Source organism: Brassica napus, chromosome C3 (genome assembly GCF_020379485.1).
Source record: "Brassica napus cultivar Da-Ae chromosome C3, Da-Ae, whole genome shotgun sequence".
NCBI lineage: Eukaryota > Viridiplantae > Streptophyta > Magnoliopsida > Brassicales > Brassicaceae > Brassica > Brassica napus.
This window is the reverse complement of record NC_063446.1, coordinates 28,970,375-29,042,463: the sequence shown is the minus strand read 5'-3', so window position 1 is coordinate 29,042,463 and position 72,089 is coordinate 28,970,375. Positions and strand designations below refer to the sequence as shown.

Genomic DNA, 72,089 nt, shown 5'->3' with positions numbered 1-72,089 from the left:
TATATGTTTTGATTTTATAGGTGGCTCCTAAAAAGAAGAGAGACGGATAGTCGGTATAGGCTCTGTTAACGAAGTTGCAAGGGCAACTTCGTCATACACTTCGAGACGGGATGAAGAGACTGCTCAGATGAAGACTCGAATGGATAGCCAGCAGGTTCGTTTAGACTCTCTTGAGGATTTGCTAGACGTGATGGCCGTGGGAAACCCGGTTATGCAGAGAATGTTGAGTGAGAGTGAGCCGCTCTTGGAATGCCAGCACGAGATCCCCAAGAGTCCGATCCAACCCGTCAACAGCCGAGCAACCCCACCAACTACTTCGAGAATATGTAGTTTTTTTTATATTTCTGTTTGTATTATGAATTTAAATATTATTGTATGACTTTTTAACTGACTTTTTAAAATATGTTTTTCAATTTCATATTTCGTTTTAAAATTTAAATTATTTTAAATTCTGAATATTAAATATAAATTATAATTTATTGTATACTAATTAATAATAATATAATAAGAAACGATGTAAACTCCTCGTAAACATTACATGGAGTTTACATCGAATGTTTACGAGTGATTAACATCGAAAGATTTACGAGGGTTTTACATCGAAATGTTTACGAGTGATTTACAAAGAAAGTATTTACGTGTGCTTTACATCGAAATAATTACGTGGGCTTTACGACGAAATCTTACGTGTCGTTTACGACGAATTCTTTCCCTGCGCTTTACGAGGAATATATTTCGTCGTAAACGTAACGAGTCGTTTACGAAGAAACCTCCGTTACGACGAAACCTCCATTACGACGGACGTTTAACAACGAAACGTCTTTCGACGTTAATTCGTCGTAACACCCCGTTTACGACGAATTTACAACGAATACTGCCCTAGTAAAAAATATGTTTTCTTATAGTGTAACATGACTTTCTAGGAATAGGTCCGTTAGGTCTATTTTTAAAAAAAAATTACACATGAATCAAGGTTGTGACTTCTGTTTTAATATATAAGATATATATCTAATAAATAATTGTTAATATATCTACTGTAAAATATTAAATTATATTCTTTCTATAGAGAAAAGTTAGATTTAATTTTAAATGATTTCTCAAATACTTTCCATGTAAATGGACAAACTATTAATAAATAAAAAAGTTAATAGCCAATAAAATTAAAGATTGTGACTAAAAAATTGAAAAGCTTCAGCAAATGAAAATGCACGATCAGAGTAGACGAAGGCTGATTGTGATCTTTTGGAGCGGATACCTGATGGAGTTTCCTCAAAATGGATATGTGTGATTGTCCGAAGAGATGGATCTTCTTCGTCGAGTGTCTGATACAAAGAGAAAATTAGACGTGGAGAGCTAATCACCTCTGGCAATATACAACAACTATTCCTTAAACTTCATCATCATGATGAATTTCACAAAACCCCTTAAAACAGAAAGAAAACACGCATTTTAATGAAAACTTTACAAAGGAAGGACTTTAATAAGAGCTTATTCTCATTGTAAGAAACTAAGAATATAAAAGTCTGAAGATGTTTTACAACTACAAAATCGGTAATAGATTATACATTACAAGAACTTTCAACTTAGACCAAGTTACACAAACTCGATGTCAAAAAAAAGGGGGGAAAATTTCGAAAACGGAACAAAAAAACAACATAGTTGTCCTTATGGTATTAAACTATATTTGTCCATTTTTTCTCTTTTTTATCTTTTCCATTTTTTGAAATTTAATCAAATAAATAGTTTTATGAATCCAAAAAAATATTAAAAATATAAACAACTAATATAATACCTATATACACAAATACATGTTTTTTTGGTTGAAAAACTTGATAAATAAAATTTTAAAGTTACGTTCTACCAAAAGTAGAATTCGTCTTCTACGGAAAATGAGTTAGTAGAAAACGTATTCTAAAATAAACAAGTTCATCTACTTTTTTTAGAAGAAACAATGTACATTTAATTAAAATTCTAAATATGGAGAATGCGAATTCTACTAACTGTAAAGATCGCTACTTTTCTCTTGAATGGAGTTTCTACTTTTATGAAATATTCTAAAATTTCGGGTATGCGAAATCTAAACTTAACACGAACGTCTACTAGAAGTAGAAATTGTATTCAGGATTTTTGTCATGGTTCTACACAGTGTAGACGGTGTCTTCTACAAATAAAAAACATGTTTTCCGAAAATTAAGGAAGTTTCAGTTAAGAAAATATTCTAAAAATATTTTAACTTCCTAAAATATGTTCTGGTCGATTTTATTTCTCAAAATATCAAAAAAACAATTTTTGTTTTTCTTCTTCATCAATCTATGATTTCTTCATTGTTTGTCTTGTGATTTTCACAAATTCTTGTTCTACGATGTATATCTATACAATATGTGGTGTTTTGGAATTTGGTGCAAACACGGAATGGGTTTTTCGGCTGATGACAAAGGGGGTAGACTACTGTTATTGGAATCAAGTTCTACCTTAGAGGATTTTAAAAGAATGGTTTTGGAGAATTTTGGTATGGAAGAAGATAACTTACCCGATTTGGAGTTGAGTTATCTACATACTGAAATGATCAATACATCAACATGTCCATATGTGATCATTGCAAACGATCGACAACTTCAAAAATTTTTTGGTTTTGTTAAAGTTTATTTTTTAATTGTTTTACATTTTTTGCCTTTCTAAAACATTATTTTTTTTAATCTTTTTCCATTAAATTTAAAAAGGGGTTTTAAATTGTGTTTAATTCGATTATGGAAATGTTAGTTTTGGGATTATAAAAAATATTATACTATAGGTACAATTTAGTGATGGTTTTATAGCATAGAGACAACTATGCTGTTTTTTTTGTTCCATTTTGGCAAACTATCACATATGGTTCAAAAACTATCGTTATTAGAGTTTGGTCTGCTTCTTCCCCCAAGTATTTATTTAACACTGAAACAATATACATTTATTCCTTGGACTTCATCATCATGATCAAAACTTCCTAAAACAGAAAGAAAAATACATTTTATTTCACTTCCAAGAAAAAAAAAAAAATCACAAGTGTCTTGTTTTAGTTGAAATTTTACAAATGAAGGCTTTAATAATAACTTAATGTCATGGTAATGAAAAAGGAGTTTAGAACTACAAATTTCGTAATATAATCTTGATAATAGATTATAGATGTAGTAATTACACGAACCCTCCACCTAATGCTTCAAAAAAATAGTTTTTCGTTAGTGTAAGGAAAAATAAATAAACATGCCACTAGTCAATAAGACATTATCAGGCCAGGATTGTGGCTTCTTGACATATCTCGATCTCTCTCACTGCTGGTTTTGCAGGGTTACAAAGCGTATCATCATATTGTTTAGACAAGAATTCTTCGAGAGACTGTCTGACACAATTGTCTGAGTGCATAAGTTCTTCTCTCAACTCTCCAACTTAATCTCATTTACAGTAAGCATGGCCTTCTCAAATTATACTAAGGCCCTGTTCAAAAAAAACTAACAATATATTTAACAATGTAATGAAATAATTTTAAAAATTCATAGCTTTATCTATATATATTTGAGGTTTCTCTTCTAATTATAAACTATAAATTTAAGAATACATTAAAAATTGAAATTTTAAACCAAATTTATATAAATGCTTTGCTGTAAAAAAAAAACCAAATTTATGTATTTGTTTTGAAAATTTTCTTAATATTTTTTTTATCTTTTAAATTCGGGCCCTGTTCGACCGTTACACTAGCACATGCTATTAGACGGTCCTGACAGTAAGAGTGGTTCACACCCACAAAGAGATTTCTTCTTAAGTGTTTTGAAATTATCCTTGCTAGGATTGAAACTAAATTAATTAACATAATATGATATTGAAGATAAGAGACAAAGATGCGATGGGACACTTTGAGCCATTACACTAGTAGAACAGATATTGTCATTGAATTGTTGATATTGGCTGATGAGTTTGGTTGTTGTGGTATGTTGATGTAAAGCCTCAACTCCGAGTTCATTTGTACCACTTCCGGCTTCAGGGCTAAGACAAGAAAATATAGGCGTGAAGCTAAGAGGCATATCTGAAGCATCAACAGAGGCACGAGCATGGTGGACCACTTGTTGATGACTTTAAGGCGGTGAAAAGGCTTATGGCACAAATGAACCGTTTTCAACTAGCAACATTATCGATGTGGCTTTTGAGCTTGATTGTTACATGTGTTTGTCAATAACTATTTCATTCTATATCAACACTTTCATTCTTTGCCATTATTTTCTTTAATAAATTTGGTCTCAGTTTAAACTTTTTATTTATTTAGTGAAGATTGGTAAATCATCATTGATAAACATGTTTGATCTGCGATCTTTATGTTTTCATTTTTTATTTTATTAATTTTTTATTCTTAAGTGATTTAATGTCTCATTTAGGTTTTTCAGTGATGAGTTAATGGTTTAGATTTGTGATGCTTAGAAAAACAATTCAAAATTGATGATTAAATATGGAACTTGAATGTAATGGAGTTTTTAAAAGTTGAAAAATCCATCTAATAGTTTTTTTTTTCATTTTAATCATGTTTGAATATTTGAAAGTGTACAATATTAGTTCACCATTCTTCTAACTGCATGACTTATTAAACATTTTATGGACCATAAGATAAAAATTTGACCATTTGGTTCTCTCTCTCCTCCGCCACATACCCGCAGTTTGCTTACACTCCACGACAATGGTTTAACCGATATTCGTTGTTGGTAACAAATGGTAATATATCATCTCTTGTTCTTATCTTTGACACTGTTCTTCCTTCTCAAATATTTGGTATTATTTTGAATGTTTCTTTCTGTGATTTGGACATGGTTGGTAAATCATCCTTTATTAACAGGTTTGGATCAGAGAGATTCTTACGTTTTCCTTGTCTTATTTTACCAATTATTCAAAGTCATGTTATGTTTCAGATTTATCAATGGTGTGATAAGATGAATCGAAATTGATGATCAAATCTGGATGTTGAAGACAAGAAAATAATACATACTAGTTTATTTAATGGAGCTTTGAATATGAATAAACTAGTGTCTTTCCTTGCAGATTTGCGAGTGTAACGTGTGTTCATATCAACGTGATCGGATATGTTGTTGTGTTCTTGTCTATGATGACAGCGACAGAGCATCATTTGTCAGTCTCAACGAGCATATTGACGACCTCGTTGTCCAAGTATATAAGGTTTCTCATACTATTAAGATTATATAGTTTCTATATATTGATCATCATTGTTTTTTATTTGTTCTTAGGCTCAACCAGATGCCTACAAGTTTAAGTATGTTGTTTTGGGAAACAAGGTTGACATTCGGCGTCCCCGAGCTGTAAGATATATCCATCTATTGTCTTTCTTTTGGAAATACAACTAGATTCACTATGTGTATTGTTTTGCATGTAAGTTTTCCAAATCAAAAGCACGGGTTTGGTGTAATTTGAACAGAGATGCATTTTACTTTGAGACATCTGCCACAAAAGAAGCAATATAGATATTGCTTTGTTGCAAATAGCAAGATGTGTCATCGGATATGCCCCTTATGGCACATATGGACCGTTTCCAACTAGCAACATTATTAATGTTGCTTGTGAGCTTGATTGTTTTGTCAATAACTATTTCATTCTATATCAACACTTTCTTTCTTTGAGATTGTATTTCTTTAATAAATTTTATCTTAGTTTAAATTTTTATTTTAATCTAGTGAAGGTTGGTAAATCATCGTTTATAAACATGTTTGATCTGCAATTCTTATGTTTTCATTTCTTATTTTATTAAATTTTTATTCTTAAGTGATTTATTGTCTCATCCAGGTGAGTTAAAAGTTGAGATTTGTGATGCTTGAAAAAAACAATTCAAAATTGATGATTAAATATGAAATTTGAAAGTAAAAAAGTATATGTGTGTATGATATTAAACTACTAAAAATATTATAGTTAAAAAAAATGGAGTTTTTAAAAGATGAGAAATTCATCAATTAGTGTTTTTCATTTGAATTATGTTCAATATATTTGAAATTGTACAATATTTGTTCACCATTCTTCTAAATACATGAGTGATTTAACATTTTTATGGCCAAGATAAAAATTTGACCATCTGGTACTTATATTTTAGAAAGATTTACTAAACTTTTCTGTTAAAATATTTCATTAATAATTCTTTATAAACTCTGTAATGGAAAAAAATATATACATGCATAAGATATATACCTTGAGCTCTTTCAAAATTAATTTAAAATTTTACTTTCTAGTACAATAATATACATACATATAAAATTAAAAAACTAAAAATATATACACAGTAATAACTGCCATAAACCGTTGATACTGAGTGTGTAGTTTGGTTGCTGTGGTACACTAAGTTAAGCTTCTTGTTGAGTTTGCTACCCCTAGTCCATTTGTGTTACTTCCAGCTTCAGGGTGAAGATACGAGACTGAGACTGTAGGCATGAAGGTAGGAGGCATAGCTGAAGAATCAACAGAGGCATGAGCATGATGGACCACTTGTTGATGACTTTGAGGTGGTTAAATGACTTGTGGAACAGATAGCTAGCAACATTATCAATGTGACATGTGATGGAGGAATCATATTATTAAGCAAATGAGTTGAGAAGCTGGTGGAAGACATTTATTGAGTCGCCTTTTCAGGAAATATATCTTCATAAACACAAACTGAACATGCATCTGAGCAGGTGAAAATGTTCATCTGAGCAGGTGATCCTGGAGGCTTGGAAACAGTGAAAGAAGCGCCAGCATCAGAAGAGCAGATTGATATCAAAGATGAACCTCCAAATATGGTTAGAAATCGACAACCTAGGGATGATAAGGCTATTTCTGTTCCGAACTGCCCTCCAGTAAAAAGTTCTCATGAACATTCGCCCAAGCATCGGCACTATATTTCTTGGGGTTACTGGGAGGAACAGCCAATTATTTCAGAGAAAGTTCAATAATGTGCTCTAGAATGTGTGAGGAGGAAGTTCCCACTACCCATTTTGAAGATCACTCTAGAATCTGTACATTGGCTTATAAATATGACCAGATGGTATTAAGGTATCCAATTCAATTTTGAATGAAAAATGTGATGTTCTCTCGCCCAGGTTGAGTGACTGGTCGCGGAGAGGGTCCGAAGACATTCTTGACTGTCTCCCGGAGAATAATAATTCTAAAGTTATGGATGATCTGAGAAGTGAGAGCTTTACTCTTGAGGGCAACATTATTGCAGTCCTTAGTTTGGTCCTTAAGAAGAGATGACCCATAAAAACACCAAAAGAGGGAGAAAGTTCCTAACTAATAGACATTTTGGTTTGGTCACTGAAACGTGGCGGTCCGCGATTGGTTCGTTTTTAATTTTTTTTTTTTAAATCGGATAAAAAAAAAGGTTTAAGGACCAATTATTAAGGATTCGGCAATAATGATGTTCTAATCCCATGTAAAACCCGTTTTGGCTCCAAGTCTTTACGTGCTCTATACATAATACATATCTCAATATAATTCTGCTTGGATAAAGACATGGAACTTAGCATTCGTCTTATCAGAATTCTTAACCATAAATTAATGATAAACAGTCTAACCATGAATTAAACAAAGGAATGTGCACCTTTAAATGTTTTTTTTTTAAAAGGCACCTTTAAATGTTAAAAGGAAAAAAAACTACAAATACGTGAAACGAAAATGAAAATGGAATAATATATTCAGATTTTTGTACGCTGATTTAAACAGAGTCCAAGTTCGATGAATCAATTCATGATGCATTCAAAGTTAATAATTCAAATCGAAGAAAATAAAGCATACTAGCAACTCCTTTTTTCCCTGTGGAAAAGTTGAAACGGAATCTGCTTCACAGAAACTCAGGACACATCTAATAGTTTGAATGTTTGATTAATAACAATATTACTTTCATATAATCTGGAAATTAACAATTTTTTGGGTGTAAATTTAAATAGTATTTTTATAAGATTTTATAACTAGATGTAAAAAAGACTATAATTCCATATTATTACCTCTCTTTTTTCCATATTATTACCAACCGTAGGTTTTCTTTTGTTTTGTGTGTTGGTCGACAACACAAATCATAACTTTAATTAACTTTTTATTTTCTTTTTGTTGATTCAAAACTTTATTATTCTTTCAAAACGAAATCAAGTGGGTGGACGTCATGATTATTATTTATTAACGTGTTTAGTTTAAGAGGTAAGTGTGATTAAAGTCATAAAGTGTGAACCAAAATGCACTGAGATATACCAAGTACGAACAGTGTACTTGCGTTTATGACATCCAAAACTTAAGAAAACGTTAATACTTTTCTTCATCATCTTTTAGTTCGTCATGGACATTACACCTAACTTAAGAAATAAATGCGTCACAAAAAGACTAAACTTTTGTTAGTGGAGTAGTCACGATTCACGAATGTCCCCACGCAGAAAATGAATACCACAAATATCCACAAATTACAAAATCGATTTGACTTTTTACCCCAAGATTGTCGCGCAATTCAATGCATCAGACCAGGACATAGGAGTACACTCACGTGACGAGCGCGTTACGTTGCTCCCACCTCAAATTCCACCACCCTACGTCTTCGGAATTTTAATAATTTATGTGTTTCTAAATTCCATAATGAAAATATTCTTTATTATCTTAAAATAATAGTATATCATTTCGTAATTACATTAAATCACAAAATCTTATCCCGACGACCAGAAGTGGTCCTGAACACAGCGAATTGAAACATCGGCATATAAATCCCAAAATTTTATTAAAAAATTTTATAGGAAAAAGCCTCTAAATTTGTAAAAAAAAAACTTCCAACATCTCAGGAACACCTCGGCCGACAAGTTCAAACATACGGTACTTTATTTTTATTTTTTGGTAAAAAAATGCTTTAATATTATTATTATTTTATTTTTTCTTATTATTATTATTATTATTATTATTATTATTATTATTATTATTATTATTATCATGATGCAGTATGTAAAAAAGGCTTTAATTTTCATCATGAAAATCCTTTATTTAATTATTCGAAACGAAACACACCAAACACCGTCGTGCTACTGAGTCCATGATAAGAATTATTAGTGCAATTAGAAAAACATTGTGATTAACCGAGGATGGTGGTTTCAGCGATCATGGAAGTGACGACATAAGGATCCATATTAGAAGCTGGCCTACGATCCTCGAAGTAACCTTTGCCTTCTTTCTCAGTGTCACGTCCCACTCTCACCGAAGCTCCACGGTTCGCCACTCCCCAAGAGAACGTGTTGATGTCTGCTGTTTCATGCTTCCCCGTGAGACGACGCTCGTTGCCTTCACCATAAGCAGCAATGTGCTCCTTGTGCTTCACCTGAAGCTTCTCTATTGCTTTCTTTATCACTGCTAAGCCTCCGTCGTTCCTCATCGTCTTCGTACTGTAGTTGCAGTGAGCTCCAGCTCCGTTCCAATCACCCTGAACCAATGCAACGATACGTTACAACAACACTACATACCAAGGCCATAAACATTTTAAGATTTTTGACCCAAAAAAAAAACATTTTCAGATATTTTTTAATAAAAATTTGTGTAATACACTTAGCTAGACTAAATCATGCTTTTACGATAGGTTGGCACACAAGGAAACTATCATTAGTTAAAAAATTAAAAATATATTTTTTATTTTTATTTTTGGATTTAGTGATTAGAATTTAGGGTTTAGTATTTAAAGGGTATGAATTATATTAGAGTTGGAATTGAGTTATTTAATGTTTTTCATGTTAAATGGGTGCTATCTTTTTGATAAACTTTAAAAACGTACTATTTTGGGAGAATTTCTCTATTTTTTTAATTTCTATAGTCGAAGGCATGACCTATGTATAATAATTTTCTAATGTTTCATCGCACTGGTTACAACTTACAATGCATATGATGAGAATTGGAGTGTGTCAAGATACTAACCGGGACTGGTTTTGGGTCGAAGCTGACATTTACACCAGAGATCTCAGTGATCCTCTGTCAAAAGAGATAAGATGGCCATTAGCAAATCTTGTAGAGATATTCACAATAGAACCGGTTAAAGTAGAGTACTCTACCTCAAGAAGGTATCTAGCGACCCAGACTTGATCACCAGAACTAATACCCTCAACTGGACCGACTTGGAACTCCCACTGTCCAGGCATGACCTCTCCATTGACACCAGAGATGCCAATACCTGCGTAAAGACAGGCCTTGTAGTGTGCGTCCACAATGTCACGACCAATGGCTTTGTCAGCTCCCACACCACAGTAGTATGGTCCCTGCGTCATAATATTAGAAAGTTAGGTAAAAAAAAAGAGTTGTGATGACATTAGGATCAGTTGATTATTTAGATTTACCTGAGGACCAGGGAAGCCACCAACAGGCCAACCAATAGGCCAGTTCATACCCTTTTGCATCAAAGTGTATTCTTGCTCAATCCCATACCTTTTGATACAGAGAGAGAGAGTATAATTATATAAGATTGATTTGCAGAGAGATCAATATACAAAGAAGAAGAGATTACCAAGGCACTTCTTTGGCAACGTTAGGATGGCTGAAGATCTTAGCAGCCTTGTGCCTCTTGTTGGTCGGAATTGGATCTCCGGCCGGTGTGTATGCATCACACATCACCTGAATATATATCACATTGACCAATCATTTTTTAAAAAAATTCTGATCCAAATTGAATTTAGTCTCACACTAATCATATAAAAAATCAGCCCTACCAGGATGTTGTCGCCTCTCCTGAACGGATCACGGAATATCGCCTGAGGGCTATCGATTCATAAAACGAGACAAAACAAGAAAGAAGATTAAGACAAGATTTGTGTAAATGCTTATACAGTAGATAAAGAGGATCGAAGAACATACTATAGAATGACTTCACTGTTGTCTCCAGAGGCCTGACCGGTGCTGGATCCGTCGTAGTTCCACTTGGGAAGCTTTGATGGATCGCTCACTGGTCCTGGAAGTGTCTGTATCATCCACAAACAAATCAGAACGATCATACAATAAACAGAGGATGAAAAAAACAGAGTATCAAATTTACTCTGGCTTTGCTTCTAATGTCCATGCCAGATCCACCGATCCTGTTCATTCAACATTCATACGAGAAAATTACAAACCCAGAAGACGACAACAAAGAAAGAGACAAGCTTTACGATGTACACGTCAATCTCATCGAGACAGAACAAGTGAAAACAGAGTGAAGTGAATCGTGTTCAAACCGAAATTGTCAAAAACATAAGAGATCAAAGCTTTTCGATCACAGCAATAGTAACAAACAGAGATAACGAGGAAAAGAAAACAGAGATAATGAGACTAGTCGTGAGAGAGAAACAGAGAGAAGGGAGATGATGGAACCATATGTATTCGGCGATGATTTGCTTGGTGGAGTCGGAGAGGTTGAGGTTGACGAGATCTGAGAGCAGAGACATGGCTGCGTCGGATAGTAATCAATCAATGAGTGTTGTTTAGGGAAGACGATCTCGATACAGCTCTTCTCCTGAGAGTGTTTTTATAGAGCCTTTTTTTTTTGTTTTCTTTCTTTATTTATTATTTTCAGATATTTGACCAATAGGAAAAGTTGGTGGTTGATTTATTGTTGTGTAGCAAATGTTACTTTTTTAGAATTTTAAATAAATAATTAGTATTGATTATATCGATTCTGTTACGATTTATCCTGAGATTACAGAATATACAGATTATGCAGGAGTTTACGACAACAATATCTCTATTATTAAAAGAGAATTATCCATTAAAAAATACCCTTAAGTTTTCTAACTTATTTACATTTCCATGTCATTAAGAATTAAATTAAACAATATATTTTAATGCTTGTTTTTTCCAGTTAAATTAATGAATTTTCCTTAATCAAATTTAAACTTAATGTCATTAAATAAAAAATGTTTGTCTTTTCCAGTTAAATTAATGAGTTTTTCTTAATCAAATTTAAACTTAATATCATTAAATGAACCTAAAAATACATCATATTTAACGTAGCTTATTACGTACGAGTACGACCCAATAATGAACTTGAATTTTATTTTTACGAAAACGTGAATCACTTGACTTATGTAATATTTAAAATATATTAACTACAATATAACAAATGCATATAACCTACCTATACTTTAGTTTGAAATGACCATGTTCAAGTTTTATATAGTCAATTTACATCATGCATCGATCGATGTACAATATTCAAACCACCTATAGTTTTCGTTTTCTTTATATGATGTATCAACCAAACAATCATCCAATTGATTTTTTAAGTTTTATAAAAAAACAAATCAATAAATACAAACTCAAAATCCAATATCTTCTATTAATCAAAACATAATATCTTCAATATCGTATATTTAATGTACCTATTAAATATAGAAACTGTAACCATAATTACACTAATTATAAGAATAGATTTGATTCCAACCAATTAATCTATTACTTCGGTAATTGATTTGCTTGCAGAAGAGGAAACAATAAATTTAAAATTTATAAGAATATAAAGATATAGAGATTTCAACCAATTGTCTATATTTGCGTATGATTTCCGCATAATAAGCTTCAAATTGAACGTTGAAAAAGATAGATAGATTTTTTTTAATCTTTTACCGGCACAAACTTAAACAAAACGAAGAGTTAAATGTAATTTTTTTTGTTACACTTCCCGGAAAAAAACGGTTACAACATGGGTTTTCATAATATGGTCTTTTAACATATTAATGTTATGGACATTTAATAATTATCTTGACGAAAAACAAAGACTATAAATAATTTATTATTAATAAAATTATGAAATTATTTACAATTTGATGACTAATTCATCGCCCTTTTTTATATGTTAAATTTTTCATAGAAGTTTAAAAATCATTTTATTTTCTTTAAACATGTATAACTAATTTATAATCTTTTATGCCATACTAAGTCATAATATAATATTTCTTTATATTTTACATTAATAACCATTGTTTTTATATATCGTCTACAATTCTCTAATTACGTCTATTTGTTCAATTTTTTATATGATATCGAATATTCATCGTAAATAGATGGTTTAAGATGCCAAAAAAATTATTTACTTGGTGAATATAATACATCAAATATTACAAATATATTATTATTTAGTTAAATAAATAACCAAAAACCAAAAATTCAAACTCGCGCTAGCGCGCAGATCAGGGTCTAGTTTAAATTAAATTTGAAGCGTTTGTTTATTAGTATCGATAGGGTTGGCCAGCCCGTAGGTCGGGATATATTTTACTTATGATTTTGGTTATTTTTTAAAAATGTTTCTATAATTTTGTGGTTTGTGTTTTAGATTTGTATTTGCAAAAGATGTAGATGATAATGATTTTTGTCATTTAAAAAACATTAGGTGAGAAGAAATTATATGTGATAAGATATTTTTTTGGTTTTTTTACAATAGTTGTTTCTGTTATCCAAAAAATTAAAGTTATGATACTATATATTAGTTACATTTTATCTACTAAATTAAATTATTTGATATATAATGTGTGTTGAATTTGATGATAGTATATAAATGTCTTTTATCTGTAATTCAATTAAAACATCAGAATATTGAAATTTAACCCAAAAAAAAGATGAGTTAATTTTTTAGATGATTTTTGTTTGTTTATATAAAAGTTATATATATAATAGTTATATTACAATTTTATCAAATTAATTAAGTTATATTTTACATATGTCCAATACAAGACCAGTAAAATTTATTAATTATTGTGTCTATTCATTTGTCGAGTATTAATTTATAAACTTTCTACAACATATACATATATATATTATTTATTTTTTTCATTATTTTGATCGATATCCACTTATCGGTTAAATATTTATATTACCAAACATTATCGACTAAAGCAAGAACTTCATTGTTTGTACAATTTTGTAAGAAAATACATTTCAAACTGAAGCGAACATATAATGGAGTACGAACCAAAATCAAATTGTTGTGTGTTAAGAGCATTTCCAAAAGTAATTTCAAAACTTCAAATATGAAATTTTACATGCTCTAAAAGCAACTTCAAAACTTCAGATTTGAAGTTCTAACGTACAAAACTTCATATTTGAAGTTCCTTATTTTTAAGTCCTTGTAATTATCTGTTTTTTTAAATAATATTGTTAACTTTTATTTTTATTACTTTAGTCCTTATAATTTTATTATCGTATACAATTTTTGAACTTTTAGTTTTTATGATGACGTTGTAATTATGAAATTGTATAACTTTTATCTTTATAATTTTATAATCTTATACAATCTTATATAATTTCATATATGTTTTCAACTTTTATAGTTATCATTAGTCCTTAATTAAAGATTTAGTTATTGTTCTTATTTCTTTTTGTGTAATTTTTTATTAGAATGTAATATTTATTGATTATATTAATTATAATATTTTATTATATATTCTACCGTAATATAAAAGTAATGTGTTTTTTATTAATTTTTATCAACAATAAAGAGTAAAGGATAAAATATAAAATATAAAACTTAAAGTATTGTGATTTTATTAACTTTTATCAACAATAAAGACTAAAGTGTAAAATATAAAACTTTTACAGTTAGATTTGAAATTCCTTTTTTTGGAGAGACACAACTTCAAAGTTTAAATTTGAAGTTTTGTCAACTTCAAAAATCAAAACTGGTTCAGTTTGTATTGATCTCAAGGCTATGTGTGAAATGAATTATGGTAAAATGAATTAAATCAAAAATGTATTTATTTATTTCAAATGAAAACAAAGCGAACAAACTGATTCAACCACAAACTTCTGAATACTTTAAATAAACTAAAATCTGAATTCATTTTAGCATATGAATGGAGCATTCTCGGTGCAATACAGCGCAAAAGTTGCGGAGAATTACATTTATACTCAAGAAGCTATCTCACACCTAAAACTAGTTATTTGTTTGTGATGTTCTAACCTTTTTGTCTCGACAAGTATGATATGTGCCTCGCTGAATGCTCCATAGGCTTCTTCCTTGGTGCTTACTATAGAGTAATATGATCAAGACATTTATAGTTGTCAATTATTTTATATCTATTATTTTCTTTATCAAAATTTTGTAGAAACGTCATAATTTAATAAAATTGCAAAACAATGAACTTTAAAATTTGGATTAAAAGGTGAAAAATTATGAAACTATAACAGTTTAAATCAAATTGGATTACATATCGGGCATCCACTGGTTCAATTGGTTAGTCTCGGATCTTAGTGACTTTTATAAATATGGATATTTTTAAAAACCTAAATCGAATTATCGGATCACCGGATTAACCGATTTGGCTGTCAAATTTAAAAGCATTGATTTAAATGCAAAAATATTTTAAATAAACAAAATTCTTAAAAATTTACAAAATATTTGTTAAGTTATTAGTGAAATTTTTCATCATAAAATAATCCATCATGATCTAGTATAATAGTTATATGATTAAGCCTTTTCTATTTATTTTTTTTCCTTTAATAGATAACATATAATATATATACTAACCTAAATCTCTCTTATTTTATGTGTCTAACACGGTAGTATAAAATTTGTTTGTCATTATAACCGTACGTTATAAATTATTTGATTGCTTATATTCCGGTTAAATTGAATTTGAATGCCTCTTAACCAAAATGAAGAACGAGTAAACCGTATATTAATAATATTCTCCACTGATATTGTTTTAAAATATATTTTAATTTGATTGCTACAAAAGATAGAACACATAAAAGACCACGGTGTAAGTTGACACTTTGAAAGAAAAAATTGACAGCTAAAAAACATAGAACACATAAACAGACAGCTTGCTAGAAATTATGATTTAAAACCGTTGTTGAAGACCTTACTCATTGTGGTTCTTCGTTTAATACTCAAGATACACACTCAAACTTTCTCATTCGTCAACGGCAATTGTATAACAGGTAACAACATTTGAATATTGCATCTAAATGGTCTCTGTGCATTTTATTGATCACAATGAATAATTTTTAGGTGGATTTTGCTAAACTTTCGTCTGATATATGTTCAGTTTTGAGCACAACATCACTCTTAAATTAGTTGTGGTCCGTATCCCCTATATAAATAAGTTGAGCCGTATATGTATTTTCCTAAGGGTTAATAATTTTTAATTAAAGTTTGCTTAAACTCTTTTTATTGATGCCGCTATAAAAAGACTTACGAGATTGATAAATAAACAAGTCTAAAATTTAATTAATACAAATTTGATGTTACATCTTCTTAAAAGATCTTCAAGGTATATGCAGGTGAAAATGTTTAATTACCACGAAAAAAACTGATTACGAAACGTGAATACTAGAAAAATATTGGGAAAATTGTTTTTTTTAGAGCAAAAAATGATAAATGTATCCCACTAATCTTGTATACTTTATGTCCTATTAGGTTAATTATTTTCAAAATGACAATAATACTCTTAAAATTTTAATTTTTAAATATAATAAATAATGGGTTCGATCAAGCGGGATCGATCGATCCGAAATTACAAGGTTGAATGGATCGATCGATCCTGATCATTATGCATAACAAAAAAACGCGGAGCATATACTGATCGACCTGATCCTTTTCACTCGATCGGCAAAGGTCGATTTCATACAGATCGACGGATCTCGAATTATAGACCGATCGATCTCGTGCCCAGGTAAGTATTTCAAATCGATTTCCTGGTTTTCTTCAGTTATATCCGATTTGATTCCTACTTGATTTGAACCGACCAATTTCAACTCTTTAAAAGAGATCGATCTCTTTGGGATGAAACCCATAATTTATCATCTCCTTCACGAACAAAGGGGGGGAGAAAATCAAAGTCTTAAAGACTACGTACAGTAAAACTAATAAGGACATTAGTGGGAAACATGATGATGATTATTAGGCATCGTATTTTGTCAAATAGCACTGACATTTAAACTTTATATGAGAACCACATATTGTTAACCGGTTTATATGTGAAAGTTTTGTCTTTATAAACGGGGAGCGTTTTCTCAATATCAAACATAGAAAGTTCACTAAGTGAAATAATGGAGGAGAGTAGAACTATGTTGAAGTCACTGATCTTACTAATGATGATTTCCAGTTTTTGCCTCGAACTCACCGTTGCAGAAACCTACTGCCATGCTCAACGTCGCTTGTTAATTGACGCGTGCAAGATATTAATTTTTAGGCAGGCTCCCCCCGCTGAATGTTGTCGTAGAATAAGAACGACTCCAGCGTGGTGCGTTTGTCCTTCTGTAACACCACAAAGAGCGGCTCTCATCGATGTCAACTACGCTGTTGGGGTAATCCGTCAATGCGGTCGATATGTAGCCCGCGGTACCAAATGTGGAAGTAAGTGTATATATCCCCTATATATTAATAGAGGATAAAAAATTATAACCTAAATTTTGTAAAATTTTTTAAAAAAACATATCCTATGTGACATTTGTGTATACCTTCTAAATCTTATTTCAAAGAATTCTAGAGCATTTTATATAAACTATAGTCTAAAAATTATACTCTCTAGCAAAATAATATTTCGCAGGCTATAGTTGGTCGCATATATCAAATATTTATTGTTTCACATGTTTTCCTTAAATAAAACCTACAGAATTACCTAATGTGATTAATATATATATATAGCAATTAATAATTTAAACAATAAATATTTGATAACAATCTGTATACTTTTTATCATTTTTTTTATTTCTTTATTATTAAAATAAATTACATAATTACATTAATCATATAATAAAAATCTAGATTTTTTTTTGTATATACTGTATTTTGAATTTTTCAATACGAGTATAAATTACTAAAAATTTTAAAAGTCTCACATAAACTTTTATGATCAAGGTTTAATTTTTTTCTATATTAAGATACAATGATTATAAGACCATCTGAAGAAATAATTTTATTTTAATTGGTTTTTATGTTTGTATATATATATATATATTTCATATCGTTTAAATTAAACTATACATCGTATGGAAATGTATACTTATATTTTGATATTTTCATTGAACATATATTGAAAAGTTAATATTTTAATTTTGAAATTTTCATTGTTTTTTAAATGATTATAAATTATTGAAATTATCCCACATTAAAAAACAAATCGTTGGTGTAAATTTTTGTTACATATATATGTAAATAATCATAAAATCATATGAGTAGAAACTTCATTTAATAAATATCCATATTAAAAGTGTACTATATATATGTTAATATCATTTAAATTTAATTATATATCATATACGATAGATAAGATTGATTGTTTTGATTTATTTACCCTAAAATGATTGCGAATAAACAAAAGTGATAGTTTGATTTATATGCACACGCCAATTTATTGCATAATAGTAACTGATTTCTTAGTTATTTAATATATATATATACTTATTATTTTATTATTTCATAATATGCAGAAAAACATAAGAAAATAATAAATATAAATTATTTATTCTGCAAAAGGTGCAAATCTTAACCCAAGTATGTTTTTTTTGTCATAAAAAAGTATGTATCTCTTTAATTATTTTAAATCATAAGCATTTTCTACATCTCAGGTCAAAACAAACCAACAAAATGAGAATAAACTTCAAAATCAATATTTATATTGAACAGTAACCAAAATGAAAAAGAGAAAAATATTGAAGATGAATAGGATTGGCACATGAACGTAAACTTTTCATAACCATAATTAATTCTTAAATTACTAAATCATGATATAAAACCGAGCTGACGTAGTTTCATTGTAATCAAATAGACCAGAGATTTTTCGACCTAAACATTAGGTTCTTATGCGGTAAGTGATTTTTTGACCAAAAATTTTATTAAAAATGAGATCAGCTCATCAGTAAACAAATTATGTAATTAACAAAAAGTTAAAAAAAATTGTTTAAAGAACAAAATAGTAATTTAATCAAAAATATAAATTTATTTTTCCGAATAATATTTTTTAAATAATTTTTATATAAATTTATCATGTCTTATCCTAGTATATACATATTAATTAATTAGATGGTAGATGTATAGTGTTCATTTTTATTCGCATTTACATATTTTCTAACTAAAATCACTAAGCCAAATCATTATATTTAGTGTTTTAAATAATTTCTTTTGTTAACTGTAACCATATACGCCAACGTAATGCTTCACATTTGCGTTAATATTTTGTTATAACATCTTATAAGAAAAAGAATAGGAAGTTAGATTAAAAATAAAAGAAAAAGTGTTTTTCCCAAGCAAGTCCAAACATAGGAATTGGGGTTTCAAACAATCAGTATCATGAATTTGCGTTCTGGATGTGCAGGTATTACAGTTCCATAAAAAAAGCCGTTCGAGACAATGGAGACGAAAATATCGTTGCCTGAAAACTATCGTCCGTACTGTATGAGTATTCCACGTTGTATCTGTTTTAATATTTGGGCATTATCGTTGGTCTTATTTTTATGTAGAATAAAATGATGTCTGTGTTATAAATAGAACTGGAATTTTATTGTATCGTATGAATTTAAATAAGGGCAAAATTTTATACCCGTAGAATTTTTAATACTGATAGAAAGATTATTATTAGAGAGAAGAGAAGAGTGAATGATGATCTTACAAATGATCGAAATCGATCATATATATAGAAAAGAAATTTACTGTGCAAATAGTGCAGCGGACCCCACATCCTTTATATTTTCAACATAGGCGCTGTCTCTATATGACTTTCATAACACTCCCCCTTGGGGACCGGTGTCACTATTCACTCTCGCTTAACGTCTTTGTTGCCTCGTTAAAAACCTTTCTAGGAAAACCCAATGGGAAAAACCATAGTAAGGTAAAAAGAGTACAACTACGTAAGCTCCCCCCTCGAATGAGCAGTCATAGATCCTTCTGATGACGCATTCCAATGTTATGGATGTGTTTTCTGAATACCGAGGTAGGGAGTGATTTTGTGAAGAGGTCGGCTGCATTGTCGCATGATTGGACATATCTTACTTCAATCTCTTTCTTCTTTACGAGTTCTTGAGTGTATGAGAAGAATTTCGGATGAATATGCTTCGTTCTATCGCTTTTGATATATCCGTCTTTTGTTTGAGCAACACATGCTGCATTATCTTCATATAAAATAGTTGGCTCTATATTTTCGTCAATTCCACTGCTTGAACAGATGTGTCGGCTTATTGATCTTAGCCATACACATTCTCTACTTGCTTCATGGAGTGCAATGATCTCAGCATGATTTGAAGAAGTAGCCACGAGCGTTTGTTTATGGGAACGCCAAGATATAGCAGTGCCTCCGATCGTAAAAACGTATCCTGTTTGCGATCGGGCTTTGTGTGGATCTGAAAGATATCCTGCATCTGCAAAACCAACCATTTGACCTTTTGAACTTTTAGGATAAAACAAGCCTAAATCAATGGTCCCTTGGAGGTAACGAAAAACATGCTTAATCCCATTCCAATGTCTTCGAGTTGGGGATGAGCTGAATCTTGCCAAAAGATTCACAGCAAATGATATATCAGGCCGTGTACAATTTCCAAGGTACATCAGTGCTCCAATTGCACTTAGATATGGTACTTCCGGACCAAGTATCTCTTCTTTTCCTCAGGTGGTCGAAATGGATCACTTTCAATATTAAGTGATCTAACGACCATTGGGGTGCTAAGAGGAGTTGATTTATCCATGTTAAATCGTTTCAACACTCTTTTAGTGTATGTGGATTGATGCACAAATATACCATTTTGTGAATGTTCTATTTGTAGGCCAAGACAATACTGTGTCTGTCCAAGATCTTTCATCTCAAATTCTCCTTTGAAATAGTCTGATGCCTTTTGTATTTCCTTTTGAGTTCCGATAATGTTAAGATCATCAACATATACCGCGATTATTACAAATCCGGATATTGTTTTCTTGATGAAAACACATGGGCATATAGGATCATTCACATATCCTTCTTTTGTTAAATGATCACTGAGACGATTATACCACATACGTCCAGATTGCTTTAACCCATATAATGATCTTTGCAATTTTATTGCACATAACTCTTTAGGTTTGGAACTTAATGCTTCTGGCATTTTAAATCCATCAGGAACTTTCATGTAGATATCAGTATCTAATGATCCATATAGATAAGCTGTAACAACATCCATGAGACGCATCTCTAGATTTTTATCAGCTGCTAGACTCATCAGGAATCTAAACGTGATTGCATCCATAACTGGAGAATACGTTTCTTCATAATCGATTCCAGGTCTTTGAGAAAAACCTTGAGCCACTAGACGAGCTTTGTATCTCGTAATCTCATTTTTCTCATTTCGCTTTCGAACGAAAACCCATTTGTAACCAACTGGTCTCACATCTGCAGGTGTGAGCACAATAGATCCAAATACTTTTCGTTTATTAAGCGAATCAAGTTCAGCTTGTATTGCATTTTTCCATTGTTCCCAATCATGTCTCTTTTGACATTCATAGACAGATTTTGGTTCTGGATCATCGATTTCTTCATTTATTTCACTTGACACAATATATGAGAAAGCATCATCAAGGTCATTTTGTTCATTTCTATTCCATATCCTTTTATTATGGATGTAATTAATAGAAATCTCATGATTATCTTTCGATTCATGATGCTCTGATTCATCAGAATCCTTATCATTTATTTCTTCCAAAATATTTTCTGCTATTTTGGGTGCATCATATATTTCAGTTTTCTTCTGTTTCCTAGGATTCTTATCCTTAGAACCAACAGGTCTACCACGCTTCAGGCGTGTTTTTGGCTCTCGTGTGTCATCCTCCTTTTCTTATTCATTTGGCATTTTGATACGAGCAGGAGCATTTGCAGCTGGTATATGAGATTTAGTTACCGTCTTGGTATCTACAAATGCATCAGGTAGCTGGTTAGCTATACTCTGTAAATGCATAATTCGTCGAACTTCTAGTTCTGACTCTTTAGTAGGAGGATCAAGATATAACAATGATGGTACACTCCATTTTATATCACTTCCAACATTTTTGTTTTCTCCCCCTAGAACTGGGAATACATTTTCGTCAAAATGACAATCAGCAAAACGTGCTGTAAAGACGTCACCAGTCTGTGGTTCTAGGTATCTTATAATTGATGGGGAATCACAACCAACATATATTTCCAATCTTCTTTGTGGTCCCATCTTTGTACGTTGTGGTGGTGCTACAGGCACATATACCGCACAACCAAAGATTCTAAAGTGGGAAATGTTTGGTTCTCGACCAAACGCTAACTGTAGTGGGGAATACTTATGGTATGCACTCGGTCTGATCCGAATGAGTGCTTCTGCATGCAAAATGGCATGTCCCCATACAGAGGTTGGAAGTTTTGATCTCATGATCAATGGTCTTGCAATCAATTGCAGACGCTTAATTAAAGATTCAGCCAAACCATTTTGCGTATGAACATGAGCAACCGAATGTTCAACTTCAATTCCCATTACCATACAATAGTCATTGAATGCTTGGGATGTGAATTCACCAGCGTTGTCTAGTCTAACTCTTTTAATAGTATAATCAGGAAACTGTGCTCGCAGTTTGATTATCTGAGTTAGAAATCTCGCAAATGCCACATTTCGAGATGATAATAGACAAACGTGTGACCATCTACTGGATGCGTCAATTAATACCATAAAATAGTGGAATGGTCCACAAGGTGGGTGTATAGGTCCACATATATCGCCTTGAATTCTTTCAAGGAACTTTGGTGATTCTTTATCGATTTTGGTTGGCGATGGCCTTACGATCAATTTTCCTAGAGAACATGCAACACATGTCATTTTATTCCCTTGAGAAATCTCCTGGATTTTCAGTGGATGACCATGTGAACTTTCTATGATTTTACGCATCATTGTAGTTCCTGGGTGGCCAAGGCGATCATGCCATAACGTGAACTCTTCTGGGCTCCGTTCTACTACAAGATTTGATTCGATCTCATCGATATAAGTATGATGTAACCCCGAAGGAAGCTCTGGAAACTTTTCCAATATGTGTTTTCTGCCACATTTCTCAGAAGTTACATACATGTATTTCTTTCCATCCTCAGTTGCAGACTGAGTATCATATCCGTGAAGATATATGTCTTTAAAACTCAACAAATTCCTTTTAGAACTTGGAGAATATAGAGCATTATTTATGGAAAATTTTGTTCCATTCGGTAAAGTAAAGTTTGTTTTACCAGTTCCTTCAATCACGTCTGCAGGACCTGATATTGTATTGACGACAATTCTTGTCGGTTTTATATCAGAGAAATATCTCTTTTGTCTCAGAATAGTGTGCATTGTTCCACTATCTGGTATGCATATTTCACGAATCCGTTTCTTGGATTTTGCTTCATTAGTATTCTGATCCATTTCTGAAATTTTCATAAATATTAATAAAAGAAAAACATAAAATTCATTCATATAAGGAAACACATAATAATTATACAATAAGATGACGTTAAAAACATCATTATTTGTTTAAAACATGAAATATAATAATTATACATGGTAATACTGAAAACTATTCAATACTCTTATCATAGGCATTTCGATTCTCTTCAGGAGTAATCTAGTCCAGCTCATTAGCGAAGTCGGAGGATTCAAGGTATGAGGTCCCTTCAACATTTTCCGTGAGGTTCACCTCTTTAGCCTTTCCTTTTATGGACTCTTGATATAACTTGCACAAATGTGGGGGAGTACGACAGGTACGGGACCAATGTCCTTTACATCCACATCTGTAACATACAGTCTCACTTTTCTTTGTGGTATCCTCTTCGGTTTCTTTGCCTTTAGGAGGTTGTTCAGATCTAACCCATTTGTTAGATCTAATACTTTTAGGATAGTAAGGCTTTCCACGTTTGTTGTTGAAACGCCGACCACGACCTCGGTTGGTCTGGTTTCTCCTTCCCGAATATTCTACCGCCGTAGCATTCACTTCGGGAAATGCCTTGGCTCCCGTAGGTCGGGAATTATGGTTTTTGATTAGTAACTCATCGTTCTTTTCAGCCAACATGAGTGTTACCATCAATTCAGAAAATTTGGTGTACCCACATTTTCTGTAAATTCGGGATAAGACGTTGTGTTCTTTGTGGAAAGTATTGTATGTCTTGTCAAGCATTTCTGCTTCGGTGACAGGGTTACCACAATATTTTAATTGTGCAACTATCCTCAAGATAGTGGAATTGTAATCTCTAACCCTTTGGAAATCCTGAAACCTCAGGGTTTTCCACTCTTCAAGAGCGTGAGGGAGATTGATTTCCTTTTGATTATCGAACCTATCTTTCAAGGCTTGCCATAGTACGGCTGGGTCCTCAACGTCTCCATAGTCGTGAGTTAGATTCTCATCTAAATGCTTCTTCAGGAAGATTATCGCTTCGGCTATATGCTCGGGTGACGATTTGTTACCGACTTCTATCGCTTCAGTTATCTTTTTTATTACAAGATAAGGTTTCACATTTGTGACCCATATGACATAATTTTCGCCGGTTACTTTCAGAGCCGGGAACTGGAGTTTCTCGATGTTTGCCATTTGTGTTTCGAATCGCAGAGTGATCATGCTGATAACGTGTTATAAATAGAACTGGAATTTTATTGTATCGCAGAAATTTAAATAAGGGCAAAATTTTATACCCGTGGAATTTTTAATACTGATAGAAAGATTATTATTAGAGAGAAGAGAAGAGTGAATGATGATCTTACAACTGATCGAAATCGATCATATATATAGAAAAGAAATTTACTGTGCAAATAGTACAGCAGACCCCACATCCTTTATATTTTCAACATATTCGGCGCTGTCTCTATATGACTTTCATAACAGTCTGAAACTTTATATATTTTCTATCTGAACAAGTTTATTTCGTTGCATGTGATTTTAATTCCTAAATATACGAACCTCCAAATTGGTCGATAGATATGAGCATAAAATCCGTAATCCGAACCGAACATGAACCGACAAAAATGATTTGTATCCCATCCAAAATGAAAAAAATAAAAACTCGAATGGGCCTTGTAAGGTGTTACAAAACATATTCAAACCTAAAATGTTATTAACCGAACCCTAACAGATAAACCAAAAAATCCAAAAATCCAAAAAAATTGAAGAAACCGATCTAAATATCCAAACTAATATGCAAAATAAATATTTGAAAATAAACATGTAATTCAAATATTCAATTCTGTATTTATTTTGTATAATATCTAAAAACAAATATTTAAAATTTAAAAAAATACCGATAATACCTAATTATATATAAATAAGTATTTATTTCTTATATTTTCCTTTTAAATTTTATATTTTACTTCGAGTATATTCAAACCGAACCAATATAATCCGCATCCAAATGAAATATGGTTATTTTATGAGTTTTAAGATGTGATACGAATTATAATTGAAACTGATGTGTTATATCCAAACCCGGTCCATACTTCCAAATTTTTAGAATGAAACTTAGGATATGATATAAATTAGAACAAAAAAATTTGAAATGCCTAATCTAAATTCCAATGGGTAACTAAACGCCCAAATCTATTGGTTTGTTAACAATAAAAACTGGAACCTTCAAATTTGGACAAAAATCTATAGTCTCCTAAAAAAATTTGTATGGACCTATAATATGTAAATTACTTGTAAACCCTTAATGAAATTAACAAATTAAACAAAATTTATAACAAAAGCTCTACGGCGTCGTCTCCTTTCTTTTCTTCTAGGTCTTCTTCTTCGCGGCAGATCGTAAACCTCCACAGCAACACACGGCGGCTCCGGTCCCAACTGCTTAGATTTGCGGTGTGAAATCGATTACATGACATCTGCATCGGTGCTTCTTCCAGCGTGGTCTTCTCTCTCTCATGACTGAAGCTTGAATTCTTCATTGACCATTGCGCCTCCACCGAACTATGATTTATCATCGCAACATGTTCTCTCCGTCAGTCGCCGTGCCCTCATATCTCCTCCACGAGGGGATCAAATTCTGTTGTGACCTTCATATATCTTCCACGAGGCTTGATTCTGCCGCCGCGTACTTCACCGCAAGTCAACGTTGACACCGTCCCTTGCCGCTTGTTTTGCAAGTCTGTCACGATGGCGTGGTGGAAAACGGAGCGCATGATTTCCTCCGATGCGGTTCTGAGGTCGACGTACGTCTCGCCGATCTTCTCTCTCTCGTATGAGATAATTAGAAGGGTTGCTACCTTGGACGCGATGGAGAAAAGGCTGGCGATATCGACGGTGATAGCGAGCGCAGCGGCGTCGGGAGGCGCGATTGTGGTGAAGGAGTTTATTGGTAGGTTCGAGAAGCGGAGGAAGAAAAAGTTTTTGGATGCGATGAAGAGATAGGGGTTGGATCCAAAGGGGAAAACAATATTTTTGATGGTTGATGTGGAGGAGAACGTGGCGAAGTCGAGCAGAAATATAGGAATAGGAATATAGGAATGCTAAGGAAGTTGACGTAGAGGAGTTTAAATGTGTTTGATGTTTTGAATTTCAATAAGCTGGTGCTTACTCTTGCGGTGGTGGAGTTTTTGAATGCTAGGTACGGTGTTGAAGCATTGGTTACAGGGGATGAAGATGAAAATGTCAGAAAATTTACAACCTAATGTTTGTGGAGATAGTGGAAAGAATGTTATGTTGGAAGTACAAAGCATGCATGATTTTGTCAAGGTGTTGCAAAAAAAGTTCCATTCTTTAAGACTTTACTTAAGATAAATAAGAAGTTTACATGTGGCTGCCTTCAAGGTGGTTGTTCCTCTTTTTCAAGTTACAATTTTTGCTTTGTATTAGTTTGATACAACTAAATTCACAATTTATTTAATATTTTTTATAATTATTATTTCATCCTATAAATTTACGAGATCTACTTTATATTTTTAAGGTTTATTTATTAGCTTAGCCATTTTATTTTTGAAAAACATACATTGTCCATACTTTTACAAAGTATATTTATTTGTTTAGTCACATTATTTTGGAAATACATACACTGATTATATTTTACAAAATTTATGATTCCATAATATGTTAAACATAGCCTGGACACATAAACAAGTGGTATAATCATATGTCAACCAATATTACTAGTATAACTTCTGTAATTAGTGTAAAATGTAAACCAGTCTGATACAACTGGTATAACTGGTCCAACTATATATCAAACCATACTGTTATACTGGTATAACTGGTACATCTATGCTTTATTTATCATACAAGTAATATTGGTATAAATAGTACAACTATTCATTTTCTGACATTTATATATTTCATTGGGTATTCCATATGAAAAAAAACAATCAAATGACCATTTTGGTAAATATTTAGATAGTTTCCTTATTATTTTAATTTTTTTTTTTGTTTTTTTGTAGTTCTTACACCATCACATAAGTTTGCATGATCTACCTTATACTTTTAAGGTTTGTTAACTTATTTGTACACATAATTTTTGGAAAACATACATGAAATGTATTTTAACAAAATTGATGATTTCATTTTATTGGAGCAAATGCATGTACACATAAATAAGTGGTACAACTGAAGTAAGTTTAAATCTTATGTGGTACAACTAGTTTTTTCGATTTCACTGCCAAAGTACAACTATGTACAAACCAGTACAACTAAAAAACTAGTACAACTATGCACAAATCGGTACAACTCAAATATACTAGTACAACTATGTTATTTCATTTTGTATTGTGCATCACGTTTAAAACGTGTATCATGTTTTATACATTATGGTTTAATATTAAATGAAGTAGTTGTAACTTTCCTAATTTTTTTTTGACAATTATTACACCATCACATAAGTTTACATAATTTACCGTATACTTTAACTTTTTATTTACTTGATTAACCATGTTATTTGAAAAAAAAAACATAATCTAACTTTCAGAAATCGTTAGTTTAAGTTAATGTCAATGTTACGAGGCCGTTTTGTGATATATAGTGTTTTCTGACAGATTGTATATATGTTTTCTAAATTGTTTTCAAGTTTTTATCGAGTCTCTCTAGTTTTTTCGAGTCATTTTCAGGTTCGGAGTAGGTTGAATGGCTCTTGGAGATATGCATGCAGAGAATAATGAAACTTGGAGATTTCTAATCCGGAGCAGCCGTTATTGTTTTACAACTAAAAAAAACTACTATATTGTTATTTTATTTAGTATTGCTTTAAATGTGCATCACGTTTTAAATTAATGTTAGTGTAATGAATGTTTTTAAAAGTTTAATATGATGGTAATATAAGTTAAATCATGAAATTGCTAAAGTAGTGAGTTATAGAAGATGGTACAACTGGTAATCTAATAAAACTAAACATATAGCCCATATACAAGATATGTAATATTGGTTTAAGTGGTACAACTTAATATCATCATATAATTTGCAAAACATAAGAATAAAAAGTTATTTGAAATCAATTACAAAAATACAACTAACATTGGCATGTCATTTTTAATATCAAAACATTGGTACTACTACCAGTCTACCATATATAAACCAGGTACACAAGTTGGACTACTATTGTCATAGTACAAACACCAAACATGAAGCCTATCCATCATTTTCAAACCCGTGAGGGCTTCTACATCATCTTTGCATTATACTCTTTTAAATCTTCTTATACTGCAACTTTTGAGACCCCACACTACAACTAGCACAACCAATTAAAAAAATCATTATCTTAATAAATATTATGTAAAACAAAATATTCATATATTTTGACTCATACATGTGAGAAAAGATTAGAATAACATGTCTCATTTTTTATACATAATTCTCTTTTCTCGCATTATTCATACGCTGAAAAAAAACAAAATATAACCATATTAGTTGGAGAGTTGTACTGGTTATACGCGTTTCAGTTTTACTAATATACATGTTATACTCCTTCTAGCTGTATTATAGGGTATTACAAAACACATCTTAACCTATAATATATTTTTTATGGCTTTGCAACTACCTTCTTCGGCTTCGAAAGCAAAAAGAATGAAGATGAATTTTTTCCTAAATAGTACAACTAGTAAAACAAATTCATTATCTAAATTAAATATTATAGAAAACAAACTATTAAGATATTTTAACACATCTAGGTGGGAGGATTGTACCAATTTTTCATTGGTTCTGCATCATCATCTTCTATAACATTATTAATAAGCTGAAAAAACAAAAACCAAATATCACTATACTAATTGCAAAGTTATACTAGTTATATGTGTTCTAGTTGTACTAGTTATAGTGGTTATACTCACCCTAGTTATACTAGATGTACTGGTTTGAGTTGTACTAGTTATACTAGTTTGAGTTGTACTAGTTATACTATTAATACTCTGTGCTCTTCTTTGACGCGAATTTTTTACAACGAAGATGAAATTCGATTCAGATAAGAGTAAATCGATTAAGGATGATAATAGGTCGATCGATTTGGGATAAGAACAAGGAAACAATAATATAAATCTGGATTAAAAACAAGAACAGCAAAATTGGATTGTGGGAGGTGAAATAGATTGTGTTTTGATTTGGGGACGTAGGGTTACAAATGGGTCGGATTATGGGTCAGAAAATGGGTCGGATTTTGGGTAGGATAATAGTGTCACGGGTTGTAAATAAGTTAATGTCTTCTGGTTTTTCAGTTATTTACTTTTGTTTTATATTTAAATTTTAATGTAAAATAAATAGAAATTATGAGTGGGTCATTTTAGATTTTTTTGACCCGTTGTGGTCCATTTTAGGATTTGATCCTTCAAATTTTCATCGAGTTTATCAAGAGTCATTTACTGGTATTGGATAGTGCTTCAAACTGACACTCCACTTTCAATTCCAGTAAACCAAGAAGAACCAAATTGTAAGATAACTTCATTTAGAAAGTTGTTTTGTCATAGAATTAAACTTATAAGAGTTATGTTGAAACAGTTGTTCCATTCAAATCAGGTGATTCCCAACAGATTACCAACCAATCAAGTGTTTAATTTCACTTATATATTGCTTAAAAGTTAATGATTTATGTTAAACATTCTGCAGTGTATATATGAAATGTAAGTTGTTTGATTTAATTTCTGATGCTAAAGTGGTTTTACTGATGATGGTTGGTCCCTTCATTTCCATTTTCAGCTGGAACATGTTGTAGAACAATAAAGTTGATTCAAGGAAAAGATAAATGTTTAAGCCAAGAAAAACCTCTTAGTCCATGCTCTAATTCCGTTCAAAAAAAAGTCCATGCTCTAATCTGATGACAAACACTTGTTCCATGGAGAGGCAGTGGTAGAACAATGTCACAACAGTAAAAGGTCTTTGAATAAATGGTGACAACGGATACATTAAACAAACGATATACAACTAGAAGAACATAAGATAAAATCAACTTTAGTTTTCTTTTATTTTCAAGTGAGAAGTTGATGTGAAACGATAGAAAGGAAGAGCCTTTGCCATTTGGCTGTGAAGGAAGTTCCTAACTTTATTTAAGTATTTTGGGTCCATCACTTAGTTAGAAACCATACTCTCAGTCTCCTTCACGAACCCATCTTCGGTCCAATCTTTATCAGATTTCAAGCCTCTCCTCTCGGCTTTTCTCTGCTCAATAGCTTCTTTCTGTCTCTTGACTAAATCTGTATGTGTTGTAAAGTACTCAAGCGAATGCCTGTGCCAAAGACAAACAAACAAGCAAGTCAACAGCAAGAGTAAGGATAAAAAAAATGAAGAAAAAGTTGCTAATACCCTCTAAAGTCTTCTATAGTAGAGAAGTTGTGCTGTTTCATAAAATCTTGAAGCTCAGCGCAGAGGATTTTCACATGACCATAGCCATGTACCATCACACCGGTGCACACCTTCCAACCAAAAGCAATAACTGAGTTTCTCAGGTAGTAAGTGTTGGATAAGCTTGAAGTTAACTTGAGGAGCAAGTAATCTAATTCTATTGAGTTATAGAATAGGAAACTATCAAATATGTTAAACCTAATGAGATTAGGAAAGTGTGAGTTATATATAAGAAAATGCAAGGGTGTTGCATAACTTATGAGTTTTATGAGTTTGAGAACTTAAGGTTTTGAGAGAGTTTCCTTAAGATATTAATAAGAGAGTTAGTCTTGTTAATCGAGTTCGTGTTATTGAGATCGTGTTCTTGAGACTTATATTCTAGATTTGGTATCAGAGCCAAACAAACAAATGGGTGATATAGTTGCAGTAACCGGAAGACAGGAAGGAGGAGGACCATCGTCCATCCAATGTCCTATGCTCACTGCAACTAATTATACAGTATGGGCCATGAAGATGAAGATAACACTTAGAGTTCATGAGGTCTGGAGGCCGTGGAGACAGAATCCGAAAACATCAAGAAGAATGATATGGCATTAGCTCTTCTGTTTCAGTCAATCCCGGAAAGCCTTATATTGCAAGTTGGAGAGCTTGGGACAGCAAAACAAGTGTGGAATGCTATCAAAACTCGGCATGTAGGAGCAGATAGAGTCAAAGAGGCAAGACTCCAAACCTTAATGACCGAGTTTGATCGCTTAAAGATGAAGGAGACAGAGACCATAGATGACTTTGGAGGAAAGTTATCTGAATTGGCGTCAAGATCAGTTGCGCTAGGAATAACTATTGAAGAAACAAAGCTTGTTAAGAAGTTTTTGATGAGTCTTCCTCGGAAAAATATATACATATTGTTGCATCTCTTGAGCAAGTACTTGATCTTTCTACAACAAGTTTTGAATATATTCTTGGACGATTAAAGGCATATGAAGAACATATCTATGAAGAAGAACCAGAAGAGGATGATAAAGGAAAATTAATGTACGCAAATACAGAAGGAAAAAATCAAGGTAGACATCAAGGAGAGCAGAGCAATTACTACCACCCGGACCAAGGAAATCGCGAGTATAATCACGACTACAACAATTACTATCGGGGCAGAGGACGTGGAGGACGCTCCTATTATTCTTCGTGGAGGACGCTCCTATTATATTTCCTCAACCTTTCATAAAATCTTGAAGCTCAGCGCAGAGGATTTTCACATGACCATAGCCATGTACCATCACACCGGTGCACACCTTCCAACCAAAAGCAATAACTGAGTTTCTTAGGTAGTAAGAGTCCAAAAAGTAAAAGTAAGGGTGGTGTAGAGTTAAGTCACCTGTACAGTATTTGATCCGAGGAGAATGAACACAGCTGCATCATATTCAGTTTCAACACCTCCAATACCCGAAAGCGAGCAATCATTCTCATTAAACTCATCTTTCATCATTTGCGCAATGTTCATAACTTTGGCAAGCGCAATCGGGCGAACAGCCTTATAAGAATAGCCTCCTGGAGTTGAGTAGTAAAAGTAACACCATAAGACAGTGCAAGAGTTTCTAAAACTTTGACATTATAAGAATGCTAAAGCTAACCCTTCAACGCATGGCTCAGGATGCAGCATCTTCAGATCAATTCCCATCACACTCATGATTGTATTGATGGCTGAGATCCCTTCACATCCTGATTTTAGAGATACCCTCGCCGGCTAAATAAATGTTGGGACATGGTTAAAGCAGCAAAACAAAGTAGCAATAACAGAACTTTTAGCATTAGGAGTCAGACCTCTGTTATGTCAGTAATATTAGGAGTCATCTTAGCCCACATAGGAACTGTAGCTTTAGCATTAACCCATCCGCAAACCTCCTCAAGAAGCGCACAGTCTTGTCCAACAGCTGCGTCCATTCTGCGCTCTGGCATACCATGAGGACACGAGAAGTTGATCTCCAATGCATCCTACAAAACAATCACTCTATTTAACATATTAAGAACCTGTGGGTTGGGTAAAACTCAAACTCACAACACCAGTTTGCTCAACGCGGTCAATAGCTCTTCCCATCCGGTTTTGATGTACTCCTCCATGATGGAAGCGATGAGGATCCGGTCAGGGTACTCTTATTTCAGCTGTTTGAACTCTTTGAGCATGGTTTGGAGAGGCCGGTCACTGATGAGTTCTATGTTCTGCCACCCGATTACATCTGTTTTGGCTGAACCGGTTCATAGCATGGCATATCGAGGCGTTAGGTTGATGACTTTTGATGCGTCTAGTGACACCTGAACCATACAGTTACAATCACAAACGATATAAATTACTTTGGTTAATTTGTTATCTGAACCAAACCAACACCCAAATAAAAACCAAATATAATTTTCTGAATTTTCTAAAAAATATCCAAATCTCTAGAACCGGAACCAAATGCCCAGAGGCCCCAGACTTTTTTTTTTAACACTGAATACTTCAATATAAGAGGACCCATAAAAGGATCGAGAGTTAGGGAAAACCCATGAGTGATACAAATGACATAGAAGAAAAAAGAGAAGCATAAAAGAGCACATAAACTAAACAGTACCAGTAGGTACTTTGAAGCAAGGATCAGAGAGATCAGAAACTAGGTTATGAATGGCCTGAGCCAGTAACCTTTTTAAGCAGGAGGGGGTCAAACACTTCTTGCGTCTTCTAGGATCATTTGATGGAGCCAACGAGGACTTCCAGAAGCGACGTATGATTGGACCCAGGAACCAGATATAACACTTTCTGCGATCGTCTTGGCCACCTTATTCTTTTGGTCCGACACATGAAATATAGTCCACTTCTCAAAGCAATAAAGGAGCTCCAGGATTTTCAGGATCAAAGATGAGAGAGTAGGACATCTGTAGGGGTTTAGTAAGGATTCACGAACTTCTACCGAGGAAGCTTCAAAGAAAACCTTCTTGTGGCGCAAGTCTCAATTTGCTTGAACAGCCCAAAGTAGGGATCTAAGGTCAGATTCCATTTTAGAAGAAGAACCAAGGAGAGCCTGACGACTGTGGTGTAGGGCTTTTCCTTGGTAATCTCTTACTATCCAACTAGAGCCGCTTATATGATCAGATGCCTCCCAAGCCATACCTACATTACACTTGACAACATCAGCCGGAGGTTTTTCCCACACACCATGGGGAGCGTTGGGAGAGGCCGTTGTCGTGTGTGGAGGATGGTCATTACACAGAAGCTGGTACCATATCTCAGTTTCCTCCAGAGCTTTAGTGATCGTTGAATGAGGTGTGATGCGATTTCTTTCAAAGACTAGAGCGTTCCTCCCTTTCCAAAGACTCCAAAGAATCCAAGGAAAAGCTTTTAAATTGCTATGATCACTCAGTTGCTTTTTAGATGTTGCAACCAAAAAATGAAGGTTAAGAAAAACAGAGGTTTGGGAGAAACCAGCTGGGGGAGGTTGAATTCCTGCTAGTCTCCAAGCTTCAACTGCAGTAGGACAGGTGAAGAGCACATGACATATCATTTCCGATGCTTGACCACACGCCCGACAGGTTGCATCACTGATAGAGGCCCAGACTATATCCTCTGTTCTCAATACTATCAGTTTCTAACGTCATCTATGGTAAAAGTTAAAACGTAAAAGTCAAAATCTTTTTTTTTTCTGGGGAATTAAAAGAAAGCTTACGGTTTTGGCAATGACGCCACCCCAGCCTTCATCAAAGGCTCTTTTCATGACGGTGTAGTTGGTACCTGGTGGACCCGACCCGATCACGAAAGGGTTCGACATTTTCAGACCGTTCACTGTGACACTGAGATCAGGCTCTGACTCGGTGGCGGTGGAAGAAGAGGTGATCTTAAGTCCGACTCTAGTCGACGGTCGAAAACTCCGGCTAGAGGAGTGTTCAAAGTCGGGTGATAAGGTGGTTTTAGCACCGAAGCGATTTAAGGCGAAACTCATGGATGCCATTGAGGAACAGATTTGATCGGGAGAGTGTAGAAAATATATCTGTGGACAGAGCGTTCAAAACGAAGTTAATAAAGGTAGAAGATAGCACGTGAAGCTGTGTGTGTTGAGCAAATCGAACAAAAGGTGAGAAAGAAGTTAAGAAGACAAAGTTGGAGAAGAGTGTGTGTTCTTCTAATAATTTTTCGGTTTGAACTATAGAATCACAACCTTAATAAGAAGTCCTTCTCTTATTCAATCAATCACAAGCTCAAATCACAAATCATATGTTATGCAACAACACAATGCATCTCCATATATATAGAACTAGATATATCCTAATTTTAATAGTATTATCACAATCATATCTCCTAATCTTATAGATAAACATAACTCTAATAACAAAAGGAAACTTATAAATCAAGCTTATCCAACATTCTCCATCTTAAGCTTGAAGTCATCTTCACACACATCTTTCATTCCAATAAGCTTTCTCATTTCTTTAAACTTTATTCTTCCAAGTGATTTGGTAAGAATGTCAGCCTTTTGTTCAGTGCCCGGAACATGTTCGACCTCAACAAGCTCGTTTTCAACACACTCTCTTATAAAGTGAAACGTCCTATGAATGTGCTTGCTCCTACCATGGAATACCGGATTCTTTGCAAGTGCAATAGCAGATTTATTATCGACCTTGATGACCACCGGTTTACTATCTTCACGGACGGCCTCGCTCAAGAGTTCCTGAAGCTAGATCGCCTGCTTTGCAGCCTCAGTGGCAGCCATGAACTTGGCTTCACACGATGATAATGTTACTATCTCTTGCTTTGTCGAACTCCAAGTTATAGGGCTCTCTCCAAGATAGAATATATGTCCTGAATGGCTCTTGCCGTCGTCTGTGTCCACGTTATGAGAACTATCACTATAACCTAATAGCTTAGTCCCGCTTCCTCGTGTGTAATGAAGTCCAAGAGAGCACGTCCCTCGTAGATACCTAAGGATTTGTTTCAAAGCCACAGCGTGAGAGACCTTGGGTTCATGCATGTATCTACTCAAAACTCCAACACTAAAAGATAAATCTGGTCGCGTATGTAGTAAGTAACGCAAACATCCAATACTTTGACGATATTCTTTTGCATCAACCTTCTCCTCGTTAGGTGCTTTCGAAAACATTGCGTTCATCTCCAATGGTACATGAGTCGGATTACATGAACTCATACCGGTCTCTTCAAGTATTCTCTAAGCATACCTATCTTTCTTAAGTATGATACCACCTTCATATTGTATAACCTCTATTCCCAAATAGTAAGTCAGCTTTCCGAGGTCACTCATCTCGAACTTGGTAGCCATCTCTCGTTTAAACTCTAGTATCGCTTCAAGAGAAGAGCTGGTAACCAATAGATCATCGACATATACTACCACTATAAGGATCTCGCGACTTTCTTCTTTACGGTAGAGCGAAGGCCACTTTGAGCACCGTTGGAAGCGTAGACTCCGCAATATCTCATTAAGCTTTATGTTCCACGCTCTAGGTGCTTGACACAAGCCATAAAGAGCTTTCTTAAGCTTGTAGACTTTGTGCTCTTGTCCAACAATAATGAAACCCTGCGGTTGTGTAACATACACTTCTTCTTTTAGTTCTCCATGAAGAAAAGCGGTTTTGACGTCGAGGTGGTGTATCTCCCAACCGTGTGACCCGGCCAACGCAATGATCATTCGGATTGTTTCAATACGAGCCACCGGAGCAAACACTTCATCATAGTCTACGCCATGTCGTTGCACATACCCTTTGGCTACTAAGCGTGCCTTGTACTTACTGATAGTTCCATCCGCATTATGTTTGATCTTGAACACCCACTTTAAGCCAATAGGTTTGATACCTGCAGGTAGCTCAACAAGATCCTACGTTTTATTCTTTTAAATTGACGAAATCTCATCCTTGCAAGCATCAATCCAAACTTTCAGCTCTTTAGCGTCATTGAAGTTCCACGGCTCGTTATTTATGATCATCAGTAGCTGTTCACTTTCTACTTCTGGAAGTAGAATGTAGTCGTCGAGATAAGGAGGCTTGTTATAGTCTCTAGTTGATCTTCTTAAGGGGATATCGTCTACATCATATCATCATCGTCACCGTTCTCTTCATCATCATCGTTACCAACATGGTTCTCACCATCGTCTTCGTCGTGACTGTCTCGATCGTTGTCATCATCAAGTCCTTCAACGTCCTCATCCACTTCAGATGATCCTCCGGCCTCTTGATCATAGTTGCCTAGGCTTCTCAAACTCAACTCGAATTTGCCATTGTCAAGCTCCTTTGTGACATTCTTATCGTTCCATCTCCACTGCTTTCTCTCTTCGAACAAAACATCACGGCTCACAACAATCCTACTGCTCAAAGGATCAAACAGACGGTATGCTTTAGACCCTGGCTCTGTACCTAGATGGACCAGAACTCTAAACCTATCGTCGAGCTTCTTTCTCCCGACTGTCTCAGTTTTTGCGTAGCAAACACACCCGAACACCTTCAGATGCAACAGATTCGGTTTTCTTCCCTTCATAACCTTGTATGGAGTCTTTCCATCTAATGATCTTGTCGAAACCCTATTGATCAGGTATGTAGCATGTCGTATAGCTTCCCCCCCCCCAGAGATGATTTGGCATGTTCATATGCTTTAGAATACTTCTAGTCATCTCTAAAAGGGTTCGATTGCGACGCTCTACAACTCCGTTTTGCTGTGGTGTGTACGGTGCAGTCATATGTGGATTAACACCATGTTTCTCGCAATAAGCTTGAAACTCGTGGGAAGTGAACTCACCCCCCCCCCCTGTCTGTTCGAAAACACTTCAACTTTGTATGTGTTTCTTGCTCAACAAGGCTCTTGAAGCGTTTAAACTTCTCCAAGGCCTCACTCTTCTTGTTCATTAGTACCGTCCACATATAACGCGAGTGATCGTCAATAAGAACGAAGACATATCTGTTGTGTGCTAGTGTTGATGGAGTAATAGGTCCGCAAAGGTCCGCAACAAGCTCAAGAAGTGTCGTTGCTCGATAGCTCGTTGCTTGCGGGAAGGGCTTCCGCGTTTGTTTCCCGCGTAAGAACGACATGCAAGGTTCTGTGTCTCGGCTGAGATCAGGTAATCCATCGACATGGTTCTTGTTAGCCATCATCCTCATCGTTTCTCTGCTGATGTGACCCAAACGAGCATGCCATATAGTGCTTTCGCCATGATCCTTCACTTGGAGACACTCAAGTATTCTATCAACTTGTAAAGTAACTTTATACAATCGGTTCTTTGTTCTTGTTGTCTTGATCATCAACTGACCTCTTAATCGAATAGACTTAGAGTGTCTTCCTTCTTACGTACCTCACACCCGACTTCCGTAGCTTTTCCCAAGCTCACAATGTTACTACGCAAGGCTGGTATGTAGTAAATATTATTTAACACTTTCTTTTCACCTCCTTTGGTGATAAAATAAATCGAGCCTTTACCCATTGTGTCAATCTTCGAGTCATCACCAAACTGCACTTTTCCAGTGACGGTATCATCTAGTTCGCAGAAGAACATGCGGTTACCACTCATGTGGTTACTGGCGCCATTATCAAGATACCACACGTCTACCGTATCTGATTCAGCCTCAAACTTCTTTGGATTCACCTTCCTCTCATTTAAATATACGACTTCATTCATCATGAGAGCGTCAGCCTCGTGTGTGTCATCATCCCTTTTCTCAACGGTCTCTTGAAGCTTTAGGACTTTATCAGGACAGTCCGAAGCGTAATTTCCAAGCTTATCACACTTAAGGCACGTGATATGAGAAAGATCTCCGCCTCGTCCCTGCCTATACGCTTCTCGCTATTGTAGGAACGTTCCGCGGGCACGACCTCTTCCTCTCCATTTTGATCGACCGCCACGTCCTCGACCACGGCTGTTCGTTCCATAGCTTTCAGTGCTCGAGTCTGAGTTAGCATACATCAATTTTTCGGAGCCATCGATTGCTTCTTCCTCTTCGGTGACTCTTTCTTCATACGCCTTTAACCGTCTGATAATTTCCTCAAAGCTTGTTGTGTTGAGATCAAGAACTTGCTCAAGAGATGCAACAATATGAATAAACTTCTTCCTTGGCAAGCTCTTCAAGAATTTTTTAACCAGCTTTGGTTCTTCTATTATCTCGCCTAGAAAAGCAGATTTAGAAGAGATTTCGGATAGCTTGCCAGCAAAGGAATCGATTGTATCTTTATCCTTCATCTTGAGCCTATCGAAGTCCGCCATTAGGGTTTGTAACCTAGCTTCCTTTACCCTTTCAGCTCCAACATGTCTCGCCTTTATCGCATCCCATACTCCCTTTGCTGTATCTATATCGCCTACTTGTAAGATCAAAGCTTCTGGTATGGATTGAAACAAAAATGCAATAGCCATGTTATTTTTCTTCTCATCTTTTGTTCCTGGGTCTATAGTTTCCCAAACTTCACTGAATTTAAGCGCAATCTTCATTCTCATCGACCAGATAGTGTAGTTTGAGGAAGTTAGCATCGGGAATTTGATGGTGGCAGGCCCGGTGTCCTTAGTCGTCACGATCTCCTCCTTAATGTCGGCCATGGCTGTGAGTAAGCTTCGAAGTTCTTAGTTTGCTCTGATACCAAATATAGAATCACAACCTTAATAAGAAGTTCTTCTCTTATTCAATCAATCACAAGCTCAAATCACAAATCATATGTTATGCAACAACACAATGCATCTCCATATATATATAACTAGATATATCCTAATTCTAATAGTATAATCACAATCATATCTCCTAATCTTATAGATAAACATAACTCTAATAAGAAAAGGAAACTTATAAATCAAGCTTATCCAACATGAACTTCGTCATGACCACGTGGGAAAATTATTGAAGCTGTTACAAGGATAGTTCCTAGTTAATTAACTAACTAATAACACAAATAAGTGGAAGCACCGTAGCCTACTGGTTAAGGTTTAAAAGCTTCTACACCCAGGTCTGGGGTTAAAATCTCAAACTATGTAATTTCTTGCAGATTACAGAAAATCCAGGTTTCAAGTCATGGAGATAGCGATTTATTAATGAAGACTACAGAAGAAATGCTTACAAGAGATTTTCAACAAGGTGCAAGTAAATCTGGTCAGGAGTGGATCTTCATAGACCGGCTCAGATGATGCAGTTAGGCGTTGATCTTCATAAGACATATAGTATTGTTGGTTGTTGAATCGTTTATGTAATATTTCTCATAAATGTAATGTAATAATAAATCAGCGTTATAAAAAAATGACACAAATAATTGTTTTAGTTTTAATCATTTGTAAATTAACAATGCATTTCTGTATCTTATAACTTATTGAGAATTTGCACCCTATAACCATAAAAAAAAAACATAAACCCGCTATCTAACCAAAAACACTCTCTCTCCTTATTTCTCTTCTTACCTCTTACTAAAATTCTAATTACTTTTTTTTTGTTATTTTTTTTTTTGTTATTTGCGCCCTATAACTTATTGAGATTCAAATTAATGCCGACTAAAGATTTTAAGTGCGAACACTAACGGAATCCACATGTGAGGCTAAGATTGGGTGTAGTGTTTTATGGGCCCCAGTAGAATATCTATTGGACCCAATAGCACATACGTCACACTTAGACAAACGTTTGAGCGGTAATCAAATACGTGTGAATGGGAATGGACACCAGAGCCAGTTGGTGGCTCTCAATGTCTCATCGTTGGCCTTACTTTCTCAGTTTTTGACTCTAATTTTCTCGTTTAGTTTTCCTAAGAGACCCACTAGAATTGTCTACGGCATAAATATAGCTGGTTTCTAAAGGAAGTTTTTAAACTATAGATCCTACTGACGCGTAGATTCCACAAAAATTTTAAAACCAGTCCCTAGAATCACGAAATAAGAATCGGTCTTTGGGAAGTTTTTGCACTGTTTGCGAACCCCACCGACATATGGCGGCCCGCGATTGATTTATTTTTTAATTTTTTTTTAAAAAAGAAGAAATTCCTAAAGATCCCGTTTAGAGTTTTACCAATAATCATGATCTGATGTATGCAAATGTGGAGAAATTTTGTATAAGCTACAGCCAAATCACTATACAACCAAATCTTAGAATAAGCTCCTGACTTCATAATACTATAGAAATATATTTTAACTAATTTTTCAGAAATCTGATTTGAAAAAAAAAATCGATTTATGAGAATAATATCTGCTGTTGTACATCAAAGGACACACAATGACCTCATATAAATTTCATGGTCACAAAATTTAAGAAAATGAATATTATTTTCCCTCGAGTCGCACATTTCATTTTATGATATAAATAATCGGGTCCGATTCGCAGTATTATCAAAGAACCAAACCAAACCAAACCAAAAAAGTCTATTTCACAAGTAAAATTCAGATAGCTCGCCCGTTCTCGAAAGTTCTCTCTCTGTAATCTGCATCGTCGCTCTTCTTATCTCTTTTCTCCGACCAAAATCTCTTCTTTCTTCTGTCCGAGACTAGACATGGACGCCGCAACCGCGAGTTTGATCCAATCTCCCCTCTTACCGCATGAAACTTTCCGCAACGGTGCTGGATCTATGTTCCTTACGACCAGTGGCGGGTTCACACCTTCTGGTTCAAAACTTCAAGTTCGACTAAAGGTATGTCCTGAATCTCCTGCTCTTGATTCAAATAACCTAACATCATACCCCGGTTTTGTTCAATTGATTTTACGGAACCAATCTGATTCCGCATAACCGGTCGGTTTAATCCTATTTTTTTCATCCACTTGCAGCAAAACGCGTTCACTAGATTCTCAAAACCATTGCAAACGTCAACAACAACAGCTTCCAAAACTCGGAGAAGCTTTGTGGTTAAAGCTTCGGCAGCATCTGATGACGCTTCCTCCAAACCTATCGCCCCGCTTCAGCTGGAGTCTCCCGCTGGTCAGTTCCTCTCTCAGATTCTGGTGAGCCATCCTCATCTCGTCCCTGCTGCTGTTGAACAGCAGCTTGAGCAGCTCCAAACTGATCGTGACTCTCAGGGACAGAACACAGATTCATCATCGTCCGTCCCTGGAACCGACATCGTTCTCTACAGGTTCGTTAAAATCTATGTATGATCCACTAAGGTTGAGTTATACCTTGGGTTCCAAGAAACAAAACATAGTGGAGGTTAAACATGTGTTTAATTCTGAATGGGAATTGTTTTTTTTTTTTTTTGTTGTTGTGTAGGAGAATAGCTGAGTTGAAGGAGAACGAGAGACACAGGACGTTAGAAGAGATTCTATACGCATTGGTGGTTCAAAAGTTCATGGAAGCTAACGTATCACTCATACCATCAATAACCCCATCATCATCAGATCCCTCTGGTCGTGTTGATACTTGGCCGAACAAAGTAGAGAAGCTTGAGCAGCTTCACTCTCCCGAGATGTACGAGATGATTCACAACCATCTAGCCTTAATCCTCGGGAGCAGAATTGGTGACTTGACTTCTGTCGCGCAGATAAGCAAACTCAGAGTTGGGCAAGTCTACGCTGCTTCTGTCATGTATGGATACTTCTTGAAGCGTGTGGACCAAAGGTTTCAGCTTGAGAAGACGATGAAGCTTCTTCCTGGTTCTGGTGGGGCTGATGAGAGTAAATCAAGCGTTGAGCAACCAGAGGATGTGACGTCGATTCACCCGGAGGTTGGTTCATTTGCGGGTGGAGTTAGTGCTAAGGGCTTTGGGAGTGAGATTAAACCGTCCCGGTTAAGAACGTACGTGATGTCGTTTGATAGTGAGACGCTTCAGAGATACGCTACCATTAGGTCAAGAGAAGCGGTTGGGATCGTAGAGAAGCACACTGAGGCGTTGTTTGGTAAGCCTGAGATTGTGATCACACCGCAGGGGACGGTTGATTCATCCAAGGAGGAGCAGATAAAGATTAGCTTTGGTGGAATGAAGAGGCTTGTCTTGGAGGCTGTGACTTTTGGGTCGTTTCTTTGGGATGTTGAAAGTCATGTTGATGCTAGGTACCAGTTTGTATTGAACTAGAAAAATGGTCTGTAATGCAGATGAGTAACTTCTGTAACATACATTTTATAAACTAAAAAATAATTAAAAGTTACATTTAAAAAAACGGTTTATGCTATTATAAGGTAATATACGATGAGAAAAAGACAAAAATAGCACTAAATCAAGTTTTTGTTCCCAAAACTAGCACTCAAAGTTAAAAGTCATAAAAATAGCACTTAATGTTTTTTCAAAAGTCACAAACTTAGTGTTTAGAGTTAAAGGATGGAGTTTAGGATTCAGGGTTTAGGGTTTAGAGTTTAGGGTTTAGGGTTTAGGGTTTAGAGTTTAGGATTTAGGGTTTAGGGTTTAGGGTTTAGAGTTTAGGGTTTAGGGTTTAGGGTTTAGAGTTTAAGGTTTAGGGTTTAGAGTTTAGGGTTTAGGGTTTAGAGTTTAGGGTTTAGAGTTGAGAAATGAAGTTTTGGGGATAAGATTTCAAATTTTGAAAAATAAAAAAATTAAAATTTTCAAATGATAAACTTAGAAATGTACTATTTTGGTCATTTTAGTTTTTGAGTGCTATTTTTGTGATATAAACTTAGAAATGTGCTATTTTGGAGATTTGCGCTAATATGATTGGCAATCAATATTAAGTTACATTTTAAAACACTGTTTATGCTATTATAAGGCAAGATGACAACCAACACCTGGCTATTTTATTAAAACAGATAATTGATTTTGCCTAAATTTGCAACAAGCTTGGAACATAGCAGCACATAAGTGGGAGACAAATTCCTTTTTCCCCAACAACGATTTCTCTGTAATAATCTTCACCAACAATGTATACCCTAACACCCATGTTATTATCCCATATTAAACCGACTTTATTATCTTCATCGATGAAAAAACTCATCGCATAGGAAAACACATCTGAAATTGGTGGTATTGTTACCCCTAGGTCCACTGCCAAAAAATGATTCCACGGTACACCGTTACCATTGGGTTCAATATTATCTGTGACCCACATCTCAATCTCTAATGCCCAACGCTGTAGTAGCACTGCAAGTTTATTTTCTCTAATAACGGATAATTCCACAAGATAGTCACCGTTAAACTGGAATGGTACACAAATGTTTCCAAATATCTCTTTCGAAAAATCAAAACTTAGTAAGGAACTATTACGTACACCTTCTTTATATTCGTAAGTAAACCAGTAAGCATTTCCTTTTAGCGATACCACACGAGATATTAAGGGCCATATGCGTGTGACATTAAGGGTCCTCCATGAAGATGAGTTAAAATCATAGATTTCTTTACCATGTGTAGTATATATATGAGTTTCTCGACCACACACATATTGGATCCTTAAAATTTTGAAGTTATAGCACGATTTCTTGTATTCGTATCCGAAAGCAAATTTATCGTATACATCCGTAAGCTCTACTTGGTTCGACGACCCAATTGATTTTTCCCGTGCACGGATTCCAAACCATGGTTGTATATCCTTTGGTTATGCAAAGCAGTAAACCGTTGCAGTGAACCATGCCATTTATATATATATTAGCATATAAAAAGTAAATATTATTAGAACGTTAGAATCCCTGTAATGTCTCAGTAGTAACTATCGTATATTACCTTCCATCTTTGTATATCTCTGTACATATAAACAGAGCCTTCTACCTTAATAGAAAATCAGTTCTCCAAAGCTAATATGGTATCAGAGCCATAATAGGTTCTAGACCTAATTTTTTTTTTTTCCCTTTCTCTATTCTTCTTTCTCTCTCGGCGCCTAAACCTTCTCTTTCACTCTTCTCTGTTACGAAATCAAAAGAAACATCATGGCTTCTGAGTCTACTGCTGAGCGAACCTCTGTGTTCAATACACATGATCCTCAAGCCACTCTTCTATCTGTTAATATGTCTAGCGTGACAAAACTCACGCATCAGAACTATCTTATGTGGGGAAGACAAGTCCGTGCCTTGCTTGAAGGTCATGAACTGCAGCAGTTCATTGTCGGATCTGATGACGATGTGCCTTCTCCAACGATTCAAGTCAATGGAGTCTCCAGCCCCAATCCAATCTACACCCCTTGGAGACGTCAAGACCAGTTGTTGTACAGCGCCATTATTGGTGCAATCTCCTTACCACTCCAAACCATCGTCTCAACCGCCAATACAACGAAACAAGTTTGGGATACACTTGCTGAAACGTTTGGGAATCCTACTCGCGGACACATCCGTCAACTCAAAAATCAGATCAACAAATGCTCAAAAGGTACGAAAACGATTAGTGAGTACATGCGTGGAATCAAGTCCAAAGCCGATGAACTAGCGCTTCTTGGCAAACCAATGGATCCAGAAGATCTTACTGAAAATATCTTGGGAGGTCTCAGTGAAGAGTACAAGCCAGAAATTGATGCAGTCAATGGGCGTGACAAGCCCATCTCATTCAATGAACTTTTTGAAAGGCTACTCAATAGAGAAGCAATGATTGTATGCACAGAATCACCAGCTGCAGCTCCTATTGTGGCACATGCAGCAGACAGCCGTCCACGCTACAATTCTCGCACTCCCAATCATCAACAGAACCGGTACACGCAAGGAGCTTCACCACACAACAACAATCAGCACAACAACCATCAGAACAACAATCGCTTCTCCAAGACATACCTTGGTCGTTGTCAAGCTTGTGGCACACAAGGACACAGTACAAAATACTGTCCTGAGTATCGCATAGTCAAAGGCAACGGCTCTAATTCACAGTGGCCATCTTCACACTCGACTTCTCAACCATGGCAGCAACAACACCAGCCGCATCAGTCATGGCAGCCTCGCGCCAATCCAGCCTTGATGTCAGATTCTTCTACATGGCTTCTCGACTCTGGAGCTTCCCACCACATGACCTCCGACCTGGCTAATCTCTCGATGCACACGCCTTATCATGGTGGTGATGATGTCTTCTTAGGCGATGGCTCTGCTTTGCAGATATCGCACTCCGGTTCTGGCTCTCTTCCCTCTTATACTAAACCCTTTTTCATAAATAATATTCTGTGTGTTCCTTCTTTAGATAAAAATTTGATATCAGTTTTTCAATTGTGTAAAGCTAATGATGCCGCTGTTATCTTTACTCCCACTTATTTCCAGGTGAGAGATTTACAAACGGGGTCCTTCGGGTGCAAGGAACACCTAAACATGGCACCTATGAATGGCCGAAAACTCTCAACTCAACTTCACCTTCTCTTGCTTTTGCTTCTCTAGTGAAAACCACTCTTACTGATTGGCATTCTCGCTTAGGTCATCCGGCTTTACCGGTTCTTCAAAAAGTTATTTCTAAGTTTCAGTTACCTATTGTTTCCAATGCTTTGTTAGCTAAACCTTGCTCTGCTTGCTCAATTAATAAAATGCACAAGTTGCCTTTTTCATCTTCAACGTTAAAATCGTCTCATCCTTTGGATATTGTTTTCTCTGATGTGTGGACTTCTCCGGTAGTTTCGATTGATGGTTTCAAATATTATGGGCTTTTTGTAGATCATTATACTAGATACACATGGCTTTATCCTTTAAAACATAAATCTCAGGTTTATGAAGTATTCACCAAGTTCAAAAGTTTGGTTGAAAATTGATTTCAACATAAGCTAAGAACACTATACTCTGATAATGGGGGTGAATACATAGGTCTTGCTGCATTCCTTTCCTCACATGGCATATCACATATGACAAGCCCACCACATACACCTGAGCATAATGGTATTTCTGAGCGGCGTCATAGACACATTGTAGAAACGGGTTTATCCCTCATGACGCATGCCTCGATGCCTAAAGGCTACTGGTCTTATGCTTTTGTAGCGGCTGTTTATCTAATAAACAGAATGCCTACTCAGAACTTAGAGTTTCTAACACCTTTTGAAAAATTGCATGGTCATTCACCAAATTTTCTTAAGCTTCGTATCTTTGGTTGTTTATGCTTTCCATGGCTCAAACCTTATGCTTCTCATAAAATTGATGATAGATCAAAACCTTGTGTTTTCTTAGGATATTCATTGACTCAAAGTGCATATTTATGTTTAGATAGAGTCACAGGCCGAGTTTACACCTCTCGCCATGTTATTTTCCATGAATCAGTGTTTCCATTCAACACTCCATCTCCTGTGATTGCACAAGTAGATGCCTCTGATTTGCTGTCTCCTTCTAATGCTCCTGCTTCTGTTATTAGTCATGTCTCTAACTTGCAGGTACCTATACCGCCTGAAGCTGCAGCTCCCTCATCAACAATGGCTTCTACACCGCGCGTACCAAACATTACAGTCTCTCAGGAACCAGTCGATGAACACAGGGAAACAAACACGCAACCAGAACCAGTCACTGTTACGGTCAACCCTCCTCCTACTGCAATCACAAGCAATCCTCCTGCGCCTGCTCCTGCACCTCCAAGAACAAGCACGAGACAGCGGAAACCAGTCCAAAAATTAAATCTTCATACTCATGTGGACGTTCCTCCGACAACTATTCCCACCTCTGTTGCAGAAGCTCTCAAATCACCATACTGGAGGAAAGCAATGAGTGAAGAGATGGATTCTCAGCTCAAAGAACGAACATGGGATCTTACTGACGCTGCCGAGGCTGCCAATGTTGTCGGGTGTCGATGGATCTTCACAATAAAACGTAGACCAGATGGCTCCATCGAGAGATATAAGGCACGCTTGGTAGCCAAAGGCTTCACACAGAGACCGGGTATCGACTTTCATGACACCTTTAGCCCAGTTGTCAAGTCAGCTACGATCAGGATTGTTCTAAGCAAAGCCACTAACAGAGACTGGCCATTACGCCAATTAGACGTCAACACTGCGTTTCTTCAAGGGCATCTTGAGGAAGAGGTTTTTATGGCTCAGCCTCCAGGCTTTGTGGATAAGGACAATCCCAAAGCAGTATGTAAGCTGCGCAAAGCCATTTAAGGAGTCAAACAAGCTCCAAGGGCTTGGTACAATGAGCTACGTAACTTTCTACTTCAGTCCGGGTTCACAAATTCTCTGGCCGATGCGTCTCTCTTCATTTACAATAACCATGGCGTCTACCTCTACATGTTGGTTTATGTCGATGATATAATCATCACTGGGAGCAGTACTCCTCATATAAACCGGTTTATCGATTCTCTCTCTCAACGTTTCTCTATTAAAGATTTAGGTCCTTTATCATATTTCCTTGGAATAGAAGTATTGCGATCTTCTCATGGTTTACATTTGTCTCAACATAGGTACGTCACTGACTTACTCCAGCAAATGCAGATGTCTAACGCCAAGTCTATCTCCACTCCGATGTGTCCACACACAACCCTTTCGCTTAGCTCTGGTCCTGCAATGGATGATCCAACACAGTACCGCATGGCTGTAGGAAGCCTGCAATATTTGTCCCTCACCAGACCTGACATCTTCTTTGCCGTTAATAAACTATCACAATTTATGCACCAGCCAACAACAGAGCACTGGACAGCCGTAAAAAGAGTTCTACGATATCTCTCCGGGACAAGAACACACGGCATCTCCTTCTCCAGCAAAAACAATCTGACTTTACATGCTTTCACCAACGCTGATTGGGCTGGAAACAGAGATGATTACACATCAACGGGAGCTTATATTGTCTACCTTGGCAGTCACCCTGTTGCTTGGTCTTCGAAAAAGCAAACTGGTGTAGCAAGATCTTCAACTGAAGCTGAGTATAGATCCGTTGCAGCGACAGCCGCAGAAATATGCTGGATCACATCTCTCATGAAGGAACTCGGTCTCTCCATCTCACAAATACCAGCCATTTATTGTGACAACATGGGAGCAACGTACCTAGCGGCTAACCTTGTATTTCACTCTCGCATGAAACATCTTAGCTCTGGAATATCACTTTGTTCGACATCAGGTGCAGAATGGTGTAGTGCGGGTCTCTCATGTGTCTACTCATGATCAACTAGCAGATGCTCTAACTAAACCACTCTCCAGACCACGTTTTGAAGGCCTATGCATCAAGATTGGACTCTCCTCCGGTGGTCCACCTTGAGGGGGTGTATTAGCATATAGAAAGTAAATATTATTAGAACGTTAGAATCCCTGTAATGTCTTAGTAGTAACTATCGTATATTACCTTCCATCTTTGTATATCTCTGTACATATAAACAGAGCCTTCTACCTTAATAGAAAATCAGTTCTCCAAAGCTAATAATATATACTTGATATGGCTTGTTTAGGCTAAGTTCACCTATATCCTTTATAGATGGATCAATGTCGTTGTGAATTCCATCGACGTTTACACTAATTAAATGGACGTTAAAGTTCTTCAACATGACAACCAAATGTTGTTTTGCTGCTTTGCTAAAGTGTTTTCCAGCGAATTCTCGATCATTTATTATATCAGTCCACTGTTTACAAGTAGATTGTAATCGTTTTAGAGTAGTAGCCGGAAGTCTGGATAATATCTCCTCTACCAAATCTTTTGGAAGTTCCAACATCATCATTGTTTTGGTTTTGGTCTTTTTCGTTAATGGTTCCAAATAATAGCAGTAGTATCGGCAAGAAGTTATATGATTTTAACTCTCACAAGTTCTCTATATCTTATATAGACCAGAATTTAAATTATATTTTCAGTCATGAGTCATAAAAACAACAACATATTTGATGTTATTAAAACTAGATAAAGATATGATGATCTTAAGTTTATAATGTATAATATTATCTTTTGAGTTTAAAATCTCAGTAGTGTAAAAAAGTTTAGATTTTAGATTTATTTATAGTACTAATTTAATTAATTTAGATTTGCTTTTAATTAATATATTTTCGCCTAATTAAAATTCATGGATTTTTGCAAATATGACTAAAAACTTCATGTCAAATGGAAAAATGACCTGTGTTTTTTTTGGAACTTTCATTTGATGTATTCACCCGAGAAATTTGTGTTATTCACGAAAATGCAATTACTATTTTTTTTACGAAAATGAGTGTTTTATTCAATAATTCTCATTTTCATCAAGTATTTACAATAATATCAATACATCAACTACCATGAACAATCAAGTTGAAGCTCGTGATTTTTGGTCATTAATGAGTGAGTCACTTTGTGGATCACTTTCGTGGTGAAGTTGTGCGTGATTGGAGAAGTTAAACAAGATAACTCACGAGTTCAAAGTATGAATTCAGATTTTTTTTCAAATTTATTTTCGAAGAAGATTTCTCTAGAAGTTTCCAAATCAATGTATATGTTAGTTTTACAATTAACTATTTTGTGTGTTTCTTATAGAAATTTTTTTCTAAAAGTTTTCTAACTTTTATTGTCATATAGATATGTTAGTTTTGCAATTAAGCAAAGTTTTATACGAAATATTTTCACTGTTGCAAGAAATTTGCGTAAATTAGTTTTGCAATCGACAAATTAAGAGTAAAACATTTAATATTAATTAGAAGATTTTCCGAAAAGTCTTTTGCCAAAAAAGTCTTCAGGTCAAAATTTATTCTATGATTCTAGTCAAATCTTGATTAGACCGCAAGGGACAGTTGATTTATCCAAGGACGAACAGATAAAGAGCTTTGGTGGAATGAAGAGGCTTGTCTTGGAGGCTGTCACTTTCGGGTCGTTTCTTTGGGAATGTTGAGAGCCATGTAGATACTAGGTACCACTTTGTACTGAACTAAAAATGGTCTGTAATGAAAATGACTAATTTAACATTAAGAGCTTGCATCTATAGCTAAAGAGAGCGATAGGGATGATGCTCAACTAAGCAATAGGACTTGAAGAATCTTAAACTGTATGTTACACAAATTACAAGGGAACTCTGAAATTTTAAGAGTTATGATTAAGCAGAGGAGTGAAGAAGCGGTGTAGAAGTAACCCATTTGCGCAAAACCTCACCAAAGACATTTTAAAAGACAATCACTGCAGCTGAATGAGTGAACTGTTAGTTCCTAGAAAATTAATCTGAGTAACTGAGTGACTGAGTGACCGAAAGATATTAAAGGTGGAGAAAAAGAAAGAAAGGTTAGTTTCTAGGAAATTAATCTGTGAATGTCAAGTCGGGACACAATAAAATTGGGTTGTTTCTAGAAAAGTAACACAAAGCTGCAAGAGGAATAAACACAAAACAAGGTCTGTGGAAAGATTTATCTAGATACATCCTGGTCTTGTTTCAGTTTTTTGGACTACTCACAAGCCGAAGTAATAATATCTATAACAGAACAGACTAATGGAGACTACTACTCTGCCTTGCATCTTTTCTCTAATTCCTCCAAATGCTCAAGGTCTTTGTTGTACTTGCAGATGCGGAAAATACACCTGCCAGTGAATGTTAGAAAATATCAGTCAATTCAATTATACAAGTGTGAAATGTTTGGTGTGTAATAGTTGGTGATGTACCAGTAGAGAAGGATCCCAGCTGCACACAGAACCACGTTCCGTTGAGCCTTGTAGATCTGACAAACAAGTAAAATCGTAAGTATGCTGACCTGAGACATCTAAAGGGAGGATGGAATACAAGACGCAAATAACAGATCGAACATCCCCAAGAGTCGATTATTACAATTGACTAAAGCTCGATGTTTCAGGAACAGAGTCAGTAGGAACGGTTAGTTGCATCATCAATCAACAACCAAGATATTCTCACAAGAAGAGGGCATAAAAAGAACATGACACCAGTTCCACTAAAACAAGTCCCCTTGCAACATTTTCTAGCTTCTAAACCGCAGCTAAGCTAAGCAATAGAAGATACAAATACTAACCACTAGTACTACTAACTCCTCTTGGGAGTCTGTTACAAAAAAGTATATAATTTGTAAAACTACTAAGAATTCAACTATTGACTCATTCTCAGACATCTATATCTATTCAATAAACCAAAAGCAATTAATCTCAATCCTTGAATGATTATACATTTCATATCTGATGATTATACAAGTATGAACAAAAACACGCTTTGACTCTATTACCAAATGTGATGATATACTTACGGATTTCTCGTAGCGATTACGCTCTGTAGCAGTGCAGACCTCAGATGAGCACATTAGTCTATGCTCATTCTTCCAGTAAAGATCTGAAACAAACGTGTGACCCAAGCAATTCACATGAGCACATACCAAATTATGGAAAGACCATATCGATCCCCCGAACAAGAAACGGTGAGAAATTAAACGATCTACGGTAGATAGAGAGAGAGGTTATCACCGAGGAGTTGAAATCCAGCGAAGGCGACGATGGAAGCGGCAGGCTGGAGTATGAGCGAGACAAGCGACACGATTCGTTTCTTGAGGAGCATAGGGTAAGGGAGAGTCAAGATCACGGCGATCACGACCTCTGCAGCAACCACGTAAGATAGAATCAGCCATTGCAATGCCATATCTTTCTTCTTCTGGATCTCTCTCTCTCTCGATCCTTATGATCTGGATTCTGCGCGCGTCGTACACGTATCTACGCCGTATGCAATGTGCCGGCCGGTCTTTGACTTTTTTTTGGTTCCTTCACTTTTTAGATGATGGGCTTTTTACGGCCCACTATCAGACCACTTCTGGATTCGTTGGTATTAACTTCCGGTTCAGAATGGTTATACAGTTCGGTTCGATTTTGTTTGTCAATACTTTTCCGGTTTGGCTTCAGCTATTTGCTTTCCGTGTCCCCCAATTCCACAGTTGGAATGTTGTTATTGTTGACATGAAGAATTAAACAAAGGGAAGTAGTGGAGGAAGTAGGAGAAGTGACCATATCACTTACCAAATGGGGAGGAGTGGCTAGTCCACTACTAGTTAGTGGAGGAAGTGGGAGGAGTGGCCATATCACTTACCAAATGGGGAGGAATGACTAGTCCACTACTAGTTATTTATTCTTCCACCATTGAGTGCTTATTGCTTTTGTTTCCTTTAAATACACCATGTATGTTACACAATTAAACACACAATTTAATACAAACATTTTTCTCATTCTCTCAATCTCACAAATCCTCTCATTCTCTTAAATTCGCAAATTTCTCTTCTCTCTCAAATACTTACGGTTACTTCACTCCTTTTTTACTTTGTTCGTGTGCTTCATCACGGTTAAAACCCTTAGAAGCTCTCATAATCCCACAAATTATCATGGTATCAGAGCAGCAACAATCTTGAAACCTTTCTAAATTCCGCAAAATCAAAACTCTGTTTCTAGTTCTTAAACTTTACCTCTGACCAAGTAAATCCTCAAGATGGAGAACAACAACAATAACAACAACCGCATCAGCATACCTGTGACCCTGAAGGGGATTAACTACCTCTTGTGGGCCAGGATGGTGAAGATTGCCCTTGGAGGAAAGGGTTTGTGGAGTCATGTCTCAGCAGAAGCAGCTCCAAAACAAACCACCCAAGGAGAAGATGGACAGGAGATTGTGGTAGCTACTGATGAAGACAAATGGGCTCAGGAAGATCTCATGGTTCTCACGGTGCTCCTTAGCTCCCTAGAACCCGCCATCATGGAGTCTTACTCCTACTGTGAAACTACCAAGCAGCTGTGGGATACACTCTACAAAGTGTATGGAAATACCTCCAACCTTACAAGGGTCTTTGAAGTAAAAAGAGCTATCAATACCCTCAACCAAGGAGATATGGAGTTTCAGCCTCACTTTGGCAAGTTCCGGTCTCTTTGGGCAGAGATGGAACTACTCAGACCACATACTACCGACCCCGCCACTCTCTTAACCAGGCGTGAAGAGGACATAGTGTTTGGACTACTGCTCACGCTTAATCCATCTTATGGGAGCTTAATCAAGCACATCCTGAGAGCTGACAAGTTACCTGACCTGGATGAAGTATGCGCTCAAATTCAGAAGGAAGAAGGCTCTGTGGGCTTATTTGGAGGCAAGGGAGACTTAAACATGGCACATCAAGCTGAACGAGCCGTGTCAAACAAGGCAGCTTACAAGCTAGATGAGAAGAAAAACTTGACCTGCGATCACTGCAAGAAGAAGGGCCACATGAAGGACAAATGCTGGATACTACATCCGCACCTCAAGCCCAACAAATTTAGGGACAACCGCCCTCAATACCAAGATGCAAGAGCCAACTTCTCAACTGATGGTGCTGAGCCAACAACACCAATCACCATGGGTATAAGCAACCTAGTTGTGGGAAGAGCTACTGCCTCCACATCAGGCTATGCCACGCCAAGAGCCAATCTAGATGAGACCATCAAGAAGTCTGACTTAACCGCTCTCATCAAGGCTCTCAAGGAATCTGGTATATCTAAAACTCTTGGTATCTCCCTTAATGCTTCTCACAATGCAAATGGTTCTATGAATAATTTTAAATCGGCTAAGCCCTTAGTTATAGACTCTGGTGCTTCTCATCACATGATAAGTGATTTAGAACTGATTAAGAACATAGAACCGGCTTTAGGAAATGTGATGATAGCAAATGGAGATAAAATTCCAATAAAAGGTGTAGGTGAACTTAGATTGTTTGATAAAGAATCTAAAACTTTCTATATGCCTACATTTGCCTCAAACCTACTGTCTGTTAAAAAAGTAACTAATGATCTCAATTGTCAAGTTACTTTCACGCCTAACAGTGTATACTTTCAGGATATTGATTCTAGTAAGTTGCTTGGCAAAGGTGTTACCAAGGGAGACTTGTACTTACTTGAGGACACAAGACCTGTATCTCAATTATCGTGTGTGTTTCATTCTGTTTCTGAATTCCCTAAAGATGAAATCTGGCATGCTAGACTAGGACATCCCCATTCTCGTGCCTTGAACATCCTGTTGCCTAGTATTTCTTTTAAAAATGAGTGTGAAGCGTATATTAGGAAAACATTGCAGAACTGTGTTTTCTAAATCAAAAACCCAATATGAAAACTGCTTTGATTTGATTCACTCTGATGTGTGTACTGCTCCATGTGTATCTAGAGAACAACATAAATATTTTGTGATATTCATTGATGAAAAATCTAAATACACACGGATCACTTTGTTGCAATCTAAGGATAGGGTGCTACAAGCATTTAAAAATTTTCAGAACTATATTACTAACCATTTCAATGTTAAGATTAAAATTCTTAGATCAGATAATGGTGGTGAATATACTAGCACAGCCTTCAAACAACATCTAGCCTCACATGGAATCATTCAACAAACCAGCTGTCCTTACACACCCCAACAAAATGGTGTGGCTGAAAGAAAGAATAGACACTTGATGGAAGTGGCAAGGAGTATGATGTTCCATACAAATGTACCCAAGCGGTTTTGGGGGGATGCAGTAGTCACAGCCACCTACCTAATCAACCGCACACCTACAAGAGTCCTCTTTGATGCCACCCCATATGAGGTACTAAACAAATCTATACCCTCAATTGATCATTTGCGTGTGTTTGGGTGTGTGTGCTTTGTTTTGATTCCAGGAGAACTAAGAAACAAACTGGAGGCAAAGAGCACAAAGGCAATGTTCATTGGATACTCTACGCACCAAAAGGGGTACAAATGCTATGTACCATAGACAAGGAGAGTCCTAGTATCCAGAGATGTTAAGTTCATGGAATCCAAGGCCTATTATGATGAGAAGAGTTGGGAGGAACTCAAAGATCTATCTCATTCTGCCTCGGACAGAGCTAATAACCTGAAGATTCTTATGGAAAGACTCGGTATTAACCTAGAAAAGGAACCAGAGAAAGGCCGGGACACTACTCCTTATAAAGAGACCATGGTTCATAACACTGAAGACTCTCATCCTGACCATGAAGGGGGGAATGAAGATCAACCGGCGCAAGCTCAACCTGAAGAAAACCCAGTATTATCTCATGATCAAGATGAGATGGGAACACCAGACACTGAAGCTCAAGAAGGAGAACCAAGCAGCAATAATGAACCTGAGCAGACACAAGTACTAAGGAGAAGTACAAGGATAAGAAGACCAGCCTCAGATTGGGTTAAAAATGATTTTGTTTACTACAATGCTCAAGCTGTGGCACATCCAGAAAGTGGATTATGCTCCCTAGCTCACTATCCAGAAGAACATCAAGTCTTTATGAGTTCATTGGACCTGGAATGGATACCAAGAACATATGCAGAAGCTATGGAAGATGATGAATGGAGGAAATCGGTGGATGATGAAATGAGGGCCATGGAGAAGAACAACACCTGGTATGAGACAGAACTTCCAAAAGGAAAGAAAGTCGTGACCAGCAGACTCATACATACCATTAAGTATCTTGTAAATGGGAAGCCAGAAAGAAAAAAGACCAGACTGGTGGCAAGAGGATACACACAAGTGTATGGAGAGGACTATCTAGACACCTTTTCACCAGTGGCCAAGCTTCATACAATCCGGATTCTACTCTCATTAACAGTGAACCTAGAATGGGACCTTTGGCAAATGGATGTGAAGAATGCTTTCCTGCAAGGAGAACTAGAAGATGAAGTGTATATGAAACCACCTCCGGGGATGGAAGAAATGGTGAAACCAGAGAATGTCCTTAGACTCAGAAAGGCAATCTATGGCTTGAAGCAATCACCAAGAGCTTGGTACCACAAGCTAAGCACTACATTGAATGGAAGGAGATTTGTGAAGTCTCAAGCGGATCACACACTCTTCACTCTCACCAGCAAGCAAGGAATTATGGTAATTCTAGTCTATGTGGATGACATCATCATCACGGGTAGTGACAAGGAGGGGATCAGTTTAACAAAGACATTTCTCAAGGCCGCATTTGACATCAAAGACCTGGGAGAACTGAAGTACTTCCTTGGCATTGAGATGTGCAGATCAAAGGAAGGATTATTCATGTCCCAAAGAAAGTAAACCCTGGACATATTAAAGGAGGCAGGAGATCTTGGAGGAAGACATGCCAACACACCACTTGAAGAAGGTTACAAGGTATTGCGAGAGGGGGAGTATGAAGACACTCCATTTGAAGATGTCAAGCAGTATAGACGGATGGTTGGGAAGCTGATCTATCTAACCATCACTCGGCCAGATGTGTGTTTCGCAGTTAATCAAGTGAGCCAGCACATGCAAACTCCCAAGGTTCATCACTGGAACATGGTGGAGAGGATTCTAAGATACTTAAGAGAAGCGCCAGGACAAGGTGTATGGATGGCTTGCAACAAGAACACTGAGGTGATAGGATACTGTGATGCAGATTGGGCTGGAGATAGACTAGACAGAAGGTCAACCACCGGTTATTGTACATTCATTGGAGGGAATCTTGTCACTTTGAAGAGCAAGAAACAGAAAGTAGTATCTTGTTCAAGCGCAGAAGCAGAGTACAGATCAATGAGGAAGCTAACCAGTGAGCTTATCTGGATAAAGGGGCTTTTAGGCGACTTGGAAATTGAGATCACCTCTCCCATGACCATGCACTGTGACAACCAAGCCGCAATACACATTGCATCCAACTCAGTCTTTCATGAAAGGACAAAGCACATAGAAGTAGACTGCCACAAGGTCAGACAAGCCAGTTTATCCGCACTTCTTGTATAACATGAGCCAGGAATCCTATAGTTACAACTAGCTAACAGTTTTAAAAGTAGAGGTTATATTAACAATATGTTATGAAATAACTTATAATTTATAGTATCGAAAAATTTAAATAAGAGTAGAATTTAATACCCGTAGGAAGCAAATAACACTACTATGAGTGAGAGAGTTTATTATAAGTAAGAAGAAGAAGATGTAATGGTTCTTTTCTTATAAACTCTTGTTCTTGTTTTTGGTGTACAAAAGAGTGAGATGAGTGATGGTATTTATAGTGAACAACAATGCATAAAATATCAAAGATGGTGCTTGATTTGGTAAATGAGTGGGTGATCATAGTGCTTGATGAGTAGATGATCATAGTGCTTGATGAGTAGATGATCATAGTGCTTGAGTTGGTAAAGGGGTGGAGGATCATTTCAAAGTTTATCTTATAACACTCCCCCTTGATCATCCATCTTGTATTAAATTAAGTTTCGTAACACTCTCCTTGGGAACCGGTGTCACTCTCTGCTCTCGCTTAACGTCTTTGTTGCCTCGTTAAAAACCTTTCTAGGAAAACCCAATGGGAAAAACCATAGTTAGGTAAAAAGAGTACAACTATGCAAGCTCCCCCTCGATTGAGCAGTCATAGATCCTTCTGATGACGCATTCCAATGTTATGGACATGTTTTCTGAATACCGAAGTAGGAAGTGCTTTTGTGAAGAGGTCGGCTGCATTGTCGCATGATCGGACATATCTTACTTCAATCTCTTTCTTTTTCTCGAGCTCGTGAGTGTATGAAAAGAACTTTGGATGTATATGTTTTGTTCTATCACTTTTGATATATCATTCCTTCGTTTGAGCAACACATGCTGCATTGTCTTCATATAGAATAGTTGGCCCCGTACTTTTGTCAATCCCACTACTTGAACAAATGTGTTGGCTTATTGATCTTAGCCATACACATTCTTTACTTGCTTCATGGAGTGCGATGATCTCAGCATGATTTGAAGAGGTAGCCACAAGCGTTTGTTTCTGAGAACGCCAAGATATAGCAGTGCCTCCGATCGTAAAAACATATCCTGTTTGCAATCGGGCTTTGTGTGGATCTGAAAGATATCCTGCATCTGCAAAACCAACCATTTGACCATTTGAATCTTTAGGGTAAAATAAGCCTAAATCAATAGTCCCTTGTAAGTAACGAAAGACATGTTTAATTCCATTCCAATGTCTTCGTGTTGGAGATGAGCTAAATCTTGCTAGAAGATTAACAGCGAATGATATATCAGGCCGTGTACAATTTGCAAGGTACATCAACGCTCCAATTGCACTTAGATATGGTACTTCCGGACCAAGTATCTCTTCTTTTTCCTCAGGTGGTCGAAATGGATCACTTTCAATGTTAAGTGATCTAACGACCATTGGGGTGCTAAGAGGAGTTGATTTATCCATGTTAAATCGTTTCAACACTCTTTTAGTGTATGTGGATTGATGCACAAATATACCATTTAGTGAATGTTCTATTTGTAGGCCAAGACAATACTGTGTCTGTCCAAGATCTTTCATCTCAAATTCTCCTTTGAGATAGTCTGATGCCTTTTGTATTTCTTTTTGAGTTCCAATAATATTTAGATCATCAACATATAACACGTTATCAGCACGATCACTCTGCGATTCAGTAAAATTTATTTGTATCATTTATACCCTGTTATAATGGTCGGTATACCGCCTCTACTATTATTTATATCATGTTATAATGACCGGAATACCGCCTATATTATTTACTAGTAATTTAATTTATTTATTGGTCGGCCGAGCCGCCTGATATCCTGTTTATTATTTATTGGTCGGCCGAGCCGCCTTATATCCTGTTTATTATTTATTGGTCGGCCGAGCCGCCTTATATCCTGTTTATTATTTATTGGTCGGCCGAGCCGCCTTATATCTTGTTTATTATTTATTGGTCGGCTGAGCCGCCTTATATTCTGTTTATTATTAATTGGTCGGCCGAGCTGCCGTATAATTTATTTATTATTCTGCATTGATCGGCTGAGCCGTCGCATGATTTGTTGTCATATAACATAAATATTTCATTGTCATAATTTTTCACTTTTATGAAATTTTACAGATTTGATTGACCGTTTAATACGATATTTTCAGACTAATTTTTGGTGCACTCGATTTAACCCAACGGTCACAAAGAAAATTTTTCAAAAATTTCCCCTTTCTCCAACGGTCATGAACAGTAATTTTCATCTATAAATACAACTCATTTTCACTTCATTTCATCATCCAAAACATTTCATCTTCTCTCAAAAATTTCAAATCGCTCTCCTCCGATTTTTCAAGAAAGATGATTCGCGCACTTTTGTTTTTATGTGCCATTTTTATTTGTGTTTCTATTTATGGTTTATTCGATGGATAATTTACTCCGGGTGAATTTAAGATGAATATCGATTTACTTTTATTTACATCGCTTCTCCTTGTAATTGCTTGTATGGTTAATGTAAACGGTTTTTAAATTATGAAGTTCTAATAAAATTACTATTTTGTGTTTTAGAAATACAAATGGCAAACATCGAGAAACTCCAGTTCCCGGCTCTAAAAGTAACCGGCGAAAACTATGTCAGATGGGTCACAAATGTGAAACCTTATCTTGTAATAAAAAAAAAAATATAACCAAAGCGATAAAAGCCGGTAACAAATCGCCACCCGAGCATATAGCCGAAGCGATAATCTTCCTGAAGAAGCATTTAGATGAGAATCTAACTCACGACTATGGAGACGTTGAGGACCCAGCCGTATTATGGCAAGCCTTGAAAGACAGATTCGATAATCAGAAGGAAATCAATCTCCCTCACGCTCTTGAAGAGTGGAAATGTTACAAATGTGGATGTAAAGGACATTGGTCCCGTACCTGTCGTACTCCCCCACATTTGTGCAAGTTATATCAAGAATCCATAAAAGGAAAGGCTAAAGAGGTGAACCTCACGGAAAACGTTGAAGGGACCTCATACCTTGAATCCTCTGATTTCACAAATGAGCTGGACAAGAATACTCTTGAAGAGTACGGAAATGTTTCTAATAAGACTGCTGAATAGTCCTCATTTGTAATGTATAATAATTATGTTTCAAAAGAATAATATTGTTTTAACAACAATATATATATATATATATAATTATTCTGTGTTTTCTTTATATAATCAATGAATAAATTTCACGTTTCACTTTTATTTAATGTTTATGATAATTTCAGAAATGGATCAAAATACTAATGGAGCAAAATCCAAGAAACGGATTCGTGAAATATGCATACCAGATAGTGGATCAACGCACACTATTCTGAGACAAAAGAGATATTTCTCTGATATAAAACCGACAAGAATTGTCGTCAATACAATATCAGGTCCTGCAGACGTGATTGAAGGAACTGGTAAAGCAAACTTTACTTTGCCGAATGGAACAAAATTTTCCATAAATAATGCTTTATATTCTCCGAGTTCTAAAAGAAATTTGTTGAGTTTTAAAGACATATATCTTCACGGATATGATACTCAGTCTGCAACTGAGGATGGAAAGAAATACATGTATGTAATTTCTGAAAAATGTGGCAGAAAACACATATTGGAAAAGTTTCCAGAACTTCCTTCGGGATTACATCATACTTATATCGATGAGATCGAATCAAATCTTGTAGTAAAACGGAACCCAGAAGAGTTCACGTTATGGCATGATCGCCTTGGCCATCCAGGTAGTACAATGATGCGTAGAATCATAGAGAGCTCACATGGTCATTCACTGAAAATCAAGGAGATTTCTCAAGGGAATAAAATGACATGTGTTGCATGTTCTCTAGGAAAATTGATCGTAAGGCCATCGCCAACCAAAATCGATAAAGAATCACCAAAGTTCCTTGAAAGAATTCAAGGTGATATATGTGGACCGATACATCCACCATGTGGACCATTCCACTATTTTATGGTATTAATTGACGCATCCAGTAGATGGTCACACGTTTGTCTATTATCATCTCGAAATGTGGCATTTGCGAGATTTCTAACTCAGATAATCAAACTGCGAGCACAGTTTCCTGATTATACTATTAAAAGAGTTAGACTAGACAACGCTGGTGAATTCACATCCCAAGCATTCAATGACTATTGTATGGTAATGGGAATTGAAGTTGAACATTCGGTTGCTCATGTTCATACGCAAAATGGTTTGGCTGAATCTTTAATTAAGCGTCTGCAATTGATTGCAAGACCATTGATCATGAGATCAAAACTTCCAACCTCTGTATGGGGACATGCCATTTTGCATGCAGAAGCACTCATTCGGATCAGACCGAGTGCATACCATAAGTATTCCCCACTTCAGTTAGCGTTTGGTCGAGAACCAAACATTTCCCACTTTAGAATCTTTGGTTGTGCGGTATATGTGCCTGTAGCACCACCACAACGAACAAAGATGGGACCACAAAGAATGTTGGGAATATATGTTGGTTGTGATTCTCCATCAATTATAAGATACCTAGAACCACAGACTGGTGACGTCTTTACAGCACGTTTTGCTGATTGTCATTTTGACGAAAATGTATTCCCAGTTCTAGGGGGAGAAAACAAAAATGTTGGAAGTGATATAAAATGGAGTGTACCATCATTGTTATATCTTGATCCTCCTACTAAAGAGTCAGAACTAGAAGTTCGACGAATTATCCATTTACAGAGTATAGCTAACCAGCTACCTGATGCATTTGCAGATACCAAGACGGTAACTAAATCTCATATACCAGCTGCAAATGCTCCTGCTCGTATCAAAATGCCAAATGAACAAGAAAAGGAGGATGACACACGAGAGCCAAAAACACGCCTGAAGCGTGGTAGACCTGCTGGTTCTAAGGATAAGAATCCTAGGAAACAGAAGAAAGCTGAAATATATGATGCACCCAAAATAGCAGAAAATATTTTGGAAGAAATAAATGATAAGGACTCTGATGAATCAGAGCATCATGAATCAAAAGATAATCATGAGATTTCTATTAATTACATCCATAATAAAAGGATATGGAATAGAAATGAACAAAATGATCTTGATGATGCTTTCTCATATATCGTGTCAGGTGAGGTAAATGAAGATACCGATGATCCAGAACCGAAATCCATATATGAATGTCAAAAGAGACATGATTGGAATAAATGGAAAGAAGCAATACAAATCGAACTTGATTCGCTTAACAAACGAAAATTGTTTGGATCTATTGTACTCACACCTGAAGATGTGAGACCAGTTGGGTACATATGGATTTTCGTTCGAAAACGAAATGAGAAAAATGAGATTACAAGGTATAAAGCTCGCCTTGTAGCCCAAAGATTTTCTCAAAGACCTGGTATTGATTATGAGGAAACATATTCTCCTGTAATGGATGCGATCACATTTAGATTCCTGATGAGTCTAGCCGCTGATAAAAATCTTGAGATGCGTCTCATGGATGTTGTTACAGCTTATCTATACGGATCATTAGATACTGATATCTACATGAAAATCCCTGATGGATTTAAAATGCCAGAAGCATTAAGTTCCAAACCTAAAGAGTTATGTGCAATAAAATTGCAAAGATCATTATATGGGTTAAAACAATCTGGACGTATGTGGTACAATCGTCTCAGTGAACATTTAACAAAAGAAGGATATGTGAATGATCCTATATGCCCATGTGTTTTCATCAAGAAAACAACATCCGAATTTGTGATAATCGCGGTATATGTTGATGATCTAATTTACACATCCATGTAACTCACTCTGCATTTTAAATTTTACCGAATCGCAGAGTGATCGTGCTGATAACGTGTTATGAAATAACTTATAATTTATAGTATCGAGAAATTTAAATAAGAGTAGAATTTAATACCCGTAGGAAGCAAATAACACTACTATGAGTGAGAGAGTTTATTATAAGTAAGAAGAAAAAGATGTAATGGTTCTTTTCTTATAAACTCTTGTTCTTGTTTTTGGTGTACAAAAGAGTGAGATGAGTGATGGTATTTCTAGTGAACAACAATGCATAAAATATCAAAGATGGTGCTTGATTTGGTAAATGAGTGGGTGATCATAGTGCTTGATGAGTAGATGATCATAGTGCTTGATGAGTAGATGATCATAGTACTTGAGTTGGTAAAGGGGTGGAGGATCATTTCAAAGTTTATCTTATAACACAATAGAATTAATTGTTCTACCAAAAAAGGATTAATTAACTTCATACATAGATAATCACCAATTCACGGCAAATGAAGCATTTAGATATAATATTCAAATGCAAATGGCAAATGAGAATTTTAGACTGATATTCTTTTTTTATAGAGAGTTGGAGCCTCCAAACTTTATAAATCGTATGGCGGCTGAGGCTAAAGCCTTTCTCCTAACACTGTCGGCACACCACTATCAAATCATGATTTCCAGCGCATGCAATGTTTGTTTATATTACTTTACATGGTCCAAAAAGCAGACAAGACAAAGTTTCACATTATTTTTTCTGGTGGAAATTTCAAATACATCATGAAATGGTGTGCCAAATAAATAAAAAATCAGTCAGTGGAAATGCAGCCAAGTTGTATGATATATAAAAGATTTATGGTTTCTCATCTCTTTATTTATCACGAAAGCTAAATAACAATTATAATGGAGCCCGTGAATCTTCCGTGGGATGTGGAGAAAGAGATCCTCTCTCGACTTCCACCTCTATCTCTTGTTAGATTCAGAACCGTATCTCAACACTGGAACGGTCTTTTAAATGACAAGAAGTTCGTCAACAACCACTTGGCTCGTGTCCGTCCCCAAATCATTTTCCTGACCGAATCCAAGGTTTACTCGATTGACATCGATCTCGGCAAACCCCTTGATCCAACCATAGAGGTGCATGAGATACCATCTGTTTTTCCTTATAAAGCTACGGACTTGACGCATACCGCCATCACGTCTTGTGATGGGTTCTTATTTCGTGACTTTTGGAAGCAAGGTGTTGCGATTTGGAACCCGTGGTTAAGACAAGTTGGTTGGATCGAGTACGTCGATAAGGGCTTCCATTTTTGCGGTGTAGGGTACGATAGGACTAGACCCGACAAGACTTACAAGATCTTGGGGTACTTTAACTGTCTCCGTACGGTAAGCGACACTTACCAAGTAGGTTACAAAAGAATTGCGGTCTACGAGTGTGCATCTCACGCGGTGAAGTTTCTTGATGTCCCTTTCAAGCAGTGGCCCAACATGGGACCTTTGTCCTTAAACGGGAATCTCTATTGGGTCACTAGCAATCCTGATGACACTAATGAGTATCTCATCAGAAGCTTTGATTTCTCCAATGAGATGTTCAGAACCTTTTGTCTCCTTCCTTGTCGGAAGAACCATTCTCGCGATGAACTTGTCCTCGCGGTTTATAAGAGAGATGGTTTTTCATTGTTAAAGCAATGCTATGTAACGGGTGAGATAGAAGTTTGGGTGACAAAGAACAAAATCAGTGAAGAGGACTTGCTGGTGACGCCATAGCTGCAGTCAGGTTGCGTTTCCTCGAGTTTGATCCTTTGAAGACTTTATGACTTATACGAATCTCTCGTTGCTTAGCCTTTGGGGGTCTTCCTTTCCTTTTGCTGTTTTGCGGCGGCTGTGGTAGCACAAGAGGTAAGGTAGCACTTTTTCCGTCTCCATTTCATTTTCCACCTCTATTTCAGCCACCCTGGTCGTGATGTATGCCTGTTGTGCCTCTTGTTCTCTCGCTACAGTAGTTGCTGCTGTCTGTTCCATGAGACCGTGTACTTCTCCATCTAATAATCTTTGTTTTCGCGCAGCACTCTCCACTGGGTCGGCACAATTTGTGTATTGGTAGGTAACTTCTCTCAGTTCCTCCATAACCTCTTTAGTTGTTCGGGTCGGTGGTACTTGTGCAAATTGCAGTGGAGGGAAATCTTCTTTATCCAAGTTCCTCTCCAAAGGAAGCCGATGCTCATCTGCAGCGCGTTCCTTGCCTTCATTACGCTCAGTATGCTGTGCCTTAGTTGCTCAACGGGGGATCTGGTGCCCTGGTTCAAATGTCCCCTGTTTGAGACGACTCTACGGTGTGAGTACTGTGCAGAGACCTCGGTGATTTCGTTTCTGCGTGGGGGCTTCGTTCAGTTCTCATGTTCCTCGGGCCCTCTGTGTCTACATTTGGAGTGATTTTGTTCCCGAGTGGCGGGGCTCTAGACTGGTAAGTAGCCGCACGGTCTCCAAACGGTCTACCATGCCGATCAACACGCTGATGGAACGTTGTTTCCCGAGGGAGTTGTGGAGGGGGGGTGAGTGCCTTCTCGATTCGCGTTGATTGTAGTAGTGGTGGCTTGGTGGGAAGTGGGATCTAGGTGGTCCCATGACCGAGTTGAAAGATGTATCTCTCTTGCGAGGCTCCTGGCTCTCAGAGGTTTGCTTAGAGGGGCAGTCGTGGGCCAGGTGTGAGAGCTTGAGGCAATAGGTGCAGAAGTTCTCTAGCTTCTCGTATTCAAGAGTAATCACACACTCCTCGCCTGCAGAGAATTCAAGAATTGTGTCTTGCGGGAGTGGCTTGAGTCCATCCATCATAACTCGAACTCGAGCAGTAGTCTTTGTGAGAATGTAGCTTTCCAGATGTCCAAACTCTTGTCCAATGTCTCGTAGTATTTTATCATCCAAAAAGCGTAGGGGGATACCTTTCAGGCTGATCCAAAACGGAATCTGTGACGGGAATGTTGGTGAGATGACCGGTTCCCATTGTTGAAGGATGACCATCCAACGGTTGAACTGGTAAGGCCGGTTTTCCAGTACTGTGCGCATCTCTTCTTCCTCCTGAAATCTAAACTGGAAGCAATCGTTGCCCAAATCAGAGCCGTGGATTTTTCCCACTAGGTTCCATTTTCTTGTTAGGTAAGGAAGCAAAGACGCCATGTTTTGTTCTCTTCGGTTTGTCACTCTGCCGATAAGAGTGAGGGCATTTTCCCTGATGAGTCTGCTAGTGTCCAGGTTGGAGGCTCTGATTCTGATTCGTGGTCGGGTTTGTTGTTCCCCAACTTTTGCTTTTCCTTTCTCCTCTTCGGTGAGTCTTCTCATTCTGTGTTGCTGTGCAGTTGTCGGTCCTTTATGAAGCTGATGTCTCGACGAGATTAGTTGCCGCTGATGTCTTCAGTAGGGATGTCAGAGGGGAGACTTAGAGGAGTACTTTGTCGACTCTAAGCTTGGTCTTCAGGCGTAGACTACTTTGTTTTTGAGTGTCTTCAGGTTTGTAGTTGGGCTCCGGTACAGAGGAGAGCCTACCATGGTGGTTAGGCTGTCTCCGGTGATAGCTCCGGCCACCAGCGGATGGACGAGTTGCTTTATTTTGAATCTAATATCCAGTGGATGTTACCGAAAGGGGGAAGCAATTCGAATCAAATCGGATGGCAGGGCTGCAGGAAAGAGAGCGAAACCTCAAAACGGAAAGAAACCCGCGGGTAAAGAAGGGTGATGCACAAAGTCAAAACTGTCTAAAGACCACTCTCGAACACAGTGCCTGGGAGAGAAATTTTATACAAAAAAGAGAGATCGCGTTATGGAATATGGCATTCTGAACTATAATACATATATATACTATTACATCAAACAATTAAATGAAAATAAGACTGTAAATAGTTTACAATATAAAATGTCGCAAGCTCATATTTCTATGGCTTCCTGTGACCAAGAGGTCCAAGCCCTGACCAACACCGCTATCAAACCATAACATACATGCAGTGTTTCATAAATTATTACACAAAAGAAGAACAAAAAGGATAAGATTTGTCGACATCATGAATTAGTGTGCCAAATAAAATAATCAGCTACATGCAGCTAACCATCTAGATCCATGGTTTCTCCTGTTGTTGTACATCTATAAATATGTTGTTGCTCATCTCTTATGTATTCGAGTCATAGACACGAAATCTATATAAGTGAAAAGTGTAATGGCGCCGGAGAATCTTCCATGGGATTTGGAGGAAAAGATACTCTCTGGGCTTCCACCTCTATATCTTGTTCGTTTCAGAACCGTATCTCAACACTGGAACGCTCTTTTAAACGACACGAGGTTCATCAACAACCACTTGGCTCGTGTCCGTCCCCAAATCATTTTCCTGACCGATTCCAAGGTTTACTCCATTGACATTGATCTCTGTAGAGGAGGCGTTGATCCAACGATAGAGGTGCGTGAGATACCATCCGATTTTCCTTATCAAGCTACGGACTTGACGCATACAACCATCACAACTTGCGATGGGTTCTTGTTTCGTGACTTTTGGAAGCAAGGTGTTGCGATTTGGAACCCGTGGCTAAGACAAGTTGGTTGGATCGAGTACGTTGATAAAGACTTCCATTTTTGCGGTGTAGGGTACGATAGGACAAGAGCCGACAAGAGTTACAAGATCTTGGGGTACTTTAACTGTCTCCGTACGGTTAGCAACACTTACCAAGTAGGTTATAAAAAAGTTGCGGTCTACGAGTGTGCATCTCACGCGTTAAAGTTTCTTGATGTCCCTTTCAAGCAGTGGCCCAATATGGCACCTTTGTCCTTGAACGGGAATCTTTATTGGGTCACTAGCAACCCGGAGGACACTCATCGTCATGAGTATGTCATCCGAAGCTTTGATTTCTCGAGTGAGATGTTCAAAACCTTTTGTCTCCTCCCTTGTCGGAAGAACCATTCTCGCGATGAATTCCTCCTTGCGTTTTATAAGAGAGATGGGCTTTCGTTATTGAAGCAATGCTATGTAACAGGTTTGATTGAGATTTGGGTGACCAAGAACAAGATAGGCGAAGAGGAAGTGGAGTGGATAAACTTGATGACTTTGCCGACAAGTAATTTACCGATGCTGATTAATAAGCTCTGCGGGGTTAGTTACTTCATCTCTGACAAGACTCTAATTATGTGTTGTGGCGACGATGAAACTGGAGCAGCTTGCTTCTATATTGTGAGGGAAGATATGTGCAAGAAGATTCAAATAGATCTTGGGATTGTTAGGTTTTCTCACTCTGTTTATCTTCCAAATTTTATCTCGGTTCCTTCTGAATTCAGACCGCTGCGAGTTTAAGTTTTGGCTCTTCTTGTTTTATTACAAATCCATTTCATGCCATTTCCTCTTTTTTTTTTGGAAGGTACTTCTGTTTTCAATTTCTTGTATGATGTCTCTATGTGGGTTGATTTGGCAATAAACGATACAAATGGCTTTCAAAATTTGTAATTGTTGTTCTGTTTCCTGCTCTGAGCATATTCCGTTCTTCTTGAACACCTTACATAATGCACACGAGTCCTGCACCAACGAACCAGTTACACTAAATATTTAGAATGTATACTTATGCCAAGAGTCGAAAGTCTACTAATGTAATTAAAAAGGATAAAGCATTTGTCTTATTTGAGAACTAATGTGCTTTTGTCTTCGACGTAGTAAAGCCAGTGGCGAATCCAAGATGATTTTTGACTAGGTGCACATGCACATTGTAAATTTATTGATGACAATACGTGTATATATATATGAAACTAGCTAACGAACACATTAACTTCTGAAAGTATTATGGGTGCATGAGCACCCAATCTCTCCTTAGTAGCTTCGTCCCTGAGTAAAGCCATAGCAAAACCCTAAGCTTTTGTCAGCTTACACCTAGAAACGAATATATATCTCAATTTATAGCAGCTTAAACGCCTTAATTGGTATTAAAATCACATAACAGTACATTACTAACTATTATGATCTAGAGGAGAAGAAAGAATACCATTATGGATCTCTACTTGGTAGAAACGACTTCTCTACATTTTTATTCAATTCTCTCCATGATAAGAAATTACAAATAATATCATACTTAACAATAAAACTAAATGATAAGACTGATGAGTCAAAATACAAAAAAAAAATCCTAGTTATAGTATGAAAAAAAAAGAAAATATAACATAAATGCACATAAGAAGTAAAGATCATATGCACAACAGATGCGGCTTGGGAAAAAGACACCCAACGGGCAGGCTTGGCTTGGACTTTCGAAGGACAAGGACTCCCAGATCGGCTCCAAGGCTCCGCGATCCAACACTCCGTCAGCTCACCACTGATTGCTGAAGCAGTAGCGATGCGATCAGCACTAAGGAAGGCCCTGGCTTTGGGTTTCCACAAGATCAAGGCCTTCACCGATAACCTAACGCTCGTCAGAGCAATCAACAGCAACCTCCAGAGAAAAGAAATCGTCGGCATCATCCACGATATACGCATGATTTCCTCTGAATTTGCATCTATCTCTATCTCTCATATTCCTAGATCCGAAAACTTTCGTTCGGATTCTTTAGCTAAGGCGACCCTTCGATCGTCTCTTTGTTTCAACTCAGCTTTAGTGTTGTAATTGGGCCAGGCCCAGACTTCTAGCTTTCTAATGAAAGTATTAAGTGAACAAAAAAAAAAAAGTAAAGATCATATAATAATTAGTTCATTACAATACAACTAAACTATAAGATTATGGACCAAACAGCCATGAACTTCTTAGTAACTAAAAGCGAGAAGAATGTAACATAACTTACCTGCGAGGTCCCATCATCCATGGCTCGCATTTGCAGAGATCAACCTCGGGGATTATAGCAAGCTCAATTTCTTGACCATTGATCTTTCTTTTCAGATAACAGTTTACGAGTTCTTCCTCCATTGGATGATATCTGAAGCCTGAAGGTAATCCGACTGGATCGGAGCCATATATAACTCTCACAGACAATTACAACATCGGGTTCTTAGCAGTACTCCACATTTTTTAAAAAAAATGAATGCTAATTTTTTTTTTTAAATGAATGCTAAATTATATTCATCAAAATCCCCATTTTTAGATCAAGTGCAGCTGAAGTTAAAGTTTGTTTCCTACTTGCTAGAAATTGAAAACTTTAATTCACTTGATGGTAAGCTATCTCAACCCAAACTCGAATGATAAGGCATTCCTATAGTTTCTGTCATCCGATTTTGTGAGAAGATATAAACGATTTCTGATTGATTACTCCATGAGTTTCACCAGCGTGGTAGCTGTCTTCGCCGGTTCTCCATGTCGACGTGTGTTCCTTTCCATCCAGAACTTATGGATCGTACACTGAAAAATAAATCTGATACAAAATGCAGGGATACGGTCTAGCGTTTTCCCAGCGATGATGTTCTTGATTTGTACTCAACTAGTACTATATCTTCTTTTCAAAATTCCTCGTCTAATCTCCTCCCAAACCAAATAGTACTCCACATTTCTCTTCTCTTACCTAATTTGTATATATGTGTATATATATACATAAACTTTATTGTATTGTTGACGTTATTAGTGTACGTTAACCGTGCCGAATGAGTCGTGTATAAAATTTCTCTCCCAGGTACTGTGTTCGAGAGTGGTCCTTAGACAGTTTTGACTTTGTGCATCACCCTCCTTTACCCGCGGGGTTCTTTCCGTTTTGAGGTTTCGCTCTCTTTCCTGCAGGCCTGCCACCCGATTTGATTCGAATTGCTTCCCTCTTTCGGTAACATCCACTGGATATTAGATTCAAAATAAAGCAACTCATCCGTCAGCTGGTGGCCGGAGCTATCACCGGAGACGGCCTAACCACCATGGTAGGCTCTCCTCTGTACCGGAGCCCAACTACAAACCTGAAGACACCCAAAAACAAAGTAGTCTACGCCTGAAGACCAAGCTTAGAGTCGACAAAGTACTCCTCTAAGTCTCCCCTCCCACATCCCTACTGAAGACATCAGCGGCAACTAATCTCGTTGAGACATCAGCTTCATAAAGGACCGGCAACTGCACCGCAACACAGAATGAGAAGACTCACCGAAGAGGAGAAAGGAAAAGCAAAAGTTGGGGAACAACAAACCCGACCACGAATCAGAATCAGAGCCTCCGACCTGGACACTAGCAGACTCATCAGGGAAAATGCCCTCACTCTTATCGGCAGAGTGACAAACCGAAGAGAACAAAACATGGCGTCTTTGCTTCCTTACCTAACAAGAAAATGGAACCTAGTGGGAAAAATCCACGGCTCTGATTTGGGCAACGATTGCTTCCAGTTTAGATTTCAGGAGGAAGAAGAGATGCGCACAGTACTGGAAAACCGGCCTTACCAGTTCAACCGTTGGATGGTCATCCTTCAACAATGGGAACCGGTCATCTCACCAACATTCCCGTCACAGATTCCGTTTTGGATCAGCCTGAAAGGTATCCCCCTACGCTTTTTGGATGATAAAATACTACGAGACATTGGACAAGAGTTTGGACATCTGGAAAGCTACATTCTCACAAAGACTACTGCTCGAGTTCGAGTTATGATGGATGGACTCAAGCCACTCCCGCAAGACACAATTCTTGAATTCTCTGCAGGCGAGGAGTGTGTGATTACTCTTGAATACGAGAAGCTAGAGAACTTCTGCACCTATTGCCTCAAGCTCTCACACCTGGCCCACGACTGCCCCTCTAGGCAAACCTCTGAGAGCCAGGAGCCTCGCAAGAGAGATACATCTTTCAACTCGGTCATGGGACCACCTAGATCCCACTTCCCACCAAGCCACCACTACTACAATCAACGCGAATCGAGAAGGCACTCACCCCCCTCCACAACTCCCTCGGGAAACAGCGTTCCATCAGCGTGTTGATCGGCATGGTAGACCGTTTGGAGACCGTGCGGCTACTTACCAGTCTAGAGCCCCGCCACTCAGGAACAAAATCACTCCAAATGTAGACACAGAGGGCCCAAGGAACATGAGAACTGAACGAAGCCCCCACGCAGAAACGAAATCACCGAGGTCTCTCCACAGTACTCACACCGTAGAGTCGTCTCAAACCGGGGACATTTGAACCAGGGCACCAGATCCCCCGTTGAGCAACAATGGAGAGCTAAGGCACAGCATACTGAGCGTAATGAAGGCAAGGAACGCGCTGCAGATGAGCATCGGCTTCCTTTGGAGAGGAACTTGGATAAAGAAGATTTCCCTCCACTGC

The 72,089-nt window shown here is 36.7% G+C and overlaps 6 protein-coding genes, 1 long non-coding RNA gene and 1 pseudogene across 8 annotated transcripts; 4 read left to right on the top strand and 4 right to left on the bottom strand.

The window, feature by feature from the left end:
- Positions 1-8,989: 8,989 nt before the first annotated feature.
- LOC106360452 (glutamine synthetase cytosolic isozyme 1-3-like) lies at positions 8,990-11,565 on the bottom strand. The gene is made up of 9 exons (XM_013800054.3): positions 11,353-11,565; positions 11,039-11,078; positions 10,861-10,964; positions 10,716-10,764; positions 10,514-10,620; positions 10,347-10,434; positions 10,065-10,268; positions 9,931-9,984; positions 8,990-9,445 (listed from the first exon to the last, which is right to left on the bottom strand). Exons 1-9 carry the CDS (start codon positions 11,424-11,426, stop codon positions 9,101-9,103), a joined length of 1,065 nt encoding a protein of 354 aa, XP_013655508.1. The 5' UTR covers positions 11,427-11,565; the 3' UTR covers positions 8,990-9,100.
- Positions 11,566-16,726: 5,161 nt separating this feature from the next.
- On the top strand, positions 16,727-19,518 carry LOC106359465. Its single transcript, XR_001272525.3, has 2 exons — positions 16,727-17,332; positions 19,293-19,518. It is a non-coding gene; the product is annotated as an uncharacterized LOC106359465 (long non-coding RNA).
- A 10,711-nt stretch (positions 19,519-30,229) lies between these two features.
- Positions 30,230-35,482, bottom strand: LOC106358673 (annotated as a pseudogene).
- A 2,504-nt stretch (positions 35,483-37,986) lies between these two features.
- On the bottom strand, positions 37,987-39,258 carry LOC125582998. The gene is made up of 2 exons (XM_048749523.1): positions 38,544-39,258; positions 37,987-38,414 (listed from the first exon to the last, which is right to left on the bottom strand). The coding sequence occupies exons 1-2, from the start codon at positions 39,256-39,258 to the stop codon at positions 37,987-37,989; spliced, it is 1,143 nt and encodes a 380-aa protein (XP_048605480.1).
- A 1,695-nt stretch (positions 39,259-40,953) lies between these two features.
- Positions 40,954-42,732, top strand: BNAC03G40200D (UV-B-induced protein At3g17800, chloroplastic). The gene is made up of 3 exons (XM_013800055.2): positions 40,954-41,318; positions 41,453-41,757; positions 41,892-42,732. Exons 1-3 carry the CDS (start codon positions 41,181-41,183, stop codon positions 42,691-42,693), a joined length of 1,245 nt encoding a protein of 414 aa, XP_013655509.1. The 5' UTR covers positions 40,954-41,180; the 3' UTR covers positions 42,694-42,732.
- A 7,963-nt stretch (positions 42,733-50,695) lies between these two features.
- On the bottom strand, positions 50,696-52,108 carry BNAC03G40170D. Its single transcript, XM_013799168.3, has 4 exons — positions 51,840-52,108; positions 51,626-51,708; positions 51,036-51,091; positions 50,696-50,954 (listed from the first exon to the last, which is right to left on the bottom strand). Exons 1-4 carry the CDS (start codon positions 52,009-52,011, stop codon positions 50,876-50,878), a joined length of 390 nt encoding a protein of 129 aa, XP_013654622.1. The 5' UTR covers positions 52,012-52,108; the 3' UTR covers positions 50,696-50,875.
- Positions 52,109-63,264: 11,156 nt separating this feature from the next.
- Positions 63,265-66,761, top strand: LOC106360457 (F-box protein At3g17710-like). 2 transcript variants are annotated; one of them, XM_048753150.1, is made up of 2 exons: positions 63,265-64,762; positions 64,925-66,761. In XM_048753150.1, exon 1 carries the CDS (start codon positions 63,762-63,764, stop codon positions 64,623-64,625), a length of 864 nt encoding a protein of 287 aa, XP_048609107.1. In that variant the 5' UTR covers positions 63,265-63,761; the 3' UTR covers positions 64,626-64,762; positions 64,925-66,761. The 2 variants fall into 2 exon arrangements, with proteins under 2 accessions (XP_048609107.1, XP_013655513.1); XM_013800059.3 differs by having other exon boundaries at positions 63,266-64,757.
- A 285-nt stretch (positions 66,762-67,046) lies between these two features.
- On the top strand, positions 67,047-71,331 carry LOC106360456 (F-box protein At3g17710-like). The gene has a single exon (XM_048753148.1). It carries the CDS (start codon positions 67,064-67,066, stop codon positions 68,183-68,185), a length of 1,122 nt encoding a protein of 373 aa, XP_048609105.1. The 5' UTR covers positions 67,047-67,063; the 3' UTR covers positions 68,186-71,331.
- Positions 71,332-72,089: the final 758 nt, after the last annotated feature.

Coding starts and splice junctions, on each gene's coding strand:
- LOC106360452 (XM_013800054.3), bottom strand. CDS start 11,426: ATGTCTCTGCTCTCAGATCTCGTCAACCTCAACCTCTCCGACTCCACC. Junction 10,765..10,860: donor AACAGTGAAGTCATTCTATA/GTATGTTCTTCG, acceptor ATGAATCGATAG/CCCTCAGGCGATATTCCGTG. Junction 9,985..10,064: donor TCGCTAGATACCTTCTTGAG/GTAGAGTACTCT, acceptor CTCTTTTGACAG/AGGATCACTGAGATCTCTGG.
- LOC106360457 (XM_048753150.1), top strand. CDS start 63,762: ATGGAGCCCGTGAATCTTCCGTGGGATGTGGAGAAAGAGATCCTCTCT.
- LOC106360456 (XM_048753148.1), top strand. CDS start 67,064: ATGGCGCCGGAGAATCTTCCATGGGATTTGGAGGAAAAGATACTCTCT.
- BNAC03G40170D (XM_013799168.3), bottom strand. CDS start 52,011: ATGGCATTGCAATGGCTGATTCTATCTTACGTGGTTGCTGCAGAGGTC. Junction 51,092..51,625: donor GTAATCGCTACGAGAAATCC/GTAAGTATATCA, acceptor CTTGTTTGTCAG/ATCTACAAGGCTCAACGGAA. Junction 50,955..51,035: donor GCTGGGATCCTTCTCTACTG/GTACATCACCAA, acceptor ATTCACTGGCAG/GTGTATTTTCCGCATCTGCA.
- BNAC03G40200D (XM_013800055.2), top strand. CDS start 41,181: ATGGACGCCGCAACCGCGAGTTTGATCCAATCTCCCCTCTTACCGCAT. Junction 41,319..41,452: donor AACTTCAAGTTCGACTAAAG/GTATGTCCTGAA, acceptor ATCCACTTGCAG/CAAAACGCGTTCACTAGATT. Junction 41,758..41,891: donor ACCGACATCGTTCTCTACAG/GTTCGTTAAAAT, acceptor GTTGTTGTGTAG/GAGAATAGCTGAGTTGAAGG.
- LOC125582998 (XM_048749523.1), bottom strand. CDS start 39,258: ATGGCCGACATTAAGGAGGAGATCGTGACGACTAAGGACACCGGGCCT. Junction 38,415..38,543: donor ATCAAAATGGAGAGGAAGAG/GTCGTGCCCGCG, acceptor GTCCTGATAAAG/TCCTAAAGCTTCAAGAGACC.